At 43.4% G+C, this 71162-nt stretch overlaps 4 protein-coding genes and 5 long non-coding RNA genes across 10 annotated transcripts in view; 4 read left to right on the forward strand and 5 right to left on the reverse strand.

The window, feature by feature from the left end:
• LOC120665902 (protein ACTIVITY OF BC1 COMPLEX KINASE 3, chloroplastic-like) overlaps window positions 1-2097 on the reverse strand; it is a 3574-nt gene extending 1477 nt beyond the window's left edge. The window contains exons 1-4 of the mRNA XM_039945625.1: window positions 1459-2097; window positions 1151-1381; window positions 452-787; window positions 1-231 (exon numbers count right to left, since the gene is read on the reverse strand). The exon at window positions 1-231 is cut by the window's left edge and continues 325 nt beyond it. Of these exons, the coding sequence (XP_039801559.1) occupies window positions 1-231; window positions 452-787; window positions 1151-1381; window positions 1459-1794 (1134 nt within the window). The 5' untranslated portion in view covers window positions 1795-2097. The remainder of the gene's footprint in view (window positions 232-451; window positions 788-1150; window positions 1382-1458) is intronic.
• A 19413-nt stretch (window positions 2098-21510) lies between these two features.
• LOC120667795 lies at window positions 21511-22743 on the forward strand. The gene has a single exon (XM_039947791.1). The coding sequence runs from the start codon at window positions 21511-21513 to the stop codon at window positions 22741-22743; it is 1233 nt and encodes a 410-aa protein (XP_039803725.1).
• Window positions 22744-23828: 1085 nt separating this feature from the next.
• On the forward strand, window positions 23829-25037 carry LOC120668156. The gene is made up of 3 exons (XR_005672262.1): window positions 23829-24135; window positions 24212-24274; window positions 24776-25037. It is a non-coding gene; the product is annotated as an uncharacterized LOC120668156 (long non-coding RNA).
• A 569-nt stretch (window positions 25038-25606) lies between these two features.
• LOC120668157 lies at window positions 25607-26281 on the forward strand. The gene is made up of 2 exons (XR_005672263.1): window positions 25607-25789; window positions 25872-26281. It is a non-coding gene; the product is annotated as an uncharacterized LOC120668157 (long non-coding RNA).
• A 1914-nt stretch (window positions 26282-28195) lies between these two features.
• Window positions 28196-29407, forward strand: LOC120665903. Its single transcript, XR_005671431.1, has 2 exons — window positions 28196-28640; window positions 28832-29407. It is a non-coding gene; the product is annotated as an uncharacterized LOC120665903 (long non-coding RNA).
• Window positions 29408-30004: 597 nt separating this feature from the next.
• LOC120665904 lies at window positions 30005-30907 on the reverse strand. Its single transcript, XR_005671432.1, has 2 exons — window positions 30336-30907; window positions 30005-30242 (listed from the first exon to the last, which is right to left on the reverse strand). It is a non-coding gene; the product is annotated as an uncharacterized LOC120665904 (long non-coding RNA).
• Window positions 30908-32293: 1386 nt separating this feature from the next.
• On the reverse strand, window positions 32294-32988 carry LOC120665906. The gene is made up of 2 exons (XR_005671433.1): window positions 32709-32988; window positions 32294-32592 (listed from the first exon to the last, which is right to left on the reverse strand). It is a non-coding gene; the product is annotated as an uncharacterized LOC120665906 (long non-coding RNA).
• A 420-nt stretch (window positions 32989-33408) lies between these two features.
• Window positions 33409-41962, reverse strand: LOC120665905 (rhodanese-like domain-containing protein 7). 2 transcript variants are annotated; one of them, XM_039945626.1, is made up of 6 exons: window positions 41574-41962; window positions 37587-37838; window positions 37466-37491; window positions 35339-35411; window positions 34935-35231; window positions 33409-34183 (listed from the first exon to the last, which is right to left on the reverse strand). In XM_039945626.1, exons 1-6 carry the CDS (start codon window positions 41955-41957, stop codon window positions 33785-33787), a joined length of 1431 nt encoding a protein of 476 aa, XP_039801560.1. In that variant the 5' UTR covers window positions 41958-41962; the 3' UTR covers window positions 33409-33784. The 2 variants fall into 2 exon arrangements, with proteins under 2 accessions (XP_039801560.1, XP_039801561.1); XM_039945627.1 differs by having other exon boundaries at window positions 34935-35228; window positions 41574-41961.
• Window positions 41963-70939: 28977 nt separating this feature from the next.
• Window positions 70940-71162, reverse strand: part of LOC120665907 (probable WRKY transcription factor 54) — a 1920-nt gene continuing 1697 nt past the window's right edge. Inside the window, exon 3 of the mRNA XM_039945628.1 lies at window positions 70940-71162. This exon is cut by the window's right edge and continues 649 nt beyond it. The gene's annotated coding sequence lies outside the window, so the exon portion shown is untranslated.

A 71162-nucleotide genomic window follows, 5' to 3' on the forward strand; every position in this document is an offset into this window, starting at 1 on the left:
AAAGTAACCATATTCCAGAAGTTGCCTCAAGCTACACTGGATGCCAATGTTGACCAAATCCAGAACCTTCAATCCTTGACTTTCAATGGCGGCCTGCTGGTTTAATTTCACACCCTCAATCCACTCCATTGTCAGAACCTTTGCACTTGTGTAATCCCAAAATATATCAGGCACCAATACATCTTGCTTATCAGCATATAACTTCTTAAACCTTCTTGCATTTTGGCCTTCCTGCATTCCATATGTTTACAGATGTTTATTTGATCGTGTGGATAACAACCAATCGATGAACTAAAAAGCATGATTATTATCCTTCTGATCAAGCAACCAAAAATTTTTATTTGCCTCTGAATTTCATCATTGGCTAAGTTTATTAGAAAGAAATCTGTTGTAACAAAGATAATGTTACAAAGTGTGTTGAAAGCAGTTCACAAGGACAAGAGGAATGTACCTGGACATAGTTGAGCTCTTGGAAAACTCTTCGAGCAAATTCATCCATGAGGGCAACAACATCACTGGTTACAATGTCAACATATTTATTTATTAAAAAGCCAAGGCCCCTGAGTAGATAAAAATCAAGCCCTATGGCATCCTCAATACCAGGTCTTTGCACCTTGACAGCTACCAGCTTCCCGGAGTATTTCAACCGTGCCTTGTAAACTTGACCTAAACTAGCAGCTGCGATGGGGGAAGGTGATATTGTCGAGTAGATTGAATCAAGTGGGAAGCCAAGCTCTCTCTCAATACACACAAATGCCTCTTCATCCGGAAATGTGGGGAGTGAATCCTGCAAGATAGCGAGGCTTCAACAGTTGGGAGGGATCTAAAATTAGCAACAGAAGTAACCTCCCAATTTGGAAGCATCCTAAATTGTTAAAGTCCAGCTGGTGGAGTTGACTACCTCTAGAGCAATAGCCTGTTCTGTATGTGACCAACCATGATCATTCATAACAGGATGAAACACTAGGCACTAGTACGTGGATGTTCAATTGACTAAAAAATTGGGTCTAGCAGTGCTATATTATTTTCACTAGAACCTGATCTACCCACGAAGTGTTGAAACGTGATGATTCTAGCATCGATAGTGCTGTCCTGAAATTAAGTTCACTACAAATTTTCCGAATTGAGCAAAGAATGCGCAGCGACGCACCTGCAACTCGGCAAGCTCCTCGAGGTACTCCGCCGGGCAGAGGTCGGGGCGCGTGGACAGCCCCTGCCCGATCTTGACGAACGTCGGGCCGAGCCTGGTGAGGATGGTCCGCAGCTCCACCGCCCTGGCTCGGCGCTTCGCCGAGGACGAGTCCCCGCTCCGCTCGTCCAGCAGCAGCTTCACCCCGAAGGCCCCCAGCTTGGACAGCACCTCCGCCGCCCTCAGCGCCACCTGGTCGATTACACAGCAGCAGTCAGCGCTGATGTCCACTAACCCCAAAATTGTTCGGGGTTTGTGATTGTGAATGCCTTGAAGGGGCGGGAGCCGTAGCGGGCGGCGAGCAGCTCGGGGCTGTAGACGGTGGCCCCGGCGGCGCGGGCCATGGCGCGGGCCTCCGCCTGCAGGTCCTCGGCGCGGTCGCGGGCGAAGGAGGCGGCCACGGGTGGCCCGGCGGCGGTCGCGGCGCCGTTGGCCGGCGCGGGCGGGGACGCGCGTGGCGAGAGCTGGATGGAGAGGTCCGGGGACGGCGGCGCGGCGGTGGAGGCCGCGCGGAGGAGGGAAGACGCGCGGCGCCGGCGGGGCCCGAGGCCGCGCGGGGCGGAGGGGAGGGAGAAGGAGACGGCGGCCGCGGCGGTGGCCGCCATGGCCGCGGCGGGGGGCCGAGCGGGAGGAGGTGTGGTGGCGGGGCCGGGGCCAAGCTTGGGGGGTGGTGGGGCGTGGGCGTCGACAGCGCCGGGCGGGGCTTGTTTTTTTCTTACATTTTGGTGGTTGCTTGAGTGTGTTCCGTGGAGATTTTTTTTTTTTTTTTGAAACGTCGTGGAGATTTCATGTGCGCCGCAGAGAGAGCGCGAGGAGGCGGCGGCGTCCACGACCACGCCACCTGCAGACTGCAGGGTAGGAATGGCTTCGCCGCTTCGGGAACTGACGAAGTGAACTGTAGGATTGGAGTTCCTGGAGAAACATCCACCCGGTAGGAGTGGAGAATTAGTAATTTCCATCTCCCACTTAAAAGTTTTTTTAAAAAAAAGGTAAACAAAATTAAAAATAACATGTGAGGTGTTCTGCATATTATCATCTACTCCCTCCGTCCTGAAATATAAGACATTATGGAGTTTTTAGGACAGATTATAATTGTGTAGGAAAGACTTTCCTACTCCTAATTATTATGCATTGGAACTCTATTTGGGCCATTAAATATGTGCAAATTAAAGTAGAATTTTATTTCCCTATGCACTTCCCCCACATGCACCTCCCCATACATGGTTGTATGCACATCTTTCTATTGAGAAAGACCCGAAAACGATGCACAATTAAAATGGTTGGGTCCACTTTCAACCTAGAATACCTTATATTCGAGGATAAAATTTGAGTCCTAGAATGTCCTACATTTCAGGATGGAGGGAGTAATTCTCATTATAAAAAAAATTTAGCGATCACTAAAATGCACCTGGCTTTCACATAAATGAATGAAGGCAATTGATCTCTCTATCTACCTTATCCATCGATGATTCAATTTTTCAATCTCCTGCAGCAACCATCACAGAAATTAAAAAAAAAGTTATTGCTGTAGAGGGATCGAGCATGCTCTGTGCGATAAGGATTTTGTTGACAACAATTCAAAACTTGAAATAAAATAAAGTAGGCGTTATTAATTATAATAATGCACTCTATAATCATGCGATCGTTCTAGTACCGGAAGCCAGTAAACTTTTCGTTTACACATGCTCCGACTTTTCTTAGACAAGCAGCCTGGTATCCTATTGAGCACGTCCAGGAAAGCTACACTTGTACCCATGAGGGCCACGAAATTGATTTGTTTGACTCAAACCTTGCCCATGAGATCTTTCATGGGGATGAAAGCTGTGTGTTTTCGTTTCAAAAAAAAAGCTGTGTTTATTGCCACGTTCACTCCGGTAGAACTGATGAGCTTTACAAATATGTATTTCTAACTTTGTGATTCAAAGATCTCGAGATATTTCCATTTCAATTTCAATTTTTAATCGTACAACTCTTCCTTTTACTTCGTATGTTTTTATTTTCATGTTGTATTATGTTTGTCCTAAGTCAAACGTGTTAAACTTTGACCAGACTTATAGAAAGAAATAATAATATTTATAATACCAAATTTGTTTCATTGAATCCACCATGAAGTATATGTTGATAATGCATATGCTGGATAGTATAGTTGTTGCTATATTTTTCTATAGACTTGGTCAAAGTTAATCAAATTTGACTTAGGACAAATCTAATACAATATTTGAACGGAGGGATTATATTTATATAACTTTTTTTCACCATCGTTCCAAATTTTATCATTGGAAGTTGCCCAAATATATGGAATCAAGCCATCTTCCAGGGTAATACAGGGGGATTCTCTCAATAAATATGGCCTCTTTTTCTTGCACTATATGAAAAGTGATCCGTGAGATTTGCATAAATAGCGTCGTGTTTGGTTTAGGGTGTACAAAATTTCGCGAAAACTTTTCACCACTTTGACCACTAATTATAAATATTAAATGAAGTCTAACTGCAAAACCATCTCCGCAACCATGGGTACTGTAGCTAATCAGATCTTTGACCATGCGATTAGAGGAAGATTAGAGCATGGTTACCAGCGGCGGAGCCAGGGGGTGCTGGGGTGAAAGCATCTAGACCCCTAATTCGAGTTTTGGTAATTAATAACAACAATTTGTGGATTAACGATTTCATTTGAGATAATGAGCATAGGCTGATCCACGGTTGAAAGGGATTCGATTGTAATCATATGGAGTTTTGGAGATGATGTGCAAAGCTCGGGCTCAAGACAAAGGTATCAAATAGGGCTTTTGCATTTTTACCGGTCATGAGGCGTTTAGTGGATGAAAAATGACCGAATTTGTTGGATATATAGCTGTATTATCAAGAGGGGTTGTGTACTCGTGCTTGACGGGTCTTTAGTGCCATTTTGCTCAAATTGTCTAGATGCATGCATGAGGGCTAACGACGTTTTGAAAAGATTGAAAAAGGAAACAAATTTGAGTGTTGTTTGTCTAAGTGCGGACAGTCCGCCCTTAGGGCACGGACGGTCCGCCACACACTTTGAAAATGTACCAGAGAGGTTGTTGGTCTCTGAGGTTGTTGGTCTCTGGTGGACATAATTTTTATAGGGCGGACGGTCCGGCCCAGGTGGGCGGACGGTCTGCCCCTCTAACTCAAATTGTACCAGAGACGTTGCATCTCTGGTTGGGCTGATGGTCTGAACGGTGGACAGTCTGCACTTTGGGCGTGGACGGTCTGCTGGTCACTTAACATTTGTACCAGAGATGTTTTGGTCTCTGATGGATTTCAAGGTTGAACGACGGACGGTCCGCCCCTGGGGCGCGGACGGTCCACCGGTCATTTTCAAAAGGGACCAGAGACATTTTTCGTCTCTGGTGGTTCAGAATTTTTAACTGCGGATGGTCCGCCCAGAGGGCGCGGACGGTCCGCCAGGGCTCCAACGGCTAGTTCTAACACACAATCATTGCACTCTGACTCACTAGTTTATAAGGGCGGACAGTCCAGTTTTTGAACCGCGGACGGTCCGCAATTTCGCAGAAAAGAGTGTAACGACTAGTTTTTGAGGGGATGCCTATATATACCCAATGCCCGGTCATTGAGAGGCTCTCTTGGCCATTTGGACTACATTCTTGACACATTAGAGCTGAGCCATCCCTCTCTCACACATTCTTGCTTAGAGATTGCATTCTTGAGAGTGTGAGGGCATTCTAGTCCATTGCATCAAGAGTTTGAGCTTTGTGGCAATAAAAAACTTCAAGCAAGCGTCATCGACTTGTTACTCTTGGGAGTTGCCGCTCCCTAGACGGCTTGGAGAAGTGGATTTCGTGGAGCACCTCCAAGGAGATTGTTGAGGAGCCCCGATTTCGGTTGTGAGATGTCTTGTGCTCACCTCACCGGAGTGATGAAGAGCAACTCTAGTAGAATTGAGGTGTGGAGAGGTTTCTTGATTCAAGCCGGCTCAAGATCAAGAGAGTTCTAGATAGAGGAGCGGTTGATTCTTGGGATCCACCTCAATGTGGATTAGGGGTGACCGGCAAGTCATCGACACCACGGGATAAATTCTTGTGTCAAGCTCGGTTATCTCTCTTGCTCACTTCATTTCTAGTATTTACTTTGAGCAATTTACTTTACTAGAGTTTGAGTTGAATCTTGTCACCCTAGGTTGCAAACCCAAACTATAGTTTGTAGTAGCATGACATAGGGCTTTACTTTGTTACTAATTAAATTTCTCTAGTGTTTGTGTTTTTAGTTTTAAACCGCCTATTCGCCCCCCTCTAGTCGGTGTTCTTGATCCTACAAGTGGTACCAGAGCTAAGTACTCCTTAAATTACGGATTTAACCATCTTGGAGTAGAACAATGACTAGTGATAATGGTATTCATGTTGGGAAGCCACCTTTCTTTATTGGAAACAATTATGACTATTGGAAGATTAGGATGTCGACTTATCTCAAGGCTATGAGTAGAAAATTATAGAGAGTTGTGAATGGTGGGTACGTCATCCTAGATTCAAAGAATTTGACCCCGGTAGATGTGGAAAATGAGGTGCTAAATGATCAAGGGGTAAATGTGCTATTTAGTGCTCTTGATGTGAGTGAGTTCAATAGAGTTAAAAGCCTCACATAAGCAAATGATATATGAAAAAAGCTCATGGAAATTCATGAGGGCACATCAAGTGTCAAAGAGGCCAAGTTATATGTGCTCAAGGGCAAATTTAGTGAATTTGCCATGAAGAAGGATGAGTGTGTAGCCGAGATGTTCAATCGGCTAAATTGTATTGTGAATGAGCTCAAGGGTCTTGGATTTGAAATGCCGGATGCGGATTTCTCTCACAAGTTTCTTAGAATCCTTCCGGAAAGATATGACACCATTGTGACCTTACTTGTGAGGTCAAATGTGAAGACCGTTACTCCCACACAAATATTGGGAGAAGTGCTTACTCATGATATGTTCAAGAAATCTCAAGATGAAGCTCATGGTGGAGCAATTGATGAGAAAAAGAAAAGTGTGGCTTTCAAGGCTCAAGATAGCAAGAATAAAGAAGAAAGTGGTTGTTAAGAAGAAGAATCGGATGAGGAGATGACTCTCTTTGTCAAGAGGTTCAATAGAATGATGAGCAAGAAAAACTTTGGCAAGAGGGGACAATCATCAAGAAAAAATCCTTTTGTTGACAAGACATGCTTCCAATGTGGTGAAGTTGGTCATATCATCATAAATTGTCCAAACAAAAAGAAAGACAATAAAAATGATGAGAAGAAGAAGAAGAAATTCATCAAGATGAAGAAAAATGGTCAAGCCTATTGTAAGGATCGATGGACCAAGAGGGGGTGAATTGGGCCTTTTTCAAATTTCTAAAACAAGGTAAAACAACCTTAACCTATGCAATACTAGTAAGGCTCAATTCACCAACCGACTAGCTAAGCAAACTACACAAGCTTACAAAGATATAACTAAATATGAAACTAAGCAAGGTAGAGCTAAGCTATGATCTCTAAGGTCAAGCACATGAATAATTGCATGAAAGTAAGTGCTTGAAAGTAAAGAGTGGGCAAGAGACAACCGGATTTTTTTCCTGTGGTGTCGATGTGTTGGCACACACCCCTAATCCACGTTGTGACACTCACTAAGAGTCTTGTCACCTCCCAAGTCACCGAGACGAGGGCGCTCACTAAGAGTCTCCGTTCATCATCCCGGCGTGGTGGAGCTCAAGCCACGTACAAACTTCTTCGGGCTCCCACAATCGTTGGCAAGCTCCGGAAGAAACACCTTCAATCACCAAGATCGCCTAGGTGCTGCCAATCACCAAGAGTAACAAGCTAGGGCCTTCACTTGAGCAAGAACCGATCACCAAGAACGGATGCACACAAGCTTCTCTCTACTCATGTCCTTAGTCTTGCTTCTTGATTGATTGAATGAACAATATGTGAAAGATGAAGCTCAAGGTGGCTCTCAACAATGTATAAGTGTATGAATGTAGCCTGATGTTAAGAGAGTGCAAAATGACCCATTGGAGGGGTATATATAGGCAGCTCACACGAATAGAGCCGTTGGAGAAAAGCTGCCAGAAAACTGCGTAGCGCCGGTTAATCCGACAATCCTCCAATAGTCTGCGTCGGTTTAACCGATGAATGTAAACTGCCCCTTCTGAAAACTAGCCATTACAACTTGGGCAGATTAACCGACGTATCATCGGTTTAACCAGTGAGTGTAGTTGTCCACTGATCAGCTGAAAAACCAAGTCTCTGGACAACTGCACCGACGTTAACTCAAATCTATCGTCGGTTTAACCGGTGAGTACAACTTCTGAAATCCTTGGAAAAACCATCTCACTGGTCAATTGCACCGATGTTTGATTTCAAACATCGTCGGTTTAACCGGTGTATAGAACTTGAAATACCCTGGAAAAACCAACTCTGGACTAATGCACCGACGTTAAATTCAAACACATCGGTTTAACCGGTGTATTGACTTGTCCAGACTCTGCTGACTTCGTTTAACTGACGTATAGAAATTTGGAGTCGTCGGTTAAACCGGTGTTAAAGACTTTTTTCTGATTTTGTCTTTTCTGATTTGAGTCTTGAATGAAATCTAAATATTCTTGAGATATAAGTTGAAAACCACTTATTTGAACTTCTAGGAACCTGAGTGACCATAGTGTGCATCCATTTTTGATTGACCATGTCCATGCTCAAGTTACTTGGCCTTAACCCCTCTTAATAGTGCGATCACTACAAAACTATAAAACCTATACTAACCTAAGTGTCCTTCTCAACCTTACGACACTTAGGACTAGAAAGATCCTTAGTCTTGATATATATTTGAGTTGAATACCGAGATCGCCTTTTTGAATAACGAAATTGAGGGGCCTCTTTTGACATATGACCAAATGAGCGGTAATGATTTATTAAGCTGCACAAACTCATTAGTCACAATAATGGTTGTCATTAATCACCGAAACATACCTAGAGGGCCTAGATGCTTACACCTATTTTATTGAGTGGGATTCCAATGCAAGCTCCGATGATGATGATGATGATGATGACAAGCCATCCAAGGGAGTTGCCGGGATCGCCATCAAGGAGGCTCCATTACTCCTCTCCACACCACATTGTCTTATGGCAAAGGGTGGTAAAAAGGTATTACAAGATGATGAACTTGAAGAATTTTCATATGATGATCTTGTAGACATGCTCAACGATGCCGATGGACTTGTGATCAAGGAAAAGGCAAAGTTGAAAGACTTGGAGTTGAAATATGGTTCACTCCAGGCTTTCTATGAGGAGCTAAAGACCTCTCATGAGCATCTTAAGAAAACTCATGAGAAGTTTAAGGAAGCTCACAACACCTTACTTGATCACAAGGACAAGGCTAAGTTGAGTGTTGGCGCCTACCAATGTCACCAGCGATGACGCCTGCAGACGCCAATTTGGGGTGGCAGTATTTCATGAACCACGAATAAATCTGCAAGCGCACAGAATACCGCTATAGCATTTTACCTGGGAATATACCGAGGTGTCATTTATATTTCCGCAGGGAAGGCAATGAGTGAGAAGATATATAGATTAGTTGGTGAACTCTATCTAGATTGGATATTCTCATGCATAAATAGGGGTAAGATAATAACATGGTAGGAGGTAGTGTGACACACACACAAACTACCCTCTTGGATAAATAAAAAAATAAAAGAAAGATAAAAGATACTTTAGGCCAGGAGCAAGGTAAAAGTAAGAGCTTGAGTCAGCTGTGCTAGGCTAGCTATATCTACACTTTCTCATTGGTTAGCTCGTCAGAGATTAAACTACACAACAGGGAGATCGCTATCGAAGTAACGAGAGGAGACCGTACACCCCAGCGACTTTATGTACCTCCTACCCCCCATATCGAACGTGGAGGATTACTAAAAGGCTCGAACAGGGCTATCACCACCTGCCGGCTACCTCTACAAACCGTGGGTATAGTTGACATACAGCAACTCTTAACTAATCTAGACACCATGTCTACACTAGTAAGGGATACTCTAATTCCCGCGCGGAGACCCCACCCTTCGGATGGACAGACATCATACTAGAGCAATCATACGAATACTGGAGCAGTTGATAGAGTTCTAAGAACAAAAGACTAACCATCTCCAGCACAGGGCGATCATGTAATGCAAGCATTGAATAATAACGCAACCATGACAAGAAGCATATACTTGATAACTCAGAATATACTTCAAGCAGATATCGATAACTATAGTCTAATTCTATTATAAATGACCGAATATTACAACAGAGAGCTAGAGATGAACCCATACCAGACTCTCGAGCAACTCCGGTGACTCGATGACTCCTAGACTTCTCCTAAACTCCACTAAGCCTAAAGACTATGCAAGGAATGCAAGATAGGAGATGAGAGGTGTGTGGTGTGTGTGTGTGTCCTATTCTCCACCCCCCTTGTATTTATTGCAGGGAGCCATGGGGTGAAGCCTTCATAACCGACGTAGGGGACCAATGGGGAGACGCCACGTGCCCTGGTTGAGGCAGTGGGGCCCACGGGCCAGGTCGGCCGACCAGGTAGGTCGGTCGGCCTGCTCGGGCCACCAACCGCCCCCAACTTCTTCTAGCCGGCTGTCTTGGGCCTCCTTGTCTGATCCACGTTGGGGTTGGCCTGACTTGACTTGTTTGAATTGGGTTCTTGCATCACTTTTGGTCCATCTGAGGCTGAATCGGTGCTCTGATAATTTCTGTGATTTTATGTCGGGCCAAAGTGTGCTTGTAACCTGCATATTATCTTGAAAACACAATTTGCATATTCTAAAAGGTAAAGTGTGGTTTAGGGACTTTATTGGATAAGGATGCGTGTAAGAAATGCAAATTCTCATGATTTTCTGATCAAGTTGACGCCTGAAAATGATCGTTAGTGAGCGTCAACATTGAGCATGGGGGCTAGTAGTGAAACTTGCAAATCATGTTGTGTATCTAGCTCTACTAACCCCTCATGTAGCACAAGTGATAAATCTTCTTGTGATGAGTCACTTGTCTTGGAGAATGAAAAATTGAAGAAGGATGTGATTTGTCTGACCAATGATTTGAGCAAGTGCTATGATAGTAGAGCCAAATTCAACCATTGTTGGTCAAGCCAAAAGTTCATCTTGAATAAGCAAGGTCTTGGATATATTCCAAAGAAAGACAAGAAGGCTTTTTATGAAACCAAGACCGTATTTGTAAAGAAAGATGGACGGCCATATTGTGAAAAGTGCAAAAAGATGGGCCATAATGAGAAGAATTGCACCAACAACAAAGCTATATCCTTTGATTCTAGCTATATTCTTATGAAAGATTCTAAGGGTTGTGTTAGTGCTAAATATATTGGGTTACCTATATATGGTGCTAAAAAGAATGTCATTTGGGTGCCTAAAACTTTGGTCACTAACATCTAAGGACCCAAAAAAATTTGGGTACCTAAAAGAGTTACTTCTCTTTTGTAGGTGAATTATAAGGCCAGAGAAAGACATTGGGTGCTTGATAGTGATTGCACTCAACACATAACCGGAGATCCAATGATGTTTTCCTCTCTTGATAATAATGTGGTTGGCTATAGTGATATTATCTTTGGTGACAATAGCCGAGGCAAAGTCAAAAGAATTGGTACAATTGCTATCTCAAGTAATCATCCTCTTTTAAAAGTATTGTTATTTGATTCTCGCAAGTTTAATCTCTTGTCGGTCACTCAACTTTGTGATTTTGGTTATAAGTGTAGTTTCACTAAAGATGATGTTGTAGTGACTAGTTTGGATGAAAATGATCATATCTTCACGGGATTTAGACGAGGATGTTTATCTTGTGGATTTTGCTACTAGAGAGGCAAATTTGTCTACTTGCTTGTTCTTTTAATCATCTTTGGGTTAGTTATGGCATAGAAGACTTGGTCACGTTGGCATGAAACAACTCAACGGACTCTTAAAGAATGATTTAGTAGTTGGCTTGAAGAATGTGAAATTTGAAAAAGATAAGTTGTGTAGTGCATGTCAAGCCGGAAAGCAAGTTGCAAATTCTCATCCCACCAAAAGTGTTATGTCAACCGAGAGACTTTTGGAATTATTGCATATAGATTTATTCGGTCCTAACATATAGAACCATTAGAGGGAATTGCTATTGTCTTGTGGTAGTAGATGATTATTCAAGATAAACATGGATTTTCTTTCTTCATGACAAGGCCGATACATATGACATATTCAAGAAATTCATAACAAGGGCCGGGAATGAATTTGAGATTAAGGTGAAGAAAGTGAGGAGTGACAATGGAAGTGAGTTTAGGAACACAAGAGTTGAGGAATTGTGTGATGAAAAAGGAATCAAGTATGAATTCTCAACCAAGTACACTCCGGAGCAAAATGGTCTTGTTGAGAGAAAGAATAGAACCTTGATTGATATGGCAAGATCAATGCTTTCCGAGTACAATGTTTCGGATAGTTTTTGGGCCGAAGCAATCAACACGGCTTGTCATGCTTCTAATAGATTATATTGCCATATATTTCATAATAAGACCCCATATGAATTGCTTATTGGAAAGAAGCCAAATATCTCATATTTTAGAGTGTTTGGTTGCAAATGCTATATTCTCAAGAAGGAAACTCGATTATCAAAGTTCCAAAGCAAATGTGATGAAGGTTTTCTTCTTAGGTATTCATCTTGTAGCAAGGCTTATCGGGTCTACAACAAAATTCATGGCATTGTTGAAGAAGCATATGATGTGGAGTTTGATGAAACCAATGGGTCTCATGATGAACAAGTAAATTTTGATGATGTGAGAAGTGATGGCTTGAGAAATGCAATGAAAAATATGTCAATTGGTGATGTTAGACCAAGAGAAGAAGATGAAGATGAAGATGAAGATGAACCTTCTATTTCTATTAGAATTAATGCTTCAACTTCTACCTCAAGTGATCAAGCACAACCAATTGTACAAGATTTAAGCAATGATGATTCTCGAGTACAAGATCAAGTGGGTTCACTACTCCACCTTCCACATCAACTCAAGAGTCCATTGTTCCTCAAAAAATTCATCATGTTATTGCAAAGGATCACCCCATGGATCAAATCATGGGTGATATTAGTAAGGGTATTCAAACTCGATCTCGCATAGCTTCATTTTGTGAACACTATTCTTTTGTATCTTTTATTGAACCTAACTGTGTAGATAAAGCTTTGAGAGATCCGGATTGGGTGAATGCTATGCATGAAGAATCGAATAATTTCACCCGAAATCAAGTTTGGGATTTAATGGAAAGGCCCAAGAATTATAATGTCATTGGTACTAAATGGGTTTTAAGAAACAAGCAAAATGAAGATGGAATGGTTGTGAGAAACAAGACAAGATTGGTGGCTCAAGGCTTCACTCAAGTCGAAGGTTTGGATTTTGGTGAAACTTTTGCTCCCATTGCTAGATTAGAAGCTATTAGAATTTTATTAGCATATGCATATTCTCACAACATAAAATATTATCAAATGGATGTGAAAAGTGCTTTCTTGAATGGCAAGATTAGTGAACTTGTATTTGTTGAGCAACCTCCCAATTTGAAGATTCTAAGAAGCCAAATCATGTATACAAGCTCTCTAAAGCTCTTTATGGTCTTAAGCAAGCTCCACAGACGTGGTATGAAAGATTGAGGGATTTTCTTATCTCTAAGGGCTTCAAAATTGGTAAGGTTGACACCACTTTTTTCACTAAAGTAATTGGTAAGGATATGTTTGTTTGCCAAATTTATATTGATGATATTATCTTTGGTTCAACTAACCCAAGTTTTTGTGAGGAATTTGGTGAAATGAAGTCTAGGGAATTTGAGATGTCCATGATTGGTGAATTGAGTTTCTTTCTTAGACTTCAAATTATAGCAAGCAACTCAAGGAAGGCACCTTTGTGTGTCAATCAAAATTTGTGAAGGATATCTTGAAGAAATTTGGTATGGAAGATGCAAAACCAATCAAGACTCCTATGGTCACAAATGGACATCTCGACCTAGATGAGGGAGGTAACCCGGTTGACCAAAAGTTTTACCATTCTATGATTGGTAGTTTGCTTTATTTGACCGCACCTAGGCCTGACATCATGTTTAGTGTTTGCATGTGTGCACAATTTTAAGCCGCACCTAGAGAATGTCATTTGACCGCCGTCAAAAGAATCATGAGATACTTGAAATTCACCCCAAATATTGGTTTATGGTATCCCAAGGGTGCTCATTTTGATTTAGTTGGGTTTTCGGATTCGGATTATGCGGGATGCAAGGTTGATAGGAAGAGTACTTCCGGTGGTTGTCAGTTTCTTGGAGGGTCTCTTGTTTTTTGGTCTTCAAAGAAGCAAAATTCCGTGGCTCTTTCAATCGCCGAAGCGGAGTCTATTTCGGCCGGAAGTTGTTATGCACAATTGTTATGGATGAAGCAAACTCTTCTTGATTTTGGTGTGAAATTTGATGAGATTCTCTTATTGTGTGACAGTGAAAGCGCCGTAAAAATTGCGACTAATCCGGTGCAACATTCAAGAATCAAGCATATTGATATCCGTCATCATTTTCTTAGAGATCATGTGAACAAGGGTGATATCAAGATTGATGGAATTGGCACAGATGATCAATTAGCCGACATATTTACCAAGCCATTGGATGAATCTCGGTTTTGCAAGTTGAGAAATACGCTAAATATCATTGAGTTCTCAAATGTGGGTTGAAAACTAGTGCATATGGCATGTGGTGTTTCAATGCATCTCTTGTTGCATTTTTCTAAATTTTTGAGGAATTTTTGAGCCATTTATGAGTTTTCTTGATTTTACTCGATTTATTTTTGATTTCTTGTTGATACATGCTCATTTGAGTCTTTGGAAGGTATTCATGCTAGTTTTGAGATTTTTGGATTTTTATATGAGCAATGATCCGAAATTGAAGTTGGAATTGTGAAATGTGGCAAAATTCAGAGCTGTCAGAATTTTGGTAGCGCGGACGGTCCGCGGGTAAGAGGCAGACGGTCCCCTATTTATGAAGTTTGTCACCCGAAGCTCAGGTCAGCAGAAAAGGGTAAGCGCGGACAGTCCGCGTATGGACCGCGGATGGTCCGCCCAGTGCACCGGTTAGCTTCGAATACACCAGTGATGTGCTCACTGAGCAAAGAGCGGACGGTCCGCCAAGGGTCCGCCGTTATTAAGAAAAAATTTACCAGAGGCAGTTTCAGTGGAGAGTTAAGTCAGGAATTATAAAGGCGGACGGTCCGCCTGGAGGTCGTGGACGGTCTGCGCCTGCGCAGAATGGTGGGACCGGCCACCCGTGGACTTATATGCCCAAATCCCTTTTCCTCTCCACCAAACCGACCATGTGGTGGAGACTTCAAGGTCAAGGGTGTTTGTCGTGATTCTCAGACGGTCTGAGCGCATCCTCGGACCCTTCTCGTGATTCTCCATCATGTCCTCTCGGTATTTCATTGATTCCTCTCCTTATGTTCTTGGATTTCATCATGAAAGAGGCTAGGGTTTGGGGTGCTCTAATCTGTTTTTGGACCATGGATTTGTGAAATCAATTGGGGGATCTTGTTGCTAGTGTTGAGGAGATGTTGTGGCAAAAATTTGGTTGGTAGATTTGCACTAGAACTCAAATTATGGATGAATCAAATTTTGAGTGATTTTTAGTTACTGTGCTTGAACAAATGGGTCACGGACGGTCCGCCTGCTGACAGCGGACAGTCTGCGTTGGTCTTTCGATAAACCGCGGACGGTCCGCATCCAGCTAGCGGACAGTCCGCCAGAGACTGTTTTCTGTAGAATTGTGCTGAGTTGTGATGTTTGTTGCTTGGCCGAAGTGTTACACTTGCATAATTGTTTCTTATGAATGACTCTTGATTTCAGGCCACCCCGGAAGATTGTCAAAACGATTACTTCAAAGATCAAGAAGGTTGTGACCTCCAAAAGACAAAGAGATGGTGATGACTCTGATGATGAGGACTATGCTCCTAACCCAAGTGACATGGTAGCTGCATCATCAGTTGGGGGTGTTGGTGATGAGTCTTCAGAGGAAGATGCTGAGGGAGAAGAGGATGATGTCACTGATCTGATGGGGCTAGATTTTCCTAGCAGACAGTGGACGGCTGAGTCATATGCAAATGTAAAATCAGTAAATCAGCTCAATGTGCCTTGGGACACCAACATTCTCTACTTCAGAACTGAGGTACAACAAGATGCGTATTTTGGTCATCTAGTTAAGAAAATTGTATTCAAACATCAGACCATAGACCTAGCATATATAAGATCACAGCCAGTCATGTCTGCACTTGTTGATAGATTTGAGCACATGGATCTAGCCAATTTCCTTCAGCATTGATGTGATTAGAATGAGACTGACATTCATCAGTTTTATGCCACTATAGAGATTAGCATGGAAGAAGAAAGAATTCGGTGAACAACTGAAAAGAGAACATACTATGCTAGCTTTGCTCAGTTTGCTGCTGCAAATCAGTTGGACTATGATTTTATCACAAATGAGCAAAGTATTAACATTGTGTTGGAGAACCCTCTAGATGAGAATGATTATCCTATTTATTATGAGCCTGCAAATGTTGGGATTGCCAGAATGTTTGGGGGTACTCAAGGTCTTAGGCATCATCTTGCTGTCATAAACAAAATTGCTAGAGTCACTTTTATGCCTAAGAGTGGTAACATGGACAAGATTAGAGGCATCTACTGGAATGTGATATCTCATATTATGAATGGAAATAGAATCAACATTATTGCTCTTATCATGGATCAGTTGGCAGACTTGAGGCCAGGCAGCAGCAGCTTGAGCAGAGGTTTGACACCTTCAGTACTGTCTTCACTGGGTTCTCGGATCACTTCTACTCAGTTTTTCCGGCTCCAGTACCGCCTCCGGAGTTTTATCCTCACCAGCCTTTCTACCCACCGCCACCGCCTCCACCTCCGATGGATTGACCTTCTTGGCAATTGATGCCAAAGGGAGAGATGGACCTTGGAGTGCTTGGATCTAGGGGGAGCTCATGGACTTCGCATGGAGATCATTCGCTTTTGCTTCCGCTTGCTACTCTATCTATTTGTGTTGAACTTTATTTGTGTTGAACTCTGTTGCATTGCACGTTTATGTTATTGCCTTGCATGGACTCGATTTGTGCTTTAAACTTGATTTGCGGATTTGGGTTGTAATATGTGATGAACTACGTTGGTTTGTGTTACTCATATCGTTTATGTTCATCTGTGTGGCTTGATGAGGTTGCGCTAATCATGTTAAAATTTCATATTATATATATCTTGTGTTGTATTGCCTCGATTTCCACTTGTAGGGGAAACTCTGTCAAAATTTTCAAATTTCATAAATATGTGCTCTTGGTATTCATTCAAATTTACAAGCACATATCAAGAAAAATGAGTAAGTTCTTCTAAAGTTCAATTCCAAGTCTACCTTATGCCTTGTGTATAAAGTTGACTTGAACCCTTTTATCACTCCAAAATTTAGTGTTGTCATCAATTACCAAAAAGGGGGGGATTGAAAGCATCTAGGCCCCTAATTCGAGTTTTGGTAATTAATAACAATGATTTGTGGATTAACAATTCTATTTGAGATAATGAGCATAGGCTGATCCATGATTGAAAGGGATTCGATTGTGATCATATGGAGATTTGGAGATGACGTGCAAAGCTCGGGCTCAAGGCAAAGGTATCAAATAGGGCTTTTGCATTTTTACAGGTCATAAGGCGTTTAGTGGATGAAAAATGACCGGATTTGTTGGATAGATAGCCGTACTATCAAGAGGGGTTGTGTACTCGTGCTTGATGGGTCTTTAGTGCCATTTTGCTCAAATTGTCTAGATGCATGCATAAGGGCTAACGACGTTTTGAAAAGATCGAAAAAGGGAACATGTTTGAGTGTTGTCTGTCTAAGTGCGGACAATCCGCCCTTAGGGCGCGGACGCCGCACACTTTGAAAATGTACCAGAGAGGTTGTTGGTCTCTGGTGGGCTTGATTTTTATAGGGCGGACGGTCCGGCCCAGGTGGGCGAACGGTCCGCCCCTCTAACTCAAATTGTACCATAGACGTTGCATCTCTTGTTGAGCTGATGGTCTGAATGGCGGACGGTCCGCCCCTTGGGCGCGGACGGTCCGTTGGTCACTTAACATTTGTACCAGAGACGTTTTGGTCTCTGGTGGATTTCAAGGTTGAACGGCGGACGGTCCGCCCCTAGGGCGCGGACGGTCCGCCAGTCATTTTCAAAAGGAACCAGAGACATTTTTCGTCTCTGGTGGTTCAGAGTTTTTAACTGCGGACGGTCCGCCCCTACGGCGCGGACGGTCCGCCAGGGCTCCAACGGCTAGTTCTGACTCATAATCATTGCACTCTGACTCATTGATTTATAAGGGCGGACAGTCCGGTTTTTGAACCGCAGACGGTCCGCGATTTCGCAGAAAAGAGTGTAACGGCTAGTTTTTTAGGGGATGTCTATATATACCCAATGCCCGGCCATTGGGAGGCTCTCTTGGCCATTTGGACTACATTCGTGACATATTAGAGCTGAGCCATCCCTCTCTCACACATTCTTGCTTAGAGATTGCATTCTTGAGGGTGTGAGAGCATCCTAGTGCTTTGCATCAAGAGTTTGAGCTTTGTGGCACTAAGGAAATTTCAAGCAAGTGTCATCAACTTGTTACTCTTGAGAGTTGCCACTCCCTAGACGGCTTGGAGAAGTGGATTACGTGGAGTACCTCCAAGGAGATTGTTGAGGAGCCCCGATTTCGATTGTGAGAGGTCTTGTGCTCACCTCACCAGAGTGGTGAAGAGCAACTCTAGTGGAATCGAGGTATGGAGCGGTTCCTTGATTCAAGCCGGTTTAAGATCAAGTGAGTTCTTGGTAGAGGAGTGGTTGATTCGTGGGATCCACCTCAACGTGGATTAGGGGTGACCGGCAAGTCATCGACACCACGGGATAAATTCTTGTGTCAAGCTCGGTTGTCTCTCTTGCTCACTTCATTTCTAGCATTTACTTTGAACAATTTACTTTACTAGAGCTTGAGTTGAGTCTTGTCACCCTAGGTTGCAAACCCAAACTAGAGTTTGTAGTAGCATTTATTACTAATTAAATTTCTCTAATGTTTGTGTTTTTAGTTTTAAACCGCCTATTCACCCCCCTCTAGTCGGTGTTCTTGATCCTACATGGGGGTGCTCCAGCCCCCAACTCCAATGTAACCCATGGAGCCCCCCAAAGCCCCCCCCCCCCCCTCTCAATTTTTAAGCATGAATCAATAGGAGGAAAAGGAAAATGAGGAAGAAGAAGAAGAAGAAGAAAAAAAAAAGACAAGGTGAAGGAAGAAGAGGAAGATGAGTCCCCACTAAATCCAAATTCTAGATTCACCACTGATGGTTACTGTAGCATTGCTGTATCTAATCATAGATTAATTATGCTCATTAGATTCAGATCGCAAAAATTGCACCTATCTGTGAAAAGATTTTGCAAACAAACTTTGTTTCATACTCCATGCATGCAAATTTCTCTTTTCGCGAAATTAACCCCACGCCCAGGAGAACCAGCATCCTCAACTGCATTTTGCATGCTCCATCCGTTCAGCAATATTTGTTCATAGCACACTATGCGCATGAACCAGATAGCTACATTGCTCTTTCAAAAGTAGAAATCAAAGTTAGAAATATTCCATATTGTGACATTAGCAGAGCATAGCCGTAGCTTACAAAGTTAGAAGCACCACAGTACTAGTTGAAGATTGCAGTAGAATTCTAGGAAAGAAAGAAAAACAATACATGGTTGCAGCAGTACAGCAAATAGTTGTGGGAATTAATTAAGGCCAATTAAGGTGGAGAAGATATATAATACTAGATTTTATAGGGAAAAGAAAGATGAAACAAAGAAAAAGAGGTTCGTGAAGGGGTTAACATCTCTAGTATGATCTTTTATCACGCGAAGCTGTTTGTGATGTGTTGAAACTTAAACTTTAGAATAATTTGTGCATATTCCTAGCAATTATCGTGGAGATCACAAAACTTTACTTGTAAGCATGGATAACAAAAAATGGAGAATTGTACATTTGTGGTACGCAACGGCAATAACTATTTTTAATCTTCTACATATGCTGAAAAATATGTTTTTTTATTTGATGTGATAATAAAAGTGTGGTTAAGTATGAAAGTTAACGAGTGGCTTCTAAGAAGGATAGCCTCATCTATCATAATTTTAGAAAAATTGCTTGTACAATATAGAATAACTTTTGAGCAAAATGAAATATTGAACCAACTTTTATTTCCATTTTCCAAAATGTTATGACGTCTCCCCGTGTGACTTCTTAAAATGCAATGAATTGTTGATCATGGCGACTACCTACTTTCCTATCTTTTCTTCTTGTTTGTGATTCATAGCATACTTGTGATAGTGTTCATAATTGCATAAATCCACATCAAATCTCATGCTGTTCGATTATTTGTTTGCGTATCAAGACTTTACATTTTGTTTCTACATATTTCAGAAAACGATAGCATACCAAAATGTAACATATGGCCCTTCTTCCATTCACATTGGATTCCTTTGGATCGGACAATCGGACCCGGCCCTTCGCACTGCTTTGCTTGTGCACTGCAACCTTCTCAAGTGGGCCATGAGCCCATGGTTACTTACGCCCGGCCTGGATCCTCACAACTTGGTTCATAACAATATGGTAAAAAGTGTATAAGGTCTGACTCGAGAACAGATCCAACACTCTCGTAGAAAACTTGAAATTTTTTTTTGCTGCAATTAGGATCGGACGAAAAGCTTACAACTCGTTAGCTCGTCACTACCTCGGCTTGGCTCGATAGGTTGTAACGAGCCGAGAAGTTTTAGCTCGCTACCTATAACAAGCTGGCTCGAGCTGATCAGCTCGTGAGCCAAATGAGCTCTAGGGATTTAAAATCTATGTTAGGCCTACTTTGGCAGCAGGGAAGCCCAGCGGGATCCCTGAGTTTTCCCTGGGCCAAAATCCCAAGTGCCAATCTTCCCCGAAAAAATTCCTGGCGCACTTTGGAAGCCCATCTGCCCAGCCTGGAAGCCCGCTTCCCCTCCTATTCCACGGGAAATGATTCCACATCTCTGGTGGCCGGGAACGATTCCACATCTTGTGACTCGCGAAGCTGCCCCTCCGCCGGGCTCAGCGACTCGGCGCCGCCGCCGCCACCTCGCCATCCGGCCGCCGCCGCCTCGGCATCCGGACACCGCCGTTCCTCCATCGCCTCGGCATCCTGGCGCCCGCCAACGGTAAGCACACCTCCACCGCCTCCACCGCCGCCGTCTCCCCCGACCGCGCTCACCTGGCGATCCGACCTCTCCGCTATGCTCTCGATCTGGGACTCTGATACCCACGCGAGTGGCATACGCCTCGGCGAGGATGACGAGCTGTAGGGTTTCGATTCTCATCCTTTCTCTTTCTTGTAGCTCGACGCCCGACTGGAGGCTGATCCACGCTGCGGCCATCTCGACGCCCGGCTGGAGACTGATTCGGACTGCCTGCGCCTGCCACCTGCCGACCGCCGACCGGACCGCGCGCGGCCCAATCTCCACTGCCCTGTGACTGCCCCCGCTTGGCTCCCTTCCTCGTCCCAAGATCTAGTGAGTACTTCCTCCCTCCTCCTTGTCCCTCCCGTTTTCTTGCTGGAAAAGAAGCTAGGAAGAACTTCTCTACTTGATACTTGAGTTCAACCTTCTGAAATTAGGACAAGACATGTGAGCATGTGCCGTAGCTTATCTTCTCTGTTGTGGTAAATGATAAAATTCTTGCACTCTGTTGCTGCAAGGCCTATTTAGCTATCTATTACAGATGAAAAGAAAAAGAAAATGACAATCCTAAGGAGTGTGTACCCTGCTTGATTTATCTATTTGGCTTTTTTGCTCTATTTTATTGCAACTAGTGATCACTATGAGTGAGGTACTAGTGAACTGAACTGATAGAGTGAATTTGGTTTTTGTAAATAGAGCAAAAAAGACCTTGATTATAGTGATCACTCTATCAGCCTAGTTGTGATCACTAGTTTTGTGTTATTTCTAGTTGTATGCAGTTAGTTCATGAATGGGAAGAGCCTTAGGTGCCTATTGGAATTAGTTCAGGCCTGAGTTGGTTTTGTTTCATGAATGTGAAGAGCCTTAGGTGCCTACTGCAGACTGTGTATTTTTCCTGCAGACTATCTTGTGTATTTTTCTGTGGACTATATTTCCTGCTGTTTCCAAGCATTGGATCTACTTCTGAATTTTTTAGACTTTTAATATTTGTTCCTCTACTTGTTTATATATGTAATAATATAATTTTATATATGTAACACTAGATGGCTTCATGGGAGGAGCATGCTAGGAATTTTTTATTGGAAGAGGAAGAAGATGATGAGGAGCTATTCTTTGTTCTTCTCCCTGCTGTAATGCCTTTTCTAGATGAAGGAAAAATACCTGAGCACACCTCTTCTCTTCCTGGTGCTAAAAAGGTTAAAGAGATTCTCGAAGGGCACGAGAATTGGTGCAAGCAAGAATTTAGGATGGAGGCTGACATATTTAGATCTGTAGCCAACTTTCTTAGGGCAGAGAACTTGCTCCGTGATACACGTGGTATGATTGAGGAGCAGCTTGGCCTGTTTATGTACATGCTCTCTCATAATGCAAGTACAGATTCGCTAAAGAAGGTGTTTCAACATAGCGGTGAGACAGTGCATAGGAAAATAAATGAGTTCTTCGATATCATTCCACTATTAATCCAAAAATTCATCAAACTCCCGAATCCAAGCGGTACACACGTGAAGATTACATGCGACTCTAGATTTATGCCGTTCTTTCTGGTTCGTTCATACTTACACTACACTTTCCTTATACCTTTCCTAACCACAATCCAAATCTTCACTAGTTTTTCTTACCTGCAGAACTGCATTGGTGCTATTGATGGTACGCATGTCCCTATTACAATTTCACAAGACAAGGCTAGTCCCTATAGAAATAGGAAAGGGACACTATCACAGAATGTGATGTTTGCTTGTGACTTCTACTTGAAGTTCACTTTCATCTTAGCTGGATGGGAAGGATCCGCACCTGATGCAGGAGTGTTGCGGTCTGCTCTTGGCAAGGGTTTTACTGTGCCGGATGGGAAATTCTATCTTGTAGACGGTGGATATGCAAACACACCATCATTCCTTGCCCCCTACCGAGGAGTCAAGTATAATCTCAGTGAGTTCAGGAGACGTGGCCGATATGCTAACTACAAGGAATTGTTCAATCATCGGCATGCAATTCTTTGGAATCACATTGAGAGGGCCTTTGGGGTTCTCAAAAAGTGGTTTCCAATTCTGAAAGTGGGCACACATTACCCAATTGAATGTCAAGTGAAGATTGCAGCAGCTGCTGCTGTGTTTCACAACATCATTAGAGGGTACAATGGGAGTGAAGATTGGCTAGACTACCTACCTGATAATATCAACCCAGCAGATTATGTCGACTTGCCAGACGGAGACACTAACTACCCAAGTGAGACGGAATCAAATGATGGAAATGACCTACGAGACCAAATAGCCCATTAGATGTGGGCTACCTACAATGCGTAGGATAGTAGTGTTTGAGGGTTAAGCCTAGTGCTACCCTGATGTATCTAGTTAACTATTTACTGTTTCTTGTAATGTTAAAACATCATTTGTTGTATAGTGTTAAACTGCATCCTCAAGAAATCCTGCAGCCCTGCTTATTTTGCTTCCCATGTATAGTTCAGGAAACCTGCTTGTTGAATTTAGATTGCATCAAGTATAATATGTGCTAACAGGACAACTGCATCTGTTTTCTAACTCTGTCTAACTCCCATCTCTTGAATGAATATTTAATTATTTCTTGCAGCAATGTCGAGGGCTGCATGGAACTACAACTATGAGAAAGGGCTTGTTCACATTATGAGAGACCATGTGAACATCCCTATGTTCAGGGGTCAGAATGGATGGACTGTTGAGGGTTGGAGAAGTATCTTAGAGAAATTCAACTAGAATTTTCATTCAGCACACTTCACAAAGGGGCAACTACAAGAGAAGGAGAAGGAGCTAAAGGGAAGTTGAAAGGCAATACGAGATGCTAGAAAGGAAAGTGGTGTTGGTTGGAATGACTCGCTGGGCATGATCATTGCTGAGCTGGAGAAATGGAAAAAACTAGTCAATGTAAGAATTTTCACTGAGCATGACCAATACTTACAAGGCACTTCTATCGCTGAGCATGATTGTTGCAGGAACTAACTATGTTGCTATCTTTGTGGTTAATAAGATAATGCAAAATTGGCTAGGTTCCAGAAGAAGCCATTTCCTTTATATGACGATTGTACGTCGTTGTATGCATGTATGTTAACAGTCAAGTATTCCATTGCATAAGGATCACTATTAACTATGTCTTATACTGCTTGCACTATTTTTTTCATAGGAAGTGTTGCTACAGGAGAACTAAACTTCACATCAACCGAGCACTTGGCTCCTGCTGCTAATGCTCTTGTTGCTGCTCCACAACCTCCTCCTGCTCCACTTCCTCCTGCTGCTGCACTCTCTGAGAGAAGTGCTAGAAGTGCCTCATTTACTTCATTGGATGGACCAGACATCACAAGTGCACATAATGAAGCTCAATCTACACATTCCAATCAAGATTTTGTGGAAGGAGCAAGTGGAAGGAGGAAGCGCAAGCAAAGTCATATTGGTTCTGCTATTGAGGATTATGTGCAGTATAAGAAGAAGCAGACAGGCAAAACCATCGAAGCTCTCGAAGAAAGGAAGAAAAAAGAAGAAGCATTTTCAGTCCCCAAGTGTCTCGATGAAATGGACGCAATGGATGGACTTACTGATGTGGAGAAGTCATATGGTATGGATATCTTCAAATTTGAGATAGACAGGGAGGATGAACATGAAAAACAAAAATGTTCGATTTATTTGGCTCAAGTGCCAGATTAGGTAAATCTCTTTCTTGTAATATTTACTTTACTTCGGTATGTCTCTACCTGCTAATGCTCCTTGTCTTTACCTGCAGTGCTCTTGGTGGAGGCAATGTTTGAATTGAGATGAAAAATACAGGTACAGTCATTGTATGCAGGTATAATACATCAGTTCCCTGTTTGTTCGTTTACCTTTTGCATTATGCCTGCTCTTGCATCTCGCTTCTTCCAGTTATGTTTATATTGACACATTGTGGATAAGGTATGTGCAAGAGACAAGGTTTGGTGGTTGCCTTTTTCTGAATTACATTAGTTGCTGTGTAGAAATGATTCTGATAAGTTATTTACATCTGTGCTGCTTTTGTGTATGGCCATATCATCTGGACACAACTGATGTACTCCCTCCCAGAAATAATTCAATTCTATCAGTGTTATGTTTTAGTATTTTCTGTACTAGACCACTAGAAATACTACTATGTTCTTGTGAGTTATCCCAAGCATGCTCTTATATCGATGTCTAGAATGTCTGATTGAATCATGCCTAGGGCCAGAGGTGTTAACTTTCAATATGCTCGGGCTATGATAGTTATGATTTAGCTATTGTTAGTTTAGTCAAGCGGTTTGAACTTAGCTGCTAATGTTTTTTCTTTTACTTGCAGGACTCTTGATGGAAGCAATGGTGGATATCTAGATGGAAGCAATGTTTTTCCTTTCTTTTCTCGAACACTACCCATGAAAAGGAGTTAAACTATAATTTGTTTTTTGATTATATGTCTTGGATAGATGAAGATTATTTATGATTTGGCGAAGAATGGATTAGCTAAGTTGAATTTGCCACTCGAATTAAATTTTCCATGTATTGTACTATGTCAAATAATTATGGTCTTGTGATTTTCCATGTATCATGTCCATGAAAATGTTGTGGTTGTTGGCATTGATCTGTCGGGATTTTCCATGTATTATTTGTTCAAAAAAAATCAGATTTGTTGTTGGCATTGAAAATGTTGTGGTGGTGGTTTGCACGCAACATGCAGCAGGCAAGAGGAACCCTCCCGCCTTGCCTGCACTGCCAAACGGCAACGGGGAAACAACCGCCACGCGTGGGTTCTCCCCCTGGGTACAGGCGGGAATGGAGGATAAAAAAAATTCCCGGTGGAGGGTTCCTGGCACTGGGTATGCTTCGCTCCGCTGCCAAAGTAGGTCTTACAGGTCATATATTTAGGAAACAGACTGAAATGAAGTCCAAAGGATATCCAAGTCCAAACGTAAACGCCCAACGGCCCACACAGCCGAGTGTCCAGTCCCTTCCGTTCACTCTCTATAATTTCATTCCCCATCCCTCTGCCTCAACCTGGAAGTGGTTTGGGCTAAAACCGGTCTGTGTAGTTCGATTTTTGCATTTGGGCCAAAATGGTTTGGTAGTAGCTGGGCTGAGATATTTAGTGGGCTGGTTCAGTTTAGATTGATGATTTAAATGGGTCGATCTGGTTTGGCCTGATTTGCTTGTGGATCCATCGTCTCATCCCGTCGTCCCTGTCATCTCGTCACTGGCGGCGGCGGCGGCGTCGCAGCAGCAGCAGCTGCCGTTCGCTCGTGGGATCTCTAAAGTTGGCGCTGGGACCAGGGAGATTGTCGTCGTCACACCCCCGTCTGTCTATCCGTGGATCCGCTAGGTACTCCTCACCCCTTCTAGACTGCTGCATGTTTCCGATCTAGCGCTGCAGGTTTGTTCCATCTTAGCTTATGGATCGATAGGAATGTTGCTGCATGGATCGATAGGATGTTGCTGCGGGGTGCAGGGGCCCAAGGCATCGGCAGTGATGGAGAGGAGGAGCATGCGCACGTCGGCGGCGGCTATCGCTGCCGGCGACCAGTAGCGGCGACGGGGGTGCTTGGCGGCCGCGCATGATCCAAACTGACGAGGATTCGATCTGCAATCTGTGCTGCATGAAGACCTGCGATGCGTCAAGGAATTGAGCTCGTGTTGAGATCTATTTTGCTGGAATTGACCTGTGTTGCTGTCTTGTGTTGATTTAACAAGGAGCAAGGTCACAAATCTATATCTTGAATTGAGCAGTGTTCTGTAAAAAAATATTTGTTGATGTTTGCTACTAGTATTTGATTCAATTTATTATCTATAAAATTTGGTATGCAACGCTTCTCTTTGCAAGTGTTTGCTGGCAGTTTAGAGTTGGAACCAGCTAATTTATATGGATCGGTTTGGGTTTGGTTTGAAACAGCAAAACAGTTTGGTTTGGTTCAGTTTTTGAGGTATGTAGTTTGGGGTGGTGGGGTTGAATTAGTTAGCAAAGTAGCAAATAGTTTGGTGTGGTTATGGTTTGATTCAGTTTTTGAGGTATGTAATTTGCTGTCTTCCTGTCTACAATTTCATTCCCCATCCCTCTGCCCGGCAGGAAGACAGCCACAAAGGCATGTAATCATGCTGCTGCCACCATTCCTCGCTCTCGCGGACACTCTAAACAGATCTCCCCTGTTGCCAATAGAGCAGCCTAACCTACCCCGTCCACGAAGTCAACCCCGCTGCCGAGCTCGCCTACCTCACATTCGCCACCGCCGAGCTGAACCACCAGTTCACCACGCTGCCGGCCATGAGATCCACTACGCCATCGTGTTTGGCAAAAATTTTCAAAAAAGACGAATGCATGCATAGAATACTAAATGGAGTTTATTTGCGAAATTTTTTCATGGATGTGTGTAATTTTTTGAGACGAATCTAATGAGCCAAGTTCCATCATGATTGACTACATTGTTGCTACAGTAACCACGCCTAATCATCCCCTAAGCATATGGTCAAATGCCTCATTAGCTACAGTACTGCTACAGTACCATAGTTATAGAGTTGGTTTTGTAACTAGACTTCATTTAATATCTATAATTAGTGGTCAAAGACCGAAAAGTTTTCATGGGCCAACCAAACACGGCCAGCCTGACTGCAGCTGCCTCCGCCGGTCACACCACTGCACGGCGGAGGCAGCTGCAGTCAGGCAAGGAGGCGTAGGAGCTGCAGCACGACCTCACCAGTCACCATGTTGCTCGACCTCCTCCTGTGTAGTGGAGCTCGGGCTCGCAAATGAGGGCTCGACCGCTCGAACCTGCTCGCACTCGCAGAGCTACCGGGCGGCCACAGAGGAGCTGGAATTGTAGGCAGGTGCAGCGTGCAGGTGTGCTCGCTAGCCGTATCGAGCTTTTTTTTTGAATGCCTCAATCTAGGTACAAGCTGTAGTATCTGTACTTACACCACACACCACACACACTCCCTATCTAATTAGAAACTACAACCTATACACACACGCTTGCTGAGTGTAAAGTGACGGGCACGTCATCCCATTGTAGTCCATCGGCGCTTGAGGCTCCTCGAGAAGAAAATCCGGGAAAATGCCGGCCAGGTGCGGTGTGGGGGTTCAACCCCCGCCGGCTGCCTCCCACCCCGGGGAGCTTGCCACTAGGCCATTGGCCCGTCCGCACGAGCCGTATCGAGCTGCTAGTGAGCTGAGCCGATTTTTGCTCATTTAGTTAACCGAGCTGAGCCAGCTCGCTATCTAAATGAGCTGAAGTGAGCCAAGCCGAGCGAGCTCGACATCCATTCCTAACTGCAACTGTAATTTTGAAGATGTTGCAAGCAGTGTTATTTTTTTGCCGTTCCTTAAAAATAAAGAATGTATGCCATTATTTCCAAATTTCCTATCACTGCATTGCTGTGACCACTATTTTAAATTCCATGAAAAATATGAACTGCATTGCATTCTGCAATCGCAGTGTCAAGTTTGAGTGTTTGACCCATCCTGATTTTAACTTCTCCATCTCTATCACACCCACTTTTTCTAATAAAAAAAGTTTTATAATTTAAAATTATTCTATGGTTTTAGATGAAGGAAGTGTAATTCCCCCAACCTATAAATTTTTTTCCCATTTGTACAGTTCACATCCTCATATTTGCAAGTTTTCTTGTAGCCCATGGTATCCTAATTAATCAATAATGTTGGACACTCCTACATCCTCAGGCAAAACCAAAATTGAACTCCAGCGCCACATCGCCCTTTACCAGTCGGTGGCGCTCCTGCAGGTGGCACCTACCACCTACCTCCTAATTCCCTAGTCATTGTCCAAGTCTTACCTAGGCAGAATACAACCCAACAAAAACCTCTCACCAGATGATCGATGCATGATGACGTCTTGTTAAAATATTTGGCGACTCTTCATACAAGGGAAAAAAATCCTACATGTATTAAAAAATATTGTAGGTGTGAGAAGAAAGAGCGACATGGTGTGAAGGAATCATATAGAATACAGGAGTGCAAGCATCTTGTTCAGGCATCTCCTTGTCTCTTCGTTGGAGCCTTGGAAAAGCTTCCCCAGCCTCAAGTAGTGCTTCTTCTACCTATCCATCCACTGCATGCATATATACAAACCTTTTCCCAACTGATGGAAAGGCAGACATCTGGTTGTTCGTCAGGCTTGTTGCCAGTTTAACGGCACCAAGTAGTGCTCCATATCCTACTAAAGGTAAGCATCAAAGGTTCTAACTTCTCTATTAGTTCAAGCATGCTCTCTAGCTAGCTCATATGCTCTTTGGCACACATCTTTGTTCATGAACGTTAAAGTCTCTTAATTTGCTGTTTTTTTTTGTCACATCGACATCTGAATTCAAGTGCCTTCTTATCAAAGAGATGTTTGCGGTTCTTGTTCCTCTTTAGGATTGGAGCACTTCAAAGCAACAGAGAATAGCGCTGAAATGGGTCATAGGAAGAGCAATCACCACAAGGGAAGGGGCGAGGAACCTCACCAGAAGCAAATCCGGTGCCTGCTGGTTCGTTCCTGCTGCCCCTGCTACGTGATTGGCTCCGTCGTCAGAGGGATTGGTAGGTGCCTCTTCGTGGCCTGCTACCCGATGATACAATGCTGTGGCCTTGATGAATGCAGGCACCACCACACCAGCCACCTCAGCCACTTCAGATGATGCATACATCCATCAAGTACATCACTACTTGATCATTTTTTCTTGTTTTTCCTTTCTTTTTTTTTTGGGCCTAAGTAGGGTTATCAGAAATTAATCAAGCCAAGTTCTGAAGAAGAATTATTGTCCGTATCTTATACGAGTCCGCGTTGTTCTTCATCCTTTTCCAGTAGTTTTCAGTAGAGAAGAAGAACTTGCCTTCATTGCCTCAGCATTTGATAGAAGAGTAATCCTGAAGAAAATTGCCTGCTAAACAGCTATTGGTCTCCTGAAAGTTAGTCATTATTAAAGTGGTCGATGCCAGTGTTTTCTGATTGCTTGTTCTCTAATGTGTCTGTCAGAAAAGTAGTTTCTTCCAATTGACGTTTTAGTACCCCCTTCTCCTTTCCCCTTAATTTTTGGACTTCTTTACAATTTTGTCTCTTGACGCACTTGATGGAGTTTCAAATATATGCCAAGATGGTGGTGACATTTTTAAAAACTTGCAAATAGGATTAGTTGTAATGGTTTCTTTAGCTTAAGAAAACATGTCCTAGTCAACAAAAGAAGCGTTCATGCCTTGTGCAGTTGGCCGGTTCACAGATGATAAAGTAGGCGAGTCCGTCACGCAACAGGAGAGATGAATCATTACGTCGAGATAATACTCCTTAGGCCAGTGTCAGTGGGGGGTTTCATGACACTATTCTAGACTTCCACGTTAGTTTTTTCATGGGATGAAACTGATATGAAACAGCCAATCTCAGTGCACAGTTTCATTGCACAATTTCATAGACAAGATACAATATTTAATATGGGCATTGTGTTTTGATCAAATGTACCATGAGAACTTTATATCATTTTTTGCAACTGTTTCTTAACTATGTATTAGTCTAGTAGAAAATGGTAAATAAGCATTGTTAAAATAAAATCATGCTAAGATGCAATGAAACTCTGTATTATGTTAAGATGCAATGATCTAATCATGCTCATATACAAGACATAATAAATTAAACCATGAAATCCAACAAAACCAACACACATTCTTGGCTTCCAATTGAACTCAACTCCTGTCAATTCTTGACTTGCAACCCGAAACTCACTGGGTCAGTGGCGGAGCCAGCCACAAGCTGATTTTGGCCCATCGGCGAACACTTGAAGCGAGGAAGGGGGATCTAGGAGCGAGGGGAGAAGGGAAGGTGTGATTTAGCAGGTGATTTGGTGAGTGAGCACGGGAATCGACTGAGCTCTGTGTTACTGTGCTGCACCTGCGCGTGCCATGGAGTTCTTCAGCTTCCTCGAGTACCTGCGCCACGGCGTGGTGGCCGGCGGCCAGCGCGTGCCCGTGGCTGCCACGACCGTAGCCGTTGGCATGCGAAGACGCCGGCGACGGAGGTGGCTGAGCTTGCGGCGGCGGGAACATTGTGGAAGATGCGTCCTTTTTCGACATGGAGTTCGCGGTGCCCGGCGACGAAAGTGCCTCATCCGACGCGGAGGAGCTGGGCAAGTTCAACTTCGCTGTAGCCAGCGAGGACGTCGTGCCCGGCGGAGGCGAGGTGGTGGCCGTCGACGCAGTGGTGTTGGCCGGCGTGGAGATGGGCGATTTGGAGCAGAGGCCGCAAGGTTTGGTGCGGATTGATCGGAGATTTGGCGCGCAGGAGCGTGGGAGGGTGGAAGCTGCGCAAGCGCAAGCAGCGGGGAGCAGCAGATCCGGCGATGAAACGATGAAGGTCTCAGTGCGCGTTTCAATCGGGTGTCATCAACTTGGTAACCGAGCCGATCCCGTTTCATCACCATGAAACGCTGTTTATCTCTCTCCTCTTAATTAGCTTGCCAACTCAGCAAATCTGATGATGTGGCATGTGTTTTAATACCATGAAACTCATAAAATGGCCATTGAGACTGGCCTTACATGAAGAGTAGTGGTCACCGGTCAGTCTAATCGTCAACATTAATCATCAACATGAAGAGTTAAGAGCTGCCGATTACATTAAAAAAAAGAATAAGCCTGCCGATGTTATTTTTTAAAAAAATATAATTTTGATACACTCATAGATTGAGGATCAGAACAGAACAAACATGCTAATTAGCGAAGAAATGAAAACGAGTGCAAGTCCATCTTGCTTCAATTCTTCATATCCTTGCGGATCGTTTGATTAAACACGTCACACGTGCATCGATAAATTTCTCTTACTAGAGAAAAATTGAACTATATCTTCCAAAAATAGGGAAATAAATTGAGCGGCTTAATTTTGATCAGCAAGGAAAGCCAATCATTTTTAGTCGTTCGACGGATGTGAAACATTGATGTGTATATCGCCGGCTATTATTGGACATGCTTCCAATGACCATCTTTCATGGTTATGTGCTCTTTGGATGCTTGCAAAGAGTTCACATCACTTCCTACTATAAACAAGCAACTATTTTGTCAGCCGTGCAGCTAGGTCTGTAGAATTTGTCTGATACTCCGTTAATAATATCTCGTTCTGAAAAGAAAACCCATAACCATCTGCTCAACCCCTGGGGAAAACTCCAATACTGGACAATATGCTATGATTGATATAGATCATGTCAGCTCAACTTAACTTTATGGTGGAACATGGGGTTGGAGTAATCGATTCGGCTCGGTGCTCCTACTTTTACATATTATAATTATTTCAGTGGTAGATGATGTACGGTGATTTAATAAAGATAATCTTGAGATATACGGCTTAGGCTCTCGAATGTGTTTATAGAGGTAGAGTTGTATGTGTATTCATTGGAGCATATGTGCGTGCGTGTATGAGCGTCAATCTCAAGATCCGACGGCTTAGTGCTAATAGGACTACAGTCACGTGCATATATTCTTATGGATAATAAGTATATGTGCGTGAATATGAGTATTTGCGGGTGTGTTTTAAGCGTTTTGAAAAAAAATACTGATGTTGGTACCCGGTAGGTCAGCGGTCATGGGAGCCTCCCAGCAAACAATACTAATCAAATGCAAGAATGGGTTCAGGATTTCCAATGCAAGAGTAGCAATGTGCTCATGATGTCACCTTCCTGTATGGCAGTGATAATCATGATCCGAGATACCATCTTCCAATAATTTTAGATGAAATCAGCTGCGTCCGAGAAACACGGCGGTTTGTGCCTGCGACGGTCGAAGCAATTAAGCTCCGTACTGTACAAGTGCGAGGGAACAAGGCACACAACTCGAACCATCGTAAACTCTCAACCTGGAACATGCACAAACAAATAAATATAATGGAAGAGCAATATCGACGAGTTTCACAAGTTCCATTTATTTGTGATGCTCACAACTTTACAAGGTGATAGAGACGAGAAGAATAACAAACACGGAGACAGCTAGAATCAGACACACACAATCACACGTACAGGTAACAGAAGGAGGCGGTGTATGTGCAGCAGCTAGCAGCTAGCAGTTCATCTCGTCAGCAGGAATGCAGGATTCTACTAGTTCTAGTTATTTGATTCCTCAGGTTGTTGCTTCGCAAAGAACGTCTTCTTGATCCAGTCGAAGGGCTGCGCCCAACAAAAGATAAGCGGAAAAAAACGACACGATGACGAAGAAAACAATAGGAAACAGAAAAAAAAGCACTGCCACCGGTAAACAGGACATGACATCAGCAGGGGCTCACCTGGACGAGCCAAATGGCAGTGGCGAGGCCAGCCACGGTCCAGCCGGCGGCGGCAGGGACTTGAACAGGCGAGCAGTGGACGGAACGGCCGGCATCTCTGCAGCGGAAGCGATGCTGAGTTCACGGTCGCAGTGGCGGCAGCACTTGGAGCTCAGTTCAGAGTTTATAAGCTTTTTTGAATGGGGATATTGGAGTAGTCAAATCTCGACGCTTCCGGAGCCGTCTCGACAACATCGAAGAAAAGCTAGAATGCGCTAGGCGTCTCCACGTGGCATGGAACAGTGTCACCACAAACCGACGGACATAGGCCCCTGTTTGGGACGCGGGTACCAGCAGCACGTCGCTTAAACGCGAACCCAGCTCGGAACTCGCTTCTCCGATTTTCCTCCGCCCAGTTCAAAAATCCGTGTTTTGCGCTGCAAGCGTTTGGCGAACGGGCGTCTGACGCGAGGTGTTCGGCGGGATTTTTTCTGCTTATCGCGTTTAAGCGTCCCCATCGCTGTCCCAAACACGGCCATAGCCTCAGAGTATGATCGGAAAAAAATAACCTGAGTAAACTGACGAACGCGAACGCGATCTTGTCCGTCCATTTTCATGGTTCGAAACTATAGATAAACTCGTCCAAAGGAAGCTAGACATGCAGGGATACGTCGGAGATTCAAGATTGAAAGTGAAGACTGAGCTGGAAGTAAACAAAGGATCAAGGGGACAACTTCAAACGAACAGACCTGATTTGGGCACAGCTATATACAGCTCGTCCACAGTTTCACCACTAAAAATGTTAAACATAATTTGACTTCGAACCTCCATTTGGCTCCTTAAAAATTACTGCAAGATTGAATACTTTTGAAGCGCATGCAGTATTACAGTTACAATATACAAGACGATTGTACAAACAGGCACCACTGCTTCCAAATAAAATTTTGGACCAACGGTAATGCAACTTGTGTCTGGGTAGGAAACCAAGAATGCCTAAAAGTAGCCCTGCTTATCTGCAGGATTTCCTCATTTTGTGGGCAATGATTCAATCATCAGCAAGTCATACGAAAACCTCAGCAGCAAGTCATGCGAAAACTTCAGCTGCATAATTCTATTTTAGATTGAGCTGGGCAACTGTGCTTGGCCTCAGCAGCATCTTTAGCATCATGCCTTTTGGGGCTCCTGCCCTTATCAGGCCCTCCGATGACTCCCCAGGTCTCAAATTGCCATTGCCGAGCCCTGGCCCTTTCCTTCTCCTCCTCAGACTTCGTTGCGAAGCAGTATGGGCAAGAGACACCATACTCCCATTCAGGAGATTCCATGTCTTCATCACTAACTGGCTGCTTACATCCATAACAGAGTCTGTGGGTGCCTTGGGCCAATCCATGCTCCACCGAGACACGCTTGTCAAACACAAAGCATTCACCCTCCCACAAGCTTTCAGCCTTTGGGACTTCCTCCAGATACTTCAATATCCCACCTTCCAAATGATAAACCTGGCATGCAACAATTAACGTTACAAAATGTACAAGTAGAATGACAGATTAACAGCAAACAGGCATTTTGACATATCAAGGAGAACTCCACAAATCAATCCATAAAGGTAAAGGTACACCATTACCCCTCAAGGGGTACGAGTTCCACTGAATCCTGGCCTGCAGCCAAGGATAGCTTAGAGAATAATTAAAGTGCAGTAGGAAGTTAATGGGCCGCATCTTACAAAGATAACATCTAGTTGTCGCCTATGTAGGTCACCACAAAGAACTCACCATAGGATGAGAACCTTGATGGTGGCATGCAAAAAGCCAAAAACAAGAAATATTCAGGATCTCACCTGGAGAAAAGGTCTTAGTATTTCATGACAAAGATTCAATGAACTGGTCATCCTAATTCAACATTTGTTTTACTCTCATGCAATCAGAAGAAATTGTTACCCTGAATATTAAGGTTGATTTACCTCTTGCATGATAGTAGAAATGTGAATGATTGGATCTTTCTAAATGTATGATTCAAAAACTGTTCAAATGTAAGTACCTAAGTGAGAATACAGCATAGATAATATTAAACTTGCACAAAAGCTGCAAAATCAACGCTAAGGATGCCTCATTAATCTGTGGCATAGCAATACGTAATTCAGTCTGCATTAGTAAATATTTATGTAATTATGTGTGAAGAGAAGATTGGACGGTAGCATCATGACAATGAAAATCACAGCAGCATAAAACAGAGGGTAGCCTTTTGTGTTACCTCTTTAAAGCCCTTGCTGAGAAGAAAGCTAGATGCCTTCTCACATCTGATACCACCAGTGCAGTACATAGCAACTCGTGGTAGCTGTTTAGATTTGCTGGCATTGAGGGCTTCTGCTGGTTGACCAATTCCATTATCATTATTTACCCCTGACTCCCTGGTGTCCGATTCAACCAATTCGAATTGATCGTCAACCCAAGTAGGAAATTCTCTGAATGAGTTTGTACATGGATCAACGGCTCTCTTAAACTTTCCAATGCGTATCTCATACATGTTACGCACATCAATGACAACCTGCTGCCACAAACAGTATAAACAACTCATACACAGCGAAACTGAAGTTTCACAATGCAAACATAGGAGATGGGACAATGGAGTATCTGAGGGATAGATGAAACACTTACGATGTCTGGATCACTTATCAATGCATTCCAGTCTTTTGGCTTGACATATTTTCCAACCATTTTAGTTGGCATCGTAAGTGACATGTGTTCGGAAGGTGGCCTCAGAGGTGTTTGGCGTGAGTAGGGGAGGCAAACAGGAGGGGAAAGACACCTGGTGGTGGAACGACGAGGTGCAAAGGGCTATTAAGGAGAAGAAGGAGTGTTTCAAGCGCCTCCATCTTGACAAGAGTGCAGCCAACATCGAGGGCTATAAATTAGCGAAGAGGGTTGCAAAGCGAGCTGTGAGTGTAGCAAAGGGTAAGGCGTATGATGACCTGTATCAGCGGTTAGGCACGAAAAAAGGGGAGAATGACATTTATAGGATGGCTAGGATCCGCGAGCGGAAGACAAGGGACATCAACCAAATCAAATGCATTAAGAATGGGACAGATCGACTGCTAGTGAAGGATGAGGAGATCATGGATAGATGGAGAGAGTACTTCGACAAGTTGTTTAATGGGGAGAGTGAGAGCCCTACCCTTGAGTTAGATGACTCTTTTGACGATACCAACAGACGTTTTGTGAGGAGAATTCAGGAGGCAGAGATCGGGGAGGCTTTGAAGAGGATGAAGAGAGGTAAAGCGATGGGCCCTGATGGTATTCCCATTGAGGTGTGGAGATGCCTAGGAGATAGAGCAATAGTATGGTTAACTAAGCTTTTTAATCTCATTTTTCGGTCAAACAAGATGCCTGAAGAATGGAGGAGAAGTATATTAGTACCTATCTTCAAAAATAAGGGCGATGTTCAAAGTTGTACTAACTACCGTGAGATTAAGCTGATGAGCCATACGATGAAGCTTTGGAGAGGGTTATCGAGCATCGCCTAAGAAGAGTGACAAGTGTGACCCAAAACCAATTTGGGTTCATGCCTGGAAGGTTAACCATGGAGGCAATTTTCTTAATACGACAATTGATGGAGAGATATAGGGAGCAGAAGAAGGACTTGCACATGGTCTTCATTGACCTTGAGAAGTCATATGACAAGGTACCGAGAAATGTCATGTGGTGGGCTTTGGAGAAGCACAAAGTCCCAACTAAGTACATTACCCTCATTAAGGATATGTACAAGGATGCGACGACGTTTGTCCGAACATGTGATGGCAACACCACTGACTTTTCTATTAACATAGGCCTACACCAGGGGTCAGCATTGAGTCCTTATTTATTTGCTTTAGTGATGGATGAGGTCACAAGAGATATCCAAGATGAGATCCATTGGTGTATGTTCTTTGCTGATGATGTGGTGCTAGTTGACGAGAGTAGGGCAGGGGTTAATAGGAAGTTAGAGCTGTGGAGACGCACGTTAGAGTCGAAAGGGTTCAGACTTAGTAGGACCAAGACCAAGTACATGATATGCGATTTCAGCGCGACTAGGCATGAGGGGGGAGACGTTAGTCTAGATGGGCAAGTGGTGGTCCAGAAGGATACTTTTCGGTATTTAGGATCGGTGCTACAAAAGGATGGCGACATTGATGAAGATGTTAGGCATAGAATTTCAGCTGGCTGGTTGAAATGGCGGCAAGCTTCTGGCATCCTTTGTGACAAGAGTGTGCCACAAAAGCTAAAAGGCAAATTCTATAGGACAGCAATTCGTCCGGCGATGTTATACGGTGCTGAATGTTGGCCTACAAAAAGGCGACATGTGCAGCAACTGAGTGTAGCAGAGTTGCGGATGTTGCGGTGGTTTTGCGGGCACACAAGAAGGGATAGAGTCCGGAACGAAGTTATTCGGGATAGGGTCGGGGTGGCACCAATTGAGGAGAAACTTACTCAGCATCGGCTGAGATGGTTTGGACATGTCCAACGAAGGCCTCCTGAGGCGCCGGTGCGTAATGGGGTTCTTGAGCGGGTCGATAATGTAAAGAGGGGTAGAGGTAGACCTAAACTGATGTGGGATGAGTTGGTTAAAAGAGACCTTAAGGATTGGAATATCTCTAAAGAGATAGCTTTGGATAGGAGCGCTTGGAGACTAGCTATCAATGTGCCTGAACCTTGAACTTATTTCTTTCGGGTTTCATCTCTAGCCTACCCCAACTTGTTTCGGAAAAAAGGCTATGTTGTTGTTGTTGTTGTTGTTTAGTTGGCATCACACTTGGGTCTCCAAATGTCACTATCTGCAAAATGGTCAAGAAAATAGACTAAGCTGGAGTGTTGCTCTCCTATTTCCAGTTACTCTACTAGCCAATCAAACTGTGTAGGCAAAACTAACCTCCTTTTTCAATTTGACATGGACATGATCCCATCGGAATGGCGCATCATCCCCAGCACCAAGAGGAGACTGACTGGTATGTCCATGATGTATGGCCTCGTCCTCTGGAGTAACAGGTGACTGGATCATTCTCAATCCTTTTAAGCAGTCATCTTCTTGAATAAAGTTTAAGACTTTATCCACAGCAGACGGGGTCCCACCGATGCTACCATTTATTCCCTCTGGCGCAAGGATAATGCCACCTGATACACGCTGAGCAGAATCAGCCAGCAAACCATGTGAGCTCAATTTGTAGAAAGAAGATATGATGTGTATATGAGCATCATTGCTCACATTGAGCAACCACATAATAATACTATAAAGCTACTAATGGTCAAGGCTTTCCGGAGCAGAGAATGGGGATTGTGAAAGGATGGGTGAGAGTGCATGTGCCAAAAAGAATTACTGAAAGGACAGGAAGTACCCAAATTAAGCCTTCCTAATCTCAACAAACTTGCTACCAGCCAGCTCTAACCACACACCAACCTATCCGCGAATTATAGAAATTAAAATTGAGAAAATTCCCTATTTGACACTACTAAAGTTATAATTCCTTCCTTGGCCCTCTAAAGTTTAAAATTCTCTATTTGACACTAGTTCAAAGTTTCATTCCTAAAATGACACTACCGTCTACTCTGTTAGTATGTTCTGTTAACACATGAGTGAATCTTGTCAGTTTTTATGTGAGCAGACAAAATTACCCCTGGTCGGTTACAGAAGAGCAGGAAAGCTCCCATGCTATATGCCTATACCCGCACCGCCTACTTCCCTCACTTTTCCCCACCGAAACCAAGATCAGTCGAGCAGTGAGCGGCAGCGGCTCAAGGTGAGAGCACACAACGAGGACGACCCACTCATCAACCCCTTCGTGGACAGCGCGCCGCTGCTGGCGTCCCTAGCGTGCGGCCGCGTGCTCATGTGCATCGGTGAGGGTGTTGTGCTCCGCGGCCTCGCCTACTACGGACCGGCTCAGGGCCAGCGGCTAGCAAAGGCGAGGCCGCGTTGTGGCAGGCGCCCGACAAGGGCCACACGTTCCACCTCTTGGAGCCGTGCTGCGACGGGCCGTTGCGTGCAGGATAAGGTCATCAGCGACTTCCTCAACCGCTGACTCGCCTAATCTTGCCGCCAGGCGGTGGCATATATGCTGCAATCAGATTGAATAACTGCAGCTTCGTCGCCGGGTTAATGCTGCTGTGCTACACTACTTACTAGTCTATTTCAGATTCAGAAATTGTCTCTGTTCGCATGAGAAATTAATGTGACAACAGTAAGGCAGAAATAATGCCCCTGCTGTACAGATAACTTCCTGACAGCAAAAATCCATCAATTAGATACAAGGGCAAAATGGTCTTTTCATATGCCACTTAACACCATTACTGCTTCAAATGGACGGCAGCGTCATTTTAGGAATGAAACTTTGAACTAGTGTCAAATAGGGAATTTTGAACTTTAGAGGGCAAGGACGGAATTAGCAACTTTAGTAGTGTCAAATAAGGAATTTTCTCATTAAAATATGCTGAATAGCCCTGCTTAATCACGCATTCACACCCAAACCTTTGGATTTGTGAACCCGCTGGAGCAAGCTCAGCAAAGTACACGAAAATGAGTTAAGACACAAGCCCTGCAGAAACTGGTGTGAGCTTGCCTTTGAGCACCTTCAGAATGGAGACAGCAAGTCACCAAACATACCAATCATACACCCCAAACATTGCCTTAGGCTGATTGCAAATTTAAAACTAACACCAACCACCTTGAAAGGGATTAAATATTGTGGATGTGATGGGATGTTAGTAGACAAATGTAAGAGGAAAACCATCTGTATCACTATATGTAGTCTGAAATATAGCATGGCTGCATGGGTACAGTTCAGCAATATGTGCTTACAAAAGAAACTAAGTCCAGTTAATTTGCTGCAACATGACAATGTGGATGATAGAACATCATAGAAGAACGTAATCTCATTCAGAACTGAACTCAGCTGCTCATTCCTATACTAATATAGGTTTTCATGTAATTCCAAAGAAATTTGTACCTGCTAAATGGTTGCAGACACAAGAAGAGCTAAGGATAATCAAACAACCTATCGCCTAATGGTTGTTGCAAAAAGCTTAACCTTCCTTTAACTAAACTAGAAAAATTCCGTGCCACAGATTTTTCCAGCCAAGATTTTAAACTGAATTGACCGAGTTGGGCCAAGTTGGTAGAATCTAACTTATTGTTGATCTAAGCAATTTTAAAAAGATCTACTATGCTGGTTTAGAGACTCCGTCGCAGCAGCATATACCTCAAGTTGCAATATGTGTAGTCAAAGAAAATGGTTTCCATTTCGAAGATAAAGAGAGGTTGCCGTAAACTCATATTATCAATCCAATTTGTTTAAGAGAAAGTAACACACTTGTTACTCACAGGCAAGATCTCCATCTCTCGTATTATCAATCCAATTTGTTTAAGAGAAAGTAACACACTTGTTATTCACAGGCAAGATCTCCATCTCATGCTTCAAACAATAAGAATAGACCGGATCCATAAGAGTGTCCCAACTTTTTTTCCTTAAATCATGAGGAAGGCATAAAATCTAATGCATTTAAAGTAACCACCAAATTCATGTTGGAGTATTTGAGATTACAAAACATTGATCTTCATAAGAATTTGCACCAAATGTAGCATGGACAGAAAATCAATTGAGATAAGACTATTAATGTGACCTCCAACATATCCTCACGAATATTTTGAGGCAAAGCTATCTTTAGCTGTAGTTCACAAGACTAAATTAAACTCTTGTCTCGTTTGATTTTGAGTTCATTGTACACTTATGGACAAAAATATGGAGATCCTCGTTGTGTACTCTCAAACACTCCAAGAGAAATATTTGTGTAGTTCTAAACACATTGGATTCTTTGTAACCCAGTGAAGTCGATGACTTAAGAGAAAAGTGGACAAAACACTCTTCTAGACAGGTCAACTCTGTGTGAAGCATAAACTAAGATATTGGATTTGGGCGTGCAGCATTTTTCCTAAACACCTAACTGGAATGATATTGCATCATACTTATTGTCTAAATAATGAAACCTGTTTATCTTATACATATATTGCAATTCACAAGCATATTGAGTTGACCCAAATCATCAAACAAGCATGATACCACCACACTTCGCCATGAAAATGTTCATGTATTAAGTATTTCACTATTGCAATTCATTGAGTTCAATGATCGATTCAGTGCTAAAACAAGATAAATTCCAAACATGACTTGACTTTTTCAAAATGTCAAATATTTGCACTAAACTGGAAACATTCTATCCTGCAGATTTTTCTAGTCAAGACAGAGTTGAACTGTATTTTCAACAATGCTGAAGTCACAGCTATTTCTTGGAGCAAAGCAAGTTGGTCAATAATAGGTCATGTTGGTCAGGCACAGTTCTGGACCTACAAAAGCCATGTCTCTCTTAAGTTCAAACACTCTTTCCCCAGTCCTCTCCTCGCTTTCGTTCCCCTCTGTCATGTTGGTCTAGATCCCTTTGAACTCTGAAACATTGTATTTTAGTTGCTTAAAATCAATACCAATGCAAAGGAAGTAGAAGCGTACTTGAGCTTGTTGGTCCAACAAGTTCTATCCCAAAAATGAACAAATGGGCAGGGATCACAGTTAGGGCTATGTGGTTCATCGCCATCACATTCCTCATACCAAACACCCTACTGGTAGAATAGTTGTCAATTCCTCAAAACTCAATACAAACAAGATCTTTATGAGTATAAAGGTTATTGCAGTAGCGCTACTTAAAAAGTGTCTGAATGCTACTTGGCTGGCCTTTGTTACTTATCAGTGTTACTCTTACTCGCGTCCGCCTTAAGTTTAAAAAATTTCAACATTACCGGAATACTTCAACATGCATCCAACATATCACAGGCAACAATATCCAGACGCGAATGAGACCTCTATTCACTCACCAGCTCCTCGCAGAGCTCCTTGAGGGGCCGCCGGAATGTAGCATGGTCGGGGAAATCGGCGAACCGGTAGAACGAGACGACCACCAGCGCGGGGGCCTCGCCATCCACGCCCCCGTCAGCCACGGCCACCGCGAAGTGCCTGCCCAGCGGGGCGAGCGAGGCCGTGCGCTCCTCCTGCGGCATGTGGCCGAAGCGGCGGCGCGGGATGAGAGAGCCTGGGGCGGAGGGGTTGTGCGTCAGTGAGCGGACCGGGAGGAGGAGCCGGTGGGCTGCGACACTAGCCGCGGCCGTGGCGACGCGGCGGGTGGCGGCGGCCGCGGTTTTGGAGAGGGCGGCGGCGAGCGGTGGAGATGGCAGCATCTGCTCTTGCGTGGGGACGAACATAAGTAGGTGGATTAACCTAATGCAGTGGTTTGCTCAAAAAAAAACCCTAATGCAGTGGTACAGGCGTCGTTTACCTGCTGGGCCTGGGACTCTAGGTTGGGACCATATACAGTTCGACGCGGGAGGAAGTCTTGCGGCTGCCTAATGGGCTGGGCTTAGCCCTCCTAATGGGTTGGAACCCGCACAATACCCAACCCCACCCAAAATTAACATATTTAGATATCCAATTCCACCCAACCCAATTAGTTAATTTCTCAACTCTAACCAACCCGCCCCATTACAAGGGGGTAATCCATAAAAACCCATGGGTTCTACTATGTAGAGGAATTTAGTGGTTCTACACTTAATGTGGGGACCATATATATGTCTAGCCACACTACTTTGCACAGAGTATCTGTTAGTCATATTGACTCATCTCTAAAAAATTTCAGTCAATTTCGATAAAATTTTATAGTGTGAACGCGAGATTTTAATTTAGGGTCCGGCTCTTGATGTGGAGCTCACGTGTAGTTCTAGCCACGCTGCTTTGCACATAGTAGCTGCCAGTCGTATTGAGCCATCTCCAACAAATTTCAGTCAATTTCGATAAAATTTTATAGTGTGAACGCGAGGTTTTAATTCCAGGGTCCGGCTCTTCATGTGAGGCCCACAGGTAGTTCTAGCCACACTGCTTTGCACAAAATAGCTGCCAGTCGTACTGAGTCATCTCCAACAAAATTCAGTCAATTTCGATAAATTTTTCTGATATAAACACGTGGTTTTAATTTCAGAGTCCAGCTCTCACGTGGGACCCACATTTATATATAGTTATACTATTTTGTAAAAAGTATCCATTTCAACCCACCCCAACCCGCCTCAACCCGTATTTATATAGAACCCGCCCCGACCCACCCCATTAACTAATACAACCCATTTTAACTCATCCAAACACACTCCATTTCAAAACCCACCCCATAAAACTCATTTCAACCCAACCCATTAGCAGGCCTAGCTGGGCTCGCTGTTAGCCGTGCCAATTGCAGCACATACAGAAACCAAAAAAAATCCATTTGATGACTTTTCGCCTAATAAGGCTACTCATAAGGCCATAAGGGGGATGTTTCAGGGATTTCATTCTTATTAATTAGCATGTCACATAGATTTTCTCATGACATGAAATAAAATTAAAGAAAAGAGAGAGAATTAGTTTCATTTAGATGAAATCACTTGTACACGGACACCAATTCTTGATGTGTTATTATAAAATATTATAAAATTAGATGTTATTTGGAATCTTTGAAACCACACCATAAAATTATGCATTGAAGTAGTTTCAAACATTGTTTTATTCTTTTACTTATATGGCTATCTTGATAACTTCAATATGAAACCCCCTTGTTGGCAGCCAAAATTGGCACTGCCGAAGGCCGACCGGTCTGACCGGTCGGGCCGACCGGTCTGACCGGTCTGGTCCTGTCTAATCCGAATCAGGTTAGATTTGAGTTGTAGAGTCTGTTTGTAACCCGATTTGGAAGGAGTACGTCCTCCCCGGCCTATAAATATAAAGGCCACGACCGATTGAGGTCCTTCTACCCAATCGAATCAATCAATCTACTATTTTCCTATTTTTTCTAAACCCTAGCTTTTCCAACCTCGTGCTGTTCTTTGCTCGTCTCTACGGCGTTCAAGGGCGTCTTGAGTGTCCTGTCGACCTCAAGACAACCCTAGATCTGCGAGCTCCGACGGGGTCCCTCCCGAGCTCGTAGTTTTAGGTCTTCGCGAAGCCTCTCTACGCCCAACCGGTCTGACCGGTTGGCGCGACCGGTCTGACCGGTCACCGGCGAGCTTCGTCAGGTTCTGATTGTTGCGATCCTGCGCATTCTAGCGCTTGTGTGTTGGCCAATTCTGTGTCAACATACTTTTTGGCGACTCCGCTGGGGACAGATCTGAGTTCATCGAGCGCAATGGCCGGTGAGAAGGTTGATGCAACTCCCATCAACATCAAATACGAAGACATACCTGAGGAGACGTGCAAGCAATTCGAGGCTGCGTTCCAGAAGGAACAGGAGGATGCCAAGAAGAGATTGCTTGCATGCTTCGGGAAGACTCGGCAAGACGTGTTCAAGAAGGAGGAATTCAGCATACCCACATTTGCACCGCCACTGTCGAACCCATCTACTACGGCTACAGCTGCTGCTTCATCTGCTTCCGCTCCAAGCGAGGTAAGTTTTACCTTTGATTCCATTAAGTAGTTCGCCGATGCCTTTTTGAGTAGATTCGAACAGTCTCAAAAACTTATGCAAGATATACTTATTGACTTGAGTATGCAAAACAAGGGAAAAAAGCCTCTCAATGAATATTCTAATTTTACCCCTAACCCTAGTCTTTCGGCCGCACCGTCAGAGAATTATCAGTATGGGATGCCGCCAAATTACTTCGCGGGACAGACGCCCCCGCCGGGCTCAGTTCGGCCGTCCAGGGCCGAACCGGTCAGATTGGTCGCACCGACCGGTCAGACCGGTGCCCCGGCGGGCGGACCGGTCAGACCGGTGCTATGGTGCTCGGTTCTGCATCATAGCCACAAGTCACGCCTCCTCCTGCTTCGGCTGATTATAGCCTGGAGCGAGAATTGGCGGATTTTGTGCCGCCGTATACGACGAAGTCATACGGTGAACCCCCTTTTCCTCCACCGTTGCCCAAGGATGTTTGGGATGATTGGCTTAGGGCCAATCCGCAGTATGGCGCACAAACGATGTCTACTACTGATCCTATGACACATCGTTTTGGCCAAACATCTACAGGTAACTATGAGGCCGATCTTGCTAGGATGAGAGAAGATCTGGCCGATATATTTAAAGAAAAGCTTGGTTTTGTTGCGGGTAGGAGTCGGCTATATCGTAGGCCGTACGTTGATGCTTTTGATTTGATTCCTTACCCCACTGGTTGGCGTGTTCCCAATTTTGTCAAATTTAGCGGTGATGATAATCGATCCACTTGGAAGCATATTAGCCAATTTATTGCTCAACTTAGAGAAGTCGGTTCTAGCAAGTCTTTGCGCGTTCGCATATTTTCTTTATCTTTGACTGGGACAGCTTTCTCTTGGTTTTCGTCGTTAGCTCCTAACTCGATTCGTTCTTGGGATGAATTAGAGAAAAAGTTTTATGATCACTTTTATAATGGGGATAACAAAACTAAGTTGACGGATTTGATATCGGTTAGACAAGGTAGAGACGAGTCTATCCAAGAATACTTTAAGAAGTTTAAAGACATTAAAACCAATGTTTTAATTTGTCGCTTTCTGAAAAGGATTTGGTTGATTTGGCTCTTCCGGGTTTACGTTCTAGTTATAGAGAGAAGCTTGATGGTTCGAGTTTTTATTCTATAAATCAGCTTCAGGCTAAAGCATTGAGTCAAGAAACTAAATTTAAAAAAGAAAAGGATACCTACAAGTCCCATCGTTCAAACACCCATATTGTTGAATATGATTTCGATTCATCGGACGATGAGGATAAAGAGGTATATGCTGTTGAGTTTGTTTGGCCCGTCTCGGCCAAACCATCTACTTGTACATCTCTTAAGCCAACTCAAAAGAATCGGCAAGAGGAGATGAAGTTTACTTTCGATGTGTCCAAGTGCGATCACATTTTTGATGAATTATTATGTCTTGGGCATTTGAAAGTTACTCATGTTATACCGCCGCTTGAGGAGCTAAAGCGACGCGCTTATTGCAAATTTCATAATTCTTCATCTCATGCGACTAATGATTGTAATGTGTTTCGTCGACAGGTGCAATCGGCCATAAATGAAGGACGATTGGCCTTTCCGGAGATGAAGATAGATAAAGCTACGTTCCCAGTTCATACCATTGATCTCAATAATGCAAAGGTGCTGATTCGGCCGGATCAAGCCGAAGGAGCAAAAGGCAAAAATGTGATCATTGGGGATGATTGGCCGGATAACAAGATTCTGGCCAGGGAGGTGATTCAGGAGATGGCTCCTGATGGGAAGAAGAATCTAAGGATCATACTTAAGCCTCGCACGCTTGGGGGACAAGATGGTTCTTCTTCAGGCGACCGGTTTGCTGCTCAGCTGCGACCGGTCAGACCGGTTTCTCCGACCGGTCAGACCAGTCCTGACGGCCGGTCAGACCGCCCTGGTGGTCAGCCCCGGACATTCAAGCCGAAGCGTCCGGAAGTGGGTACATGGAAGACTAACCAGCCAAAGGTGCAGGGCAAGCTTGCAAATCAGAAGCCTACCTTTGGCCAACTGTTGAACAAGTACTCAAAGGCTGCTCGAAACAATCGGCCCATAAAAAAAAGACTGAGGTCACCTCTGCGTCAAGGCGCACCTTCTTCTCCTAGGGGAGAGTCAAGCAAGCACAGGGGAGATATGGTTACCTTGTTCCCTCCTCAGCAAATGCAGCCGATGTATGCTACAATGCCATGGGCTCCACCGGCATCGGATTCTCAGTTTCCCGTATGGGAGAACGGGGGATTTTGGATGCAATGTTATCCGATGCCGTATCCGCCACACTTCCAGGGGAGGGAAGCTCCAGAGGACCTGTATTTGATAGGTTGAAGCAGCTAGTTCACGATCGATTGGGTCAACACCAATCTGGTCAGACCGGTCTACCCCGACCGGTCTCAGCATAGACCGGCCCAGTTTCATCCTATGCGCCAAGAGTATCGTTATAAAGAGAAGAAGGACGAACCAGTGCCAATGCAAATTGATTCTGAGAAGGTTCCAGCTGCAAAGGTTGTGCAAATTGAAGACGGAAAGGGCAAAGTTCAAGATGCACAAGAGAGACCGGTGATCGTTGAGAAACCGGTCAATGTTTCTCAGAAATTTGTGTTGGCTAATGATCATGAGGCCAGCAGTAGCAACCTCACGGACCAAGACAAGGAGAAGTACTTCCAGTCTAGGTGATGCCCACCGGGGTTGACACACACTCAAAAGAGGAGGTTGCAGCGCCTTCGCCGCCAAGAACAGAAGGAAAAGGAGGCGGAGAAGTTGAGGGATGAACAATTCGACAAGTACAGACCAAGGATCCCTCAAGGCAAGGTGTGGCAGGTCAAGGCAGCTGACCAGCCCACAGGACCGGTCGGACTGCTCCAGGCGACCGGTCTGACCGGTGTACCGGACCGGTCTGACCGCTCAGAGCAACCGGTCAGATCGGTCGACCCTGAGCCTGAGCAGAAGGCCGAAGAAGTGGTTCCTACTTCAGCTCCTGGCACATCAGAGGTTCCAGCAGCTCCTTGAACAGCAGAGGATGAGGAGTTGGTGGATTATGAGGCTTCTCCAGAACGCACAAACATGGAGATCAATGTTGTGCACTTTTCAGACAACTATTGGGCGATTCCGGAGGAGGAGACGGCACATCTGGACTTTGGGCCCCACGAAGCTATATTTCAGAAGCCCAAAGATTCGGATAATCACTTGAAAGCTCTCTACATGAGGGGGCACATCAACGGGAAGCCAGTTTCTCGTATGCTTGTGGATAGTGGGGCAATTGTCAACTTGATGCCCTATTCACTTACAAGAAGCTCGGCGGGATGGACGAAGAGCTCATCAAGACGAACATGAAGGTCAGCGGCGTTGGACGAGGTGATCCCATTGGTGCCAAAGGGGTTGCTTCGATGGAGTTGACCGTTGGGAGCAAGACGGTTGCGACGGCGTTCTTCGTCTCCGAGGTGCAAGGTAACTTCAACCTTATACTTGGACGTGATTGGATTCATGCCAATCAATGTGTACCATCTTCGTTGCACCAGTTTCTTATTCAGTGGATCGGCATTGAGGTCGAGGTTGTGCATGGTGATGCCTTTTCCTTCATTGGTACCGCCGATTCTGAGTTCGTTGGTGCACACGATAACATCAAGTGTTTATCGGGCCTGGACTTGACTGATTATGACTTGATCAGTTGTACCAAGGAGGGTTTTGTTTATGTAGCCCTAAAGCCGATGGTGAATTAGCTACACTTACTTCTGTGATGCAGCAGGGCAATTACACAGAGCCGACCGGTCAGACCGCTACTTCTGACCGGTTAGACCGGCCGAAGCCGACCGGTCAGACTGGTGCACCAGACCGGTCCAGTGCAGACTGGCTGCAGCAGCGCATCGAGCACTATCGGGACAAGGCGAACGATATGTGCGAGGCTATTGAAGACTTGGATGACTTAGACAAGTTAGGCCAAGGTTTTATGTTAACTGATCCTTTAGAAAAGGTAGATATTAGAGATGGTTCTATTCCTAGGCCGACTTTTGTAAATGCAAACTTATCGGGTGATTGTAAAGCCGATTTAATAGAATTATTGAAATAATATGTCGATTGTTTTGCATCGGAATATTCTGAGATGCCTGGTTTGAGTCGTGATTTGGTTGAGCATCAGCTGCCGATTAAGGCCGGTTTTAGACCTTATAAATAACCTTCTAGGTGTTTTAATCCTGTTATGTATGACCGAATAAACGAAGAAATTAATCGCTTATTAGATGCTGGATTTATTCGGTCTTGTCGGTATGCGGAGTGGATCTCTAATATTGTGCCCGTTGAAAAGAAGGATTCGGGCAAGATTAGAGTTTCCATTGATTTTAGAGATCTTAATAAAGCTACTCCGAAAGATGAATATCCTATGTCTATAGCCGATATGTTGATCAATGAGGCCTCTGGACATCATGTTATCAGTTTTCTTGATGGTAATGCGGGTTATGATCAAATATTCATGGCCGAAGAAGATACGTCTAAAACGGTCTTTAGATGTCCTGATTTCGTTGGTTTATTTGAGTGGGTTGTCATGACTTTTGGTTTGAAAAAAATGCTAGTGCTACTTATCAAAGGGCTATGAATTTGATCTTCCATGATTTAATTGGCATTATATTGGAAGTTTATATTGATGATATTGTGATCAAATCGGCCGGCCTGTGTCATCATTTGGCTGATTTGAGGCTTGCTCTTGAGAGGATGTGTCAGTATGGATTGAAGATGAACCCACTCAAATGTGCTTTTGGTGTATCGGCTGGGAAGTTCTTGGGCTTCATTATTCATGAGAAGGCCATAGAGATTGATCCAAAGAGAATTGAAGCCATGAAGAAGGTAGAGGCTCCTGCTTGCAAGAAAGACATGCAAAAGTTTATGGGCAAGGTGAATTACTTGAGAAGGTTTATATCTAATTTGTCCGAAAAGTTAGATTCTTTTACTCCTATTCTTCGGTTGAAGAACGAGGTTGAATTTACTTGAGAGGCAGAACAGCAAGATGCTTTTGAGAAGATCAAGAAGTATTTGTCTTCACCACCGGTTCTCAAGGCACCTAAGAGGGGTATTCCTTTTAGGCTTTATGTGGCTGCGGAAGACAAAGTTATTGGTGCTGTTTTGACTCAAGAAACCGAAGGAAAGGAGCATGTTATCATATATGTTGGCCGACGGCTTATTGATGCGGAAATAAGGTATACATTTATTGAGAAATTATGCTTATCATTATATTATGCTTGTACCAAGTTGAGGCATAATCTTTTATCAAGTACTTGCATAGTTACTTGTCAGACCGATGTTATTAAGCATATGCTACAAAAGCTGATTTTGAGTGGAAGAATCGAAAAATGGGCTTATGTGCTTGTTGAGTATGATTTGGCCTATGAGTCTTTGAGAGCTATTAGAGGCCAAATTGTAGCGGATTTCATTGTTGAACATCGCATTAGTGATAAACATGATTTGGAAGTCGGCTATGTTACTTACACACCATGGAAGTTGTTCTTTGATGGATCGGCTTGTGATGATGGTCAAGGGATTGGTGCCGTTCTAATCTCTCCGAATGGTACTATTTTTTAGTGCTCAAACCGGTTGGAGGAAGAGCGCACGAATAACCAAGTTGAGTATGAAGCACTTCTATTTGGCTTGGAATTATTGGAATCAATGGGTGTTAAACATGTGGAAGCTTATGGTGATTCACTTCTGGTGGTGCTGCAAGTATCCAAGGTATGCCAATGCTATAACGGTTCCTTAAATGCATATCTTGATAGATGCCTTGATATTTTCTCTTGTTTTGATGAATTTGTAATCCAACATATTCCAAGAGATAGTAATAAGAAGGCAAATGCTCTGGCTCAGCAAGCATCTGGCTATGATGTTATTAAAAAATATTTTAACATGAGAAAGCCGATGCAAGCGGCAGCTGAGTTACTGGTTCTGGACGGACCGGTCAGACCGGAAGCCTCGACCGGTCTGACCGTCCAGACCGGTCGCCCTGCTAAAAACAGCGAGTCGGCCGCCACTTCCAATTCCAAAGGGACGGCCGAGGTTGCTGATTGGAGGGTGACTATTATGACATATTTAAAGGACCCTGGTCATGGTGCGGAGAGGAATATTCGGCGTTTGGCATTTAAATACGTTTTGATTGACGATGAGCTTTATCGTCAAACCGCCGAAGATGTACTTCTCAAGTGCTTAGATTTTGATCAGTCTCGTGTTGCTATGGGGGAAGTTCATGAAGGCATCTGTGGTACACATCAATCGGCTCCTAAAATGAAGTGGTTACTTTGGAGAGCCAGTTTTTATTGGCCAACTATGATGGCGGATTGTTTTAGATATTATAAAGGGTGTGAAGAATGTCAGCGATTTGGTAATGTTCAGTTAGTGCCTGCAGCGTTATTACATCCTATTATCAAGCCATGGCCGTTCAGAGGTTGGAGGTTGGATTTCATTGGTCAGATTAATTCCCCTTCTTCAAAGGGACATCGCTTCGTGTTGGTTGCTACGGATTACTTTACTAAGTGGACCGAAACGGTTCCTTTGAAGAATATGACACACCGGGAGGTAATTGAGTGTATTACAGAGCATATTATTCATAGATTCGGTATTCCTCAAACTTTGACAATAGATCAAGGTTCATCTTTTATTTCAAAGGAGGTATGTGATTTTGCCGAATCATACACGATTAAGATACTCAATTCATCTCCATATTATGCTCAGGCCAATGGTCAGGCCGAGTCTAGTAATAAGATCTTGATAAAGCTCATCAAGAAGAAGATAGAGGAGAATCCCAGGAGGTGGCATGAGGTTTTATCTGAGGCATTGTGGGCTCATCGTATATCTAGACATAGTGCTATTAAAGTAACTCCTTTTGAGCTTGTTTATGGTCAAGAGGCCGTTTTGCCTGTTGAGGTGAATCTGGACGCTTATAGATTAGCTAAACAAAATGACCTTTCCGCCGTTGATTACTATGACTTGATGATGGGCAATATTGATGAAGTAAGCGACAAGCGGATGCAAGCTTTGAAGGAAATTGAGAAGGATAAGCTTCGGGTGGCTAGAGCTTACAACAAGAAAGTAAGAGCAAAATCTTTTCAGGTTGGTGAGCTGGTTTGGAAGACAATATTGCCTCTTGGGACAAAAAGCAATAAGTTCGGCAAGTGGTCGCCAAGTTGGGAAGGACCGTACAAGATCGTCAAGGTTATCTTCGGGAATTCTTATATGGTAGAGACGATGCAAGGAGAACATCTTCCAATGGCTCTTAATGGAAGATACTTGAAGAAATATTATCCCAGTGTGTGGCAAGACGCTTGAAGAACAAAGACGGCCGGTATTGAATATCGCCCTTAGCATTATTTTTAGCCTTGTATATTCTGTGTAAATCTATGTAACTAGGCTAGCTTCTGGTACTTGCTTTTTAGTTTGCAAAGCTCACTTAAAAGCAGGGGGGCATATGTTGGCAGCCAAAATTGGTACTGCCGAAGGCCGACTGGTCAGACCGGTCTGGTCCTGTGTAATCTGAATCAGGTTAGATCTGAGTTGTAGAGTCCATTTATAACCTGATTTGGAAGGGGTACGTCCTATTTTCCTATTTTTTCTAAACCCTAGCTTTTCCAACCTCGTGCTATTTTTTTCTCGTCTCTACGGTGTTCAAGGGCGTCTTGAGTGGCCTGCTGACCTCAAGACAACCCTAGATCTGCGAGCTTTGACGGGGTCCCTCCCGAGCTCGTGGTTTTAGGTCTTCGCGAAGCCTCTCTGCGCCCAACCGGTCTGACCGGCTGGCGCATCCGGTCTGACCAGTCATCGGCAAGCTTCGTCAGGTTCTGATCATTGCGATCCTGCGCGTCCTAGCGCTTGTGTGTTGGCCAATTCTGCGTCAACACCCCTATTAGGATTTGTATCAGAAGACTTAATCAGATGGCAATCTTAGCCTACATGATCCCACACGCTACCCATGATTCGAACTGCATTGTTATTTAAGAGGGAGGGGAATCAAATGGAACATAACATAAATGTATCCAAATGTTTCTTTTCCAAAAAAAATATCCTTTTTTTTCTTTTGTGTTGGGAATATTTGGTTGGGGATTTTTCGTTGCAATTTTTTCATCATTTGGGATAGTCCAAACTACAGCACAAACCTCTCAATCCACTTCAGAAGAAAATTGTAAAGGAGAATAATTACGACCCTAGACTGTTTGAAGGAAAGAGCACTAGGGGAATACTAAATATGCTATAAGGGCATCCCCAGCCCTCCATGTGGGATGGTTTCTATAGCTTTAATTCTACTGCTACATAGGACTTTTATGTGGCATCATAATAATCGAGAGAGAGCATAGAGAGGAAGAAACTAGATCTCATATAGGACTCGGTATCAACATGTAAATCAATACGCTAGACACTACAAGTTGTGCATTTGAGGTGAGGTGGTGCCTTCATAATAAACTAGGTGACTCCCCGCGCGTTGCTGCCGGATTTGAGAGAGCTTTTTGATAAATTATGATAAAAATATAATAATTCTTTTAATAAAACGCTATGGATAAGTGAGAGCTCTCTTGCCGGTTTATAAAAAATATAATAGTAAATCTCCAGGTAAGAAGAAAATATAATAGTAAATCTCGAGATCATCCATGCATTTTAAGGTATAAGGAATTTGACAGCATGGTGCTCCTTGTCACTTGTCAATGTGTTGAGTTGTGAATCACAAAGCTATTCCCTCCATTATAAATCATAATTCATAACTTTATCCAAAGTCAAATTGTTGTAGCTTTGATCAAGTTTCTAGGAAAATAGTATAACATTTATAGTATCAAATAAGTGCATTATTATCAAGACATACTTCATGGTTGAACAAATGATACCAATAGGTGATACCCCGCGCGTTGCTGCGGGATTTTTTAAACAAAATTTTAAGATGAAATTTGAAAGTAAAAACATTAAGGTGATTGCATTGCAACATTCACAGAAAATCGGCGAAAAACATAGTGGGTTTTAATTTCATGTGATAGTGTATTGCTGAGGTGGACAGCTTGCATGTTGAGAGAAATCTCTAGTGGGGACCAACTATATAAGTTTTATAGATGGAGAACAAATATGATAGGTGGAGAAAATAAATTGAGTTTAGTAAGAATCCTGATGAGGATATGACATGCTTAGATATGACTGTTCAAACACCATTGATGCCGAGGATGGCTTTTTATCAAGAAGGAGAGGATGATGAGAACATGACCCTATTGCATACAACCATTCGTTACAAAGATAAGGCGAGCATGTTCATAGGTATTATTTTTAGTTATTTTGAGAACAAATCACTACCTAAAGATATTATCATAATTAGAAACCATGGAGAGGATGAGGAAATACATGGAGGAAGGCAAGGGGGTGAAGAGAGCTAGCATTGGGCCTCCAAACCAATTGGAGGCCCAAAACAACTCAAGTTCGAGTCCCCACTATGATCTAGGAGCAGCCCACATTGATTTGGATGGCCAGGTCGCATACGGACTCCATTTTGGATGTTTTATATATGGTTGGAAAGCTTAGAAGATCTAATTTCCAATGGCACCGGTCTCATGAACAAATTAGTCCGTAGTCATCGGGAATCCTCTGCGTCGCCGTATTTGGCATTTGGGCCGTGTATCGTTTTGGAGCCCATTAGGGCTGCGACCAGGGGAGTTTGCACGCCCCTAATCACCATATATTCAGTTGATTCATCCACTTTAGGGTTTGGATTTTGCTTAGATTATTCTGTCAAGAATAGTTTCGCTGCCGTGTCTATTTGTGAGACCCCAACTCATGAGATTAATTTGTCATCTTCAAATTTGGTTGCAATCTTCCTAGTTCTTGCTTGTGTTCTTTGATTCACAAGCGAGGATTAGCCTTCTTGGCGAGGTTGACCATGCATCGTCGGTCAATAACCTGAGGAGATGTAGTCCTGCGATTGCGGGTTTCGATTCGAGTTTTTTGGAAGCCAGGTCGACGTGTGTCGTGACTCCATCAAATCGTTGTTTATCGGAAGATCAGGAACCTTTGTTCACATCAGTTGGTATTTAGAGACAGGTTTACCATCAGGTTCACCCTTACCCTAGTTGAGTTTGTGTCATTGTCCTAAAACTCCAAAAAATTGCCTTACAAAAATATATGTTATCATCGTTCCTGCTGTCCTATAACCTTTTTTGAGCCCCCTAATTTTTCTTTTTAGATTGCTTTTTTTAATTTTAATCCCTCATTGTATCGTTGTGTTCGTTTGTTTAATTAGTCGAGGTCTAGTGTTTGCTCGAGTGATCTCATTGTGTGGCACAATGTTCATAGCAGATTTGTTTTTGGTTGTTGTGTCAGCAGCCAATCAATTTTTGTCCAATATTTTTCTTTGCAAATCATAGAGAAGATCAGGTCGGTCAGATTGTTTTGTGGCTGTTTTTGCTTTCATTATATATCTATTTTTTGCCTGAACTAGCAAAAGAAAAGGCAAATGTGCAGAAAAAAGTAGAAAAACCGTACCAAATAAAGAAAAAAAGAAAGAGAAGAAAAAAAAGAGAAAAAAAAATCCAGAAGTGCTTGCATCCTTTTGAGTCCTTGGCTGGTTATATCTTTCAATTGCTTGAGCTAGGTCCGAGACGAGTTTAGGCCAGCAACATAGATTAGCTTGGGACTAATTTTCAGTTTTGCAATTTCAGAATTGATTTATTGATATTCCTTGCTACAAATATTTGGCCTCTCAAGCTTCACATATCACTTTTGGACAACATAGGTTTTTGATCGTTGCAGTCACAGACTACGTCTTTCAGGTATCCTTTGCTTTGCTAGTAAGAACCTTTTTAGAGTTTGGTAATACACTTCCTTTCATTGTATTGCGTGGCACCATTGCACCTTAGTAGGTGATATGGATAACATTCACCATCGTGTGACTTTACTACATAATCACATCCTAGTAGATTATAGGAAAATATACTTTTGTGTGTTTTCTTGATTTCCACTAACAATGATGTCGCGTGATGGTCATTCAAAAATTGTAGCACCAAACCATGTGAGACGAGATCAAACTCAATACTCTATTACTCCTTTTGATGGTGATTGCAACTATTCTAAATATGCTAAGTGGGAGCTAGTGGTGGAGAATGAACTGCTTTCGATCCATCATTTTTCTAAAAAAGAACGTTAGAGCTATCGCTAGTGCTTTCATGGGATATGCTTTAACTTGGTGGGAGTTCATTTGTGAAAATAAGGAGACACCTAAAACATGGGTGATGTTAAAACAACTTTTAAGATATGACTATGTTCATACATATTTCTCTATTTTGTGTGAAGAACTTTAGTTTCTCAAACAAAGTAGAAAATCAGTGCGGTCATATTTTACACAATGGCAAGATTTAATGCAACGTTGTGGAATAGATGAATGTGCAGAAGCAACCGAGAATAGATTCTTGCACGACCTTCGACTTGAAATTTAGAATATTCTTGTTGATCATTCTTACACTTCTCTTTCACACTTATTTGAACTTGCTTGTGGGGAAGAAAAATGACTTTTAGGTAATGAAAGTTTTAAATTATATGTACCTATTTGTCAAGATGAAGTGAGGTCTTTAGGGGAGGACACGCATGTGGTACCTCTTCTTGTCCCTAATCTTTTGCAGGACAGTCAACCACACAAGGATGAGGAAGAGAATGACGACATCACCATATGTGATGATTCAGGACCTTCATGTCATAATGCATCTTCGACTACTTGTAACACCCTAATTTAAATTTCAGCAATTTATAATAAATTTAATTGGCTTTATTTAATTTTCTAAGGATTATTGTGTTAGTCTCACATTTAATCTAATTTTTGTTCCTCAAGTAATTAAAATTTTGTCTAAGGTTAAATTTTGTTGTTGCATCATGCTGGAGCATTGTTTTAATTGTCTGAGTGCTAGAGTGAATTCAAGTTCAAATTTGAATTCTTTTGGTTTGAGTTTGAGTTAGAAATAGAAATAGGAAAAATGGTTAGAAAAGAAAACCCAAAACCCACTCTAACCGGCCCAGTCATCCCATCTCCCACCCCTCGGCCCAACCAAACCCACACTAGCCCAGCCCGCTCACCCCTCTCCTTTTTCCCGCAGCCCAGTTCGCCCCTGGGCCGCTTTCCCCGCGCTCGGCCCGTTCCACTCGCGCGCAAGTGGCTCAGCCCACTCCACCGCGCCCGCTCAGCCCGCTCGCTCGCGGCCCGCGTCTCACCCCGCCAGCACGACCGCGTCGCCCCTCTCCCACCGACGCCCCGGGCCCACCTGTCGGCACTATCTTCTCCACTTTCCTTCCTCCCCGCGCCCAACTTCCTCTGCTCGCTGGACCACCGCAGCCCCGCCTCCCCCGCTGCGCCGTGGACCGCCCGGCCTCGCAGGCCTACTGGCCAGCCGCCCAGCGCCCTTATCCTTCTAGAAGCCGTGTTCTCGCCGTCGCCGGTCACCACCGTCGTTGTCCCTGCACCCGTTCTTCTCCTTTTTCTAGAGCCCGGTGAGCATCTCCCCATCCCCCTCTATCTTGCTCACCTGTTGCCTAGGCACGTGGGCCACTTCTGTGGCCAGACACCGCCGCGAGCCCCGACCAAGCCCCAATCCCCCGACCTAAGTGCACAGGTGAGTTACACGTATCCCGCCGATACTCCTTGACCCAACCGTAGCCCAAATCGGCCACGGGAATGCCGGGATGGCCTTCTCCGGTGGAGCGCCGCCGCGGAGCAGAGCTCCGGCAGGCCGCGCCGCCACCCCGCTCGCCGCGTCCTTCCCAGGCCGCACGATCTAGATCTAACGGCCCATAGCCACCCGAGCTGAGTCAAACAGAGAAGTAACGGTCAGCTCCTGGCGATCTTGCAAAAGAGACCCCGGGTTTCCCTTGAATCTACCCGCCGTCCAGTCACTTGCAAAAGTATTTGCATGTGAGCCCAGTTTTTAGCGTTTTGAACCCTGAGTTTTTTAGAATTCGAACCCGCCGTCCAGCCCCTATCCTTTTGCGCGTTAGACCCCAGATTTAATGTTTAATTACATTTTAGTCCTTGGTTTTGCCCAGAAACCCCCTGGAACTCCAGTTTTCTTACAAATAGGTCCCTGGAACTTGTTTTTGGCCTAGATTTCGCGTTTTAACTCCGTTTTAGGTGTTCTTTATATCCACAGGATCGTTGTAATGCGTAGAATAGTTTTAGACTAGTTTAGTATGCTATTTTTATGTATTGATGTACTGTTTCTTAGTTTATGCTATTGTTTGCATGTATGTTTATGTGGTGTATGGTTTTTGGCCATGTGTTCGTGAGTAGACGTTGATCCATCTGAGGAGCCCCAGTACCAGTACCCAGAACAGCCATCTTCTGAGCAGTTTGAGCAGCAGCCGGAGTAGTTTGAGGAAAGCAAGTATAACATGAACACCACCCATCACTTTAATTACAATTTCATACTGCATTTTAATATTGTATGCCTATAAGGACTTTCCTAGCCACTTTATATCTTTTATATATATCCTTTGGGTTGCATTTTGGTTAGTTGTGCTAGGTGCCGCGCTATAACACACTTGGTCCTTTTTAATTAATTTGATTAATGGTTTATGCAACTTAATTCTGAGAGTGGCCCGTTTGAGGGGCTCACGTCTCGTTAAAATTGGTTTTGTTAGAAATACGGTTTAGGGGGCCAGCACGGTGCTTACTGCCTGGTTGGCCACTCTCCATAAGGACCGGTTCATAGAGCGACAACCTGGGACAACAGCGCTACCACAAGACTGGAATGGGACGGTCTTGGCTTACTAATTAGGTCGTTTTGGTTCGGGAGTAACTTATCGACGGGGCAGGAGGGGTGGTGAGCTTCAATGGTGCCCAGGCTACGAGGCTTGGTCTGCGTACCCCTCGAGGTGGTTACCATCGTTGCGGAGCCTGATTCCATAGCGGTTACACCTTACCAACGTGTCCTTTGTAACGGCCTCGTAGTGAGTTTGCTAGTCATCTCACCTAAGGAAGTGTGATGAACAACTAGCGTAGCTCACGACTTGTGGGTAAAGATATGCAACCTCTGCAGAGTGTAAAACTGGTATACTAGCCGTGCTCACGGTCATGAGCGGCCCAGATCCTCCTTTTGATTAGTGGGGTTATCTCCTTCCGACGAGGGGGGTGCCTCTCGGGGTTACCTTGGTGGTTTCGGTTTGGTTCTCAGTAGTTCATGATTAATTTTGATTAATTACTATGTAACCGGGTTTATGGTAATTCATCCACTTGTGGTAAATAGCTTTAATAAAATTTTGCCAAGATTAAAAGCTAATGCAGTTGAGTCAGCCAACCTTAGAGCCTCATAGTTTATGTTATACTGGTTGAGTACAAGTTGTGCTCACTCTTGCCTACTCTACTCTTTTTCCTCTTGGGGATACTCTACTGCTGCTCAGTTCCTGCCGACGCGAGGGAGTTCGCTCAGCGCTACCAAAACTACGAGGACTTCTAGGCGTTCGTCTCCTAGTCGACGTCCCTGTGGCGCCCTGCTTCCGAGAGTTTCTCCGTATATGTATTTTACGCTTCCGCTATATCAGACATTTTTGTCATTAATGTAATAAATAACTTTCGTACTCGCTTTATTATGACTTTTTACGTGATATGTGCTGTGATATATTGTTCATTCTGTTGTATATATATGTAACTTGATCCTGGCATGTATATGATTGCTCGGTTTATGTCCTTTTATAAACCGGGTGTTACACTACTGCTCCACATGAGAGCAAAGTTAATGCAAATGCTGCAACCTCACGGAAGGTGAAAATTGTCTTGATGTGCAGAATTTTTCTACCAATCTTGCTAATATAGAGCAATTGTTAGTGGAACCTTTACTTGCTTTACATTTGTCACATGATGGTTTGCTTGTTGTTCCTTGTGATATAGAAGAGTTGTGTGCAAATGATTCATTTATTCCTATGCCACAACTAGTCCATATTAATGATACCCAAGCTTTGGAGCCATACACTTGTGCTGAAAATAAAATGTTGTTCCAATTACTTGTGCAAATGATGAACGAAAATTGCTATGTTCTTTAAGTACTTTGGGTTATATTGAATTTAATGTTTTGTGTAATCTAATTTTTTTGGTGGAGAAACATTTTGCATATCCTGAATTGCCATGCTTGTCTAGGAATGTATCACTTCATTGGCAAATATAATCACAAAGGAGAATATATCATGCATCGAGTTTATATTTGTTCAAATCTAAAATCTTCTTTGGTTCAACAATGTGATCAATTAGAGGTCTGCAATAACACTAATCATGTCAAATCTAGTTCCTCTAGTTTTGTTTTCAAGAAACAGGCAATTTTCAAGAAGGAGAGCATTGGTGGTTGCCACCTACAACATCTTCTATATCTACAACCAAAACGAGGATGCTTTGCTTTCAAGAAGGGGAGAATGATGAGGACATGACATGCTTAGATATAACTATTCAAGCATCATCGACACTGAGGATGGCTTTTCATCAAGAAGGGGAGGACGATGAGGACATGACGCTGTTGCATACAAAGATAAGGCAAGCATGTTCCTATGTATTCTTTTCAGTTATTTTGAGAATAGAATACTACCTAAAGATATTGGGAACGTATTTGGTGCAAACCACAACTTCGTGAAAACCCGTGCAAACCACGTCAAAAAAGTCGTCTAAATTCATTAAAAAAATCACACATGTAGATGATATGATGATACACAACCTTGTAAAATATCTTGTCCAAACTCGACTTTGTTTGTGAGATATAAAAGTAACAATTTTCAAACCAGAAAGTGTCCACATGATTATATCTCATAATTAGGAACCATGGAGAGGACGAGGAAATACAAGGAGGAAGGCAAGGGGGTGAAGAGGGGCAACATTGGGCGTCCAAGCGAATTGGAGGCCCAAAACAACTCAAGTCCGTGTCCTCCTCGGATTCCAGGAGCAGCCCGCATTGATTTGGACGCCCAGGTCGCATACATACTCCGTTTTGGATGTTTTATATATGGTTGGAAAGCATAGAAGATCTAATTTCCGATGGCAAATCCTCGAAATAAGTTGATGTCCAGAATTTGTCTCTGTGTTGTGTCACCGTATTTTTGCCTTTTGGCCTTGTACCATTTTGGAGCCTGATGAGGGCATGACACCTTCGGATACGACCAGTAATTACAAGGTGAGCTCGTTTTAAATAAATTTATCATCTAGATTTGAAAATAAATTAATACCTAATGATTTAATTATTGTTAGAAACTATGGAGATGATAAGGTGGACGTTGGGGTGGAGTTTGGAGGCGTGGTGGACCAGTAAGGGCAGCCAATCCGAGTTGGAGGCCCAATCCAAGTCGAGCTCGAGTCTGCCTTGGAGTCCAGGAGCAGCGTGCAGTAAAAACGATGCCACGACCACATATGAAGTCCGTCTTGGACGTTCTTTATATGGATGGAAAGATAATTTCAAGTAGCTTCCAATGGAACCAGTTTTAGGCCCAAATACCTTAGGGGTCGACGGGAATCGCCAAAACAAGGGGACATCTAGAATGTGTCACGGTGCTGCAATACCATGTTTTGGGCTGTTGGCCCGTGTATCGTGTTGGTGTCCATTATGGATGTGTATAGGGGTTATGCATGATCCAACTCTCCTATAATCAGTAGCCGCCACCACATTAGGGTTTAGAGTTTTGTTTGAGTTTAGTTTTCCATGGAGAAACTGAATCGTTCATTGTAACTGTGTCGATTAGTCCCTTTACAGTGATCCAGGGCCCTCGTTCTTGTTCTTCACCACTGTGGTGATTAGTCCCTTTGTGATCAGAGCTTGAACCCCATATTGATTTTTGCTTCATACACATCTGCAATTTCAGATTGTGTGTTTACCCTTTCTTGCTTGTGTTCTTCAATTCGCTTGCAGGAAAAGCCTTCTCGGCGAGGTCAATTGAGTTGTGCTTGGTTGATAACCAACGGAGCAGCGGTGTAACGGTTGCGGGACTTCGAATCGTGTCTGATTAGAAGTCGGATCGCCAACATCACATACTCCACCAATCGAATTTACCCTACCTCTTGGAAGATCAGGCCGGTCATACATCAAAGCCCATTAGGGCTATGACCAGGGGGGTTTGCACGCCCCTAATCACCATAAATTCAGTTGACTCACCCACTTTAGGGTTTGGGTTTTGCTTACATTATTCTGTCAAGAACAGTTTCGCCGTCGCGTCGGTTTTTGAGACCCCATCTCATGAGATCAATTTGTCAATAACCTGAGGAGATGTGGTGCTGCGATTACGGGGTATCAAATCGTGTTTTTCGGAAGCCGAATCGACGTGTCGCGACTCCACCATATCGTTCATATCGTTGTTTATCGGAACCTATTAGAAGATCGGGAACCCTTGTTCACATCAAATCCTCACCAAGACATCATGGGTTGCGAAGTGTAGTTTCTAAAGGTGGCGTCATGATTTTTTTTGTGTGGATACAATTGGTGGCAATAAGATCAGTGACACACACCGGAGCCTGACCTTACCATACCGCTGAGTGAGTATTCCACCAAGATAATGCAGCTAATTCATTTGCTACCTTGTTACAATCCCTCTTTATCTTTACTATCTTCAACTCTAAAGGTGGTGTCATGATGATATGACAACATAGACACTACTCATAGACACTATAGGTTGAGATTGCCCTATTGTTCACTCTATCACCTGTTACTCTACACAAAGTCCTAGACTAGAATCCTTCTAGTATTAATTACCCTAGAGTATAGAAATGGATAATTGTAGACTTGTAGGTATTGAAAAAAAAATAAAAGTCAGGTGAAGATCAAAATGGTCATGATGATATGGTTCAAAAGTTCATCGTCTTAACTGGTGGATCACTGGTCGAGCCATGATTTTTCATTCACCAATGTAATATATGCAAGGTATCTACCATATATGCAGTAAAATATGTCCAAACATATCACATAGAGAGAATTCCCTTTATAGCACTGAAACAAACATGGTTCCCTATATAGCACTGGAAAAATTTGGCAGTCCTATTTGAGACCCAAAATTTTGTTTTTGTTCTTTCCTTAGCACTTCCGTCAGGTTTTTTATTTCATTCCATTAAAACTCTATGGTCAAAACATTTTGTGGACCAAAATACCCCTCCCTCACCTCTCCCTCTATCTCGGCGCACGACCCCAACCTTCCCATCTCCCTCATCTCTTCATGTTCTCCTATGTTCCCTTCCCAAACCCTAGATCCAGAGCCATGTGGCGCTCACTTGCCACACTTGCTGGTGGCGCTGGCCTGAAGGATTGAGGTGCAGCCCGTTTGCCCCTCCCTGTCGACATGGGGAGCGGCAGGTAGGGGGCGAACGTTGAGCCAGGGTCCCAAGAGGGTCGGAGCGACACGCATGGCGTGGTAGAGGTCGGCACAGGGGTAGGCTGTGGCGAGGGTGAAGGGGCCGGGTCAATGGGCACGGCGTGCTTGCCTCTGGACGGCGCAAGGGATGGCACAACAAGGGGCACAGGGGCTGGCTCAGCAAGGGGCGCAAGGGAAGGACCTCCAAAGGAGGTGATTGACGATGAAGCACAAGAACAACTATCTGCAGCAATCCTTCAAGGGTTAGTTTTCCATCATAATGCATCAATTTTGATTGCCAAACAGTAGTGCTAGGATATTGCTCATGCTCAAGTAGTACTATTTTCACTCACAGGATGGATCCAAATTCATGCTATTTATTGAAAATTAAACTTCTTGGCAACCCCGAAAATTCTAGAAAGGATGTCAGATGTTTTTCCTCGGCGAAGGTTGTTGATTGTGACACAACAAATTTTAAGGACTTTGTTGAATCAATAGTGGCCCAGTACCCGCCACTATTATGATCATGTGTTGAAAATCTATCCAGAAATTAAAACTGACTAAGAATTAATGGCAATGTTTGAGAAACATACGGAGACAAAGGTTATCACTATGTTCATTGCATACAATAATCCTTCTAAATTGTATCAGCCTATTACAGAGTGGTATACGGATGAGCAGAGTCAGCCTATGCAATGTTGGAATTTGGTCCATTTACGGCCCATTTAGGAGAATTCCAAAGCAACATGTAGCTGGTTTGTGTAGTCCCACATTGCTAGTACAAGAAAGTGGACACCAACTTAAATATTAGAGTACTTTCCATACACATTGAATGGAGAAGCCAAGAGATGGAGTGTGTAAGGCTTTGCTAAACACACACCAACACACGCACGCGCGCGCATATTTTCGCGTGTATATTCGCGTGACTTGTGACTTGTAACATGCGGTCATGTGGCTGTAATTCAGTACATATTTTGCCACTTGTGTCTCTCACACTTGAACTGTTATGCATTGATTAGGCGCTAACCAATGCCCGGTTAATTCCATAATACCCAGTAATTTGTCATAACCATCATAAATATGGTTTAATGTTTTTTATGAGCGTCATCAAAGAGATCATGGCTCCTTGACGGTAGCCACACCTATATAAGTGGACTGAAAGTATTCAGGTGCTACTCAAAAATTTTCCTTGCCATTTTCCACCTCCTGCTGTGCTGTGTGATCGAGCTGCTGGATCTCGCCGGCCCTTCCCTTGCGTGCACTGAGGAGAAGGGTGAGCGGTATCTCTGAACCCTTGCCATCGTGAAGCCTGCACAAGGGACGGCAATAAGGTTTCTGGGCAACGCAACTGCGCGACCGCTCGAGGCTGATCGACTACATTCTGTGCTGCTACAATCTGCACTGCATCGTCTCTTCACGAGGATGGAGCGCTAATCGGTAAGAGTAATCAAATTTAACATGAGTATGTTTCAGCTCAATTTACTCTATCAGTTTTCAATTCTGTTTGAGATAGTAGTAGTATTGCTATTTATATTTTGTCTCAAATTGAAATCTAGTATCTTTAAACGCATATTTCCAACATTCCAGAAACCTTATATATGTGTTTATTGTAATTCAGCAATGGATGGTCATTCGGATGCAATGAAACTTGAGAGGTTTGCCGGTCGTAACTTCCGGAGATGGCAGACTAGAGTCAAATTTTGGCTCATATATATGGAACTGTGGTGGGTGATCCATCCAGTGATGCCATTCACGGTTGAGCAGACTGCAGCGTTTGTGGGTGATAGTGATACGACGCTTGGATGTATCATATCCCTGTTGTCAGATCAGTTGTACGATCTGTACATGGATTACACTAACCCCACAGAGTTGTGGGATGCACTTGAGCGCAAATATGCGGTCTCAGATGGTGGTCGCTTACTCTATACCTGTGAGCAGTTCTATGACTACAGCTTTGATGCTGCAAAGTCGATAGTTGCACAAGCACATGAGATGCTGCTACTGGTTGGGGAGATTGCGAGTTTGGGCTGTCCTTTGCCGGATAGGTTTGTGGCAGCGGGCATTATTGCCAAACTCCCTGCATCTTGGAGGGATTTTGCCACAACCCTGAAGCATAAAAGAGAGGATATCTCCACTGAGAATCTGATTATAGCTCTCGATGTGGAAGAGAAGGCAAGGGCAAAGGATGTTCCAGGAACATCCGCTCAAGGTGCAAGTGCAAACATCATAGTGAACAAGCCCACCTACAAGGGTAAGGGGAAGGGTAAGATGAACTATGGTGGAAAGACTAAGAAAACCACTAACTTCAAGAAGAAATCTGAGAAGGATGATAAGGTCAGAGCATATTCTGTGTGTGGCAAAGAAGGACATCTTGCGAAGAATTGCCGCTACCGCAAAGACCGAGATGATGGCAAGCCTAACAAGAAGGTGAACGTCACCATAGGCAATGGCGATGAGGCCGGTGGATCTCAGTATGGTAATTTTCCAGTTGTATTTTTGGTACTTCAATCTACAGATTGGTGGGTTGATACTGGTGTGAATATACATGTATGCTCTGACATATTCTTGTTTACTTCTTACCAGGGAGAGCAGACTTCCTCCGTCTTGATGGGAAATGGATCTGTTGCGCCTGTTCTTGGTGTTGGTACGGTCAAACTGAAGCTGAGTTCAGGGAAGATAATGCACTTGAAGAACATGCAACATGCTCCGTCAATACATGGGAACCTAATTAGCGGATCCTTGTTATGTCGATATGGTTTTAAGTTAGTATTTGAAACCAATAAAGTTGTAATATCTAAATTCGGGAACTTTGTTGGTGACGGCTATGAGAGCGGAGGCTTGTTCCGCTTAAATACTGTTGAGCCAAATTTCCATCTAAATATTGCATCCATGAATAAAATGTGTGAGTCCAATGTGTGGCAGTCTCATTTTTGTCATATCAATTTTGACACCATTGCTAGAATGTCCAGATTAGAGTTTATTCTGAAATTGGAAGTAGTCAAAGCATCAAAGTGCCAATCATGTGTACAAGAAAAACAACCTCGAAAACCTTTCAAAGGTTTAGAGGAGAAGAGGGACTTAGCACCATTAGATCTTATTTATTCAGATCTATGCGAGATGAATGGATTGTTGACTAGAGGGGGCAAGAGATATTTCATGACCTTAATAGATGACGCTACACGTTACTGCTATGTTTACTTGTTGAAAACAAAAGATGAAGCGCTTCACTACTTTAAAATCTTTAAGGCTTAGGTTGAGAACCAAATTGAGAGAAAGATCAAGCGTTTACGTGATGATCGTGGAGGAGAATACATCTCCAATGAGTTATCACAATTCTGTGTTGAACATGGTATAGTCCATGAGATCACACCACCATATTCATCTCAATCAAATGGGGTGTCTGAGAGGAAAAATCGGGCACTTACAGACTTGGTAAATGACATGTTAAAGAGTTCTGGCATGTCCTATGAATGGTGGAGGGAAGCTATTTTGACAGCAAACTTTGTCCTTAATTGAGTTGTGATAAAGAACGAAGACATCACTCCTTATGAGGAATGGAAAGGGCGAAAGCCTAATGTCAATTTTCTGCGCACGTGAGGTTGTTTGGCGAAAGTCAATATACCAACGCCAAAAAAGAAAAAGCTTGGACTCAATACGGTTGATTGTATGTTTTTGGGTTACGCACAAAATAGCACGGCTTATAGATTTTTAGTTGTGAAATCAGATTCTCCTGATGTGAGCGTATACACAATCATGGAGTCTCGTGATGCTTCATTCTTTGAGGAAGTTTATCTAATGAGATCAGCAAGCAATAGTGAAACTCAGATTTGCACTTAATCTAAAACAATTTCTCCACCTAAACCAAATAGTGAACCAGTTACATTCGACGAAGATAATGATAAAGTCGATGATGCTCCACGCAGAAGTAAGAGACAAAGGGTTGCGAAATCCTTTGGTGATGACTTTATTGTGTATTTTATGGATGATGTGCCAAAAACACTTCCAGAGGCTTATGCATCTCCTGATGCAGAGTATTGGAAAGAGGCAGTCCATAGTGAGATGGACTCCATCATGTCCAATGGGACTTGGGAGATCACTGATTGTCCAAGCGGGTGCAAAACAGTTGGATGAAAGTGGATCTTTAAAAAGAAAATGAGGCCGGATGATACTATTGAAAAGTATAAGGTAAGACATGTGGCCAAGGGTTATACACAAAAGAAGGAGAAGATTTCTTTGATACTTACTCTCCAGTAGCCCGAATTGCAACAATCAGAGTACTGCTTGCGTTAGCAGCTTTCTTTGGTTTACATATCCATCAAATGGATGTAAAAATAGCTTTTCTTTATGGAGAGTTGGAGAAAGAAATATATATGGAGCAACCGGATTGCTTTGTTATCCCTGGAGAGGAGAACAAAGTGTGCAGATTAATAAAATCTTATATGGCCTAAAGCAAGAACCTAAATAGTGGTACGAAAAATTCGACACCACTTTAACATCTGCAGGATTCAGCGTGAACGTGGTAGATAAGTGTGTGTACTACCGTTATGGTGGGGGTGAAGGTGTTATATTGTGCTTGTATGTCAATGACATACTTATATTTGGGACCAGCACTGCTGTGATTGATGAGATCAAGTCTTTCCTATCTCGGTGTTTTGATATGAAAGACTTAGGTCCAACAGATGTAATTCTGAATATTAAATTGATTAAAAATTAGAATGAGATTACACCGAGTCAATTCCATTATATGGAGAAGGTCTTTAGTCGCTTTGGCTTTGTAGACTGTAAGATCGCTCCAACTCCCTATGGCGCAAGTGTGAAACCTCGAAAATTTGAAGGACAGGGAAGAGATCAATTGAGATATTCTCAAATAATTGGATCCCTTATGTATTTAGCTGGTGCGACCAGACTAGACATCTCCTATGTTGTGAGTAAACTGAGCAGGTTCACATTAAACCCAGGAGATGATCATTGGAAAGCACTCGAGTGAGTGTGTCGTTATCTGAGAGGTACTTTAGATTATGGAATTCACTACTCGGGGATACCCACCTGTGTTAGAGGGGTACAGTGATTCCAATTGGATCTCAGATGCGGACGAGATCAAAACAACTAGTGGCTATATATTCGGTCTAGCGGGTGCTGCAGTTGCGTGGAGGTCCTGTAAACAAACAGTCTTGACAAAATCAATGACTGAAGCAGAACTTGTAGCACTAGAGACTATCACTAATGAGGCTGAATGGCTTAGAGAGTTGCTTATGGACTTGCCTTTGCTTGAGAAGCCGGTACCACCCATCCTAATGTATTGCGATAACCAATCAATGCTAGCTCAGGTTATGATACAAAGGATAATTCCAAGTCCAACAAGCACATTAAGCGGAGGCTTAAAATTGTTAGAAAAATGAGAAACTCCGGAGTTATAGTTGTGAGCTATGTGAAAACTGAAAATAATCTAGCAGACCCTTTCACAAAGGGATTATCATGGAATGTGATTTCTGTGATGTCTAAGAACATGGGTACGAGGTCCATTTGAGTGTGTTACATCACAATGGTAACCTATCCTATGTGATCGGAGATCCCATGAAGTAGAAAATAGAAAAAACAAGTTGATGGTGTAACTCAGAGAGTACATTAAAACTAATAAAAATGTACCCATGTTCAAATGACAACTATAGTACTCTTTACTGCTTGGAAGGATGGCATAAAGCCTTAATGTTCCCCATTGAAAAGATATCAACCAGCAGGATATTCTTGAAGGGGAACACCTACGTGAGTCTAACTGTAGGTCGCAGTTCTTGAGACAGGGCGCTCTCATTGAAAACTCACTAAAAGATATGGGAGCAGACCATTAACGCTCCGGTTAGGCGAGGTTATTTTGGCTGCCTAGTATCAGTTGTGATTTCAGGTGAAATCTGCCCACATATAACTGAGAATTCAAGGTCTAGTCCATTCTTCAGTTATGAAAAGATGAATCTTGTTATTCTAGGTATTAGTTCAACCGGTATGGGACTCATACCGAAAGACTGATATATTAATGATGACACAACACAGTGATCATATTCCTTCATTTCTTACTTTGGAATTAGTGGGGGATTGTTGGAATTTGGTCCATTTATGGCCCATTCAGGAGAATTCCAAAACAACATGTGGCTGGTTGGTGTAGTCCCACATTGCTAGTATAAGCAAGTGGACACCAACTTAAATATCGGAGTACTTTCCATACGTTGAATGGAGAAATTAAGAGATGGAGTATGTAAGGTTTTGCTCAACACACACCAACGCACGCACGCGAGCGCGTATCCGCATCTAGTTGCCCTAGCCTTTCCTCCGCCATTGTCTACAGTAATCACTACAGTAAACATATGCTAATGATGAATTAATTAGTCTTAATTAATTTGTCTCGTAGTTTACATACGAGTTCTATAATTAGTTTTGTGATTAGTATATGTTTAATACTTTAGATGTGAAACGATCTATTTCAAAAACTTTACGCGGGCAACTAAACAAGATCTTGATGAACTGGACAAACAAATGGCTTTGCTATCAAATCCTAAGAAAAGTCAAGTGCTTCTGTTGAAATTTGGAATGCTGTTTTTTTAAAAAAAAAGCATTTTTCCTTTATTAGGCCATGAATGATCCACCTACTAGGCTACCAGTGATTTCCCCATCGGTCAATGCAGTCTAGCATACGGCTCTGCTTTTATTTAACAATATTACGGCTTAACCTGCATAGTGTACTGCTCTTTCTTAACTACTTTAAGTGTTTGATAATGTAATATCTCTGTCACTTCGTGAGATTGGATTTGGGGATCGAGAAAGGAAGAACGTGTCTTTCGGGCACGTGACTATAGGAGCTCCCATGGTGGCCTACTACTTCGGAAGAGGCCCGTGTTTCATCCCTAGTGTTCATAATATAGGGGTCTTAAAGCTTCTTAATGTCGACCATATACACTAGGGGATCGATCTCAAGATCGACCTTAGCCACAAAAAAGCTTGAGGCCGGCTTCAAGCCAAAGACCCGGCCTTAAGGAATAAAAAAACAATTGGAGGGAGGGAAGCTGCGTATGGAGCTAGTTGCCTGTGAGCTCTGCTCGCGACCCGAGGAAAGATCGAAGGCGCTGAGTGATTCTTTTATTCAAATGTGGGCCATACCTTTATGGCCGGTATGGGCAAGCATCCCTAGTGTGTGAAACAAGAGGGTTTTAAGGCCCTTGAGATGGACCTCATACATAAGAGAGCCGATTTTTAGGAGAAGGTCTTAAGACAAAAAACTTGAGGACCAGTCTCAAGCTTGTGACCCGATCTTAAAGAATAAAAAAATGAGAGAGAGAAGGGAGAGGAAAGAAATGGCGCGCGAGAACGACGAGCAAGACCTGCGGGCCCCGTCGGCTGGTGCCCTGCTTCGATCCACGCCATGCCGGCCAAGCCACCGGAGCTACGCCGATGCCCTGCGCCGCTCCATTGCTAGAGATCCAACCTGACCGGCGCGGACACTATTCTGGGGCCTGGCTTTTCGCGACCAAAATGGAGCTTGGAAGGGAGCCTGGAGGCTTGACCTGGAGGTGCGACTGGATGCTTAGCCGGCCGCCGGCGACGAGGCGTGGTGCATGGGCGCGATGAGATGGGATGGAGACACGAGCGCCGGGGAAGGGGAGCTCCAATCTGCTGCTACGCAGAGGTAGAAAGGAGCCGGCCACATGAAGATGCGATGGGGAAGAAGAATGGATATGATTTTTTTTTCCTTCTTTTAATATAGATGTGGATCCCACCTTTAAGACCCATATGAGATCTTATACATAAGAGAGGGAGACCTCATTCGAGATGGGTGCCAGGATGAGGTCGATGCCGGCCTTATACGCTAGTGATGCCCAGGATGCTGACCTTAGTAGTACGCGGGACCCACCATAAGACCGGTATAGGCCTTTATACACTACTGATGCCTATCAGTTTTCCGAAGTGCAGGCAGACGATACGTCCTGTCCTGTCCTATCGACGATGGTAGCGTGCTGATGTGCCAAGAGCTAAGCCAAGGGCATCTGATTCTGTTCTGAAGAAAGATTAGAGCTCAGTGCGCGTTTAGTTCCAAAAATTTTTCACCTCAAAATTTGTGATTTTTCCTTTAGACACATGTATGAAGCACTAAATGTAATTAAATAACAAAACTAATTACACAATTTGGATGTACACGACGAGACGAATCTTTTGAGCCTAATTAGTGCATGATTAGCCATAAATACTACAGTAACCTACATGTGCTAATGATGCGGTTAAAGGTCTCAAAAGATTCGTCTCGCGGTTTCCGGTTTCCAAGTAAGTTCTGAAATTAGTTTTTTAATTAGTGTCCGAAAAACCCTCCCGATATCTGGTCAAATCGTTGACGTGACACCAAAAAAGAACTAAACGGCCCCTTACTATTTGTTTGCTAAGTGGAAGAACATGACTCGATCTTGTGGCGCGTTTACACACACACATTTGCTGAAGTGACGCTGACAGCTGAAGCCAAAAAAAACTTGTAGCAACACATTTCGCTGATTCTCAGACAAGGCCAATGCAAGCCCTGTGCTCCTAGTACCTAATTACTAACATAATCTACACGACCTGCAGCAAGCAAAACAGCAGCTAATTCTTAACATTAGAATGTAGATACCATGTACAGACTAAACTAGGCATTGCAGCTAATTAAATAAACACGAT

This window comes from Panicum virgatum, chromosome 3N (assembly GCF_016808335.1).
Source record: "Panicum virgatum strain AP13 chromosome 3N, P.virgatum_v5, whole genome shotgun sequence".
NCBI lineage: Eukaryota > Viridiplantae > Streptophyta > Magnoliopsida > Poales > Poaceae > Panicum > Panicum virgatum.

Coding starts and splice junctions, on each gene's coding strand:
- LOC120667795 (XM_039947791.1), top strand. CDS start 21,511: ATGGCTTCATGGGAGGAGCATGCTAGGAATTTTTTATTGGAAGAGGAA.
- LOC120665905 (XM_039945626.1), bottom strand. CDS start 41,957: ATGTTCGTCCCCACGCAAGAGCAGATGCTGCCATCTCCACCGCTCGCC. Junction 37,492..37,586: donor ATGTCAAATTGAAAAAGGAG/GTTAGTTTTGCC, acceptor ACCATTTTGCAG/ATAGTGACATTTGGAGACCC. Junction 34,184..34,934: donor TCAGCAAGGGCTTTAAAGAG/GTAACACAAAAG, acceptor GTTGCATGCCAG/GTTTATCATTTGGAAGGTGG.